This window comes from Danio aesculapii, chromosome 2 (genome assembly GCF_903798145.1).
Source record: "Danio aesculapii chromosome 2, fDanAes4.1, whole genome shotgun sequence".
NCBI classification, from domain to species: domain Eukaryota; kingdom Metazoa; phylum Chordata; class Actinopteri; order Cypriniformes; family Danionidae; genus Danio; species Danio aesculapii.
In genome coordinates this window covers 10,307,761-10,371,401 of record NC_079436.1, presented here as the reverse complement: position 1 = coordinate 10,371,401, position 63,641 = coordinate 10,307,761, and the positions used below count along the sequence as shown (strand labels likewise).

The following is a 63,641-nucleotide window of genomic DNA, read 5'->3' as shown; positions in this document are numbered from 1 at the left end:
TTTTAACCAGTTAAATGTAACTAATGCGATTTAATAATAGTAATATTATTATTTAATAGGGATGCGCGCCCAGCGAGGTTGCGGAAAAAAAAAAACGGGATCGCTAGCATTACAGCGAGGGAATGACATCCGATATGGTACAGAGTTTGTTTGTCTTAGAAATAAGTTATATTGATTACATATTATATATTATTTACATAATACTTTCAGCGTATTATAACGCTTGTCACCCAGTGATAAGCACAGTTATTCGGCAAAATTATGCTAAAGTGAGCGGCGTTCGTCTGACAGGTCCATTTGCGATAGCACCCTCCCAATGGATATGGATAAGACGAAATGGCCAAGCATCCAGCCCCAAATATACAACTCATTGAAACTCAAGTGATTTTACAAGAGAGAAGTTAAAGGCCTACAAGTCTTTGGATGCCTACAATTTTGTTCTGTGTGGTCGTGGGCAAGAAATAATGTTCCATGATTACCAGATTCAAAACTCTGTAGTGTTAAAAACCAAGATTCTGCCTAGCCAAAGGACAAGGAAAGAAGACGGAGCTAGGCTGGGTAATCATCAACAAGCAAAACAACTGCATTCTGATAGCGAACTGCACCTGTACGTCAGGGTATGTGAACTTACACTTTTACATTTCATTCTGAGCATTCAGTGTCCACAGTTTAATTCACCATATTTAACTGCTTTTGCTGAAATCATTGCTGCAATCAAAAATGAGTAATGTGTATGATTCAGCATATCGTTAACTAACCTGATATGAAATGAGAACTGCAGAGTCCAGCATTTTTAATTAGGTTCCTCACTCCATTCAGCTCCCTTTTAGCCAAAGATGTCTGCGGTTGGCATTAAAAGCAGTGTGATTCAGTTGGTTTAAAGCATAGGTGCCAAAACTTTGTCCCGGAGGGCCAGTGTCCTGCAGATTTTAGCTCCAACTTGCCTCAACACACCTGTAAGCATGTTTCTGAAATTGCATACTTCCATACTATAGTGTACGCTAAAAACAGTATGCGACCCGAGTAGTATGTCCGAATTCACAGAATTCGAAAAACAGTATGTGAAAAGTACCTGGATCACCTATTACTTCCGGCGAGGATTCTGAAGTGCACATCTGATGGACGCTACACTATCCTATGATGCACCGCATGATAATTCATGAATGGAAGTGAAACGATGCAACTCGATGTAGGTCACGTGATAATGACAAAATGGTTCCATTCATACTACTCACATTCATACTTCATGGAACGTACTTTGGTAAATTCTAATTTCAATGCAGTACCTACTGAGTAATAGGCTATTTTGGACGCAGCCCAAGTTTAGGCACCCCTAGTTTAAAGCTTTGAAAATCTTTGTTTCTCTCATCACTACTTCTGTCAGTGTAGAGAATGAGAGAGCTCTCAGATTCAATCCAAAATACCTTAATTTGGGTTCTGAAGACAGGGGAAGACAGCGCAAGCTTTGGATTGGCTGGCTTGGTAGGCGATGATGAGGCATGGGTGGTGCTGAGAGGGTTTACGAGTGTCGAGTCCCGTGAAATAGCTCCAGATAGAAACTTTTGTTTTGTGTTTACCTTATGATTAAAGTTGTGCAACGTCCGCCGGTTTCTGCCTCTGAGCAAGTTTGAGCTACGTTTACATAAAGGTACGTTCAGAAAAAAACAAAACACCCACAAAGAAAGTCAACACTGAGGAACATAAAAGCCTACTGCCAGCTAGCGTTTCGGGAGTGTTATTGCAGAGTAACCCAAACAGCACGCAGAAGTATAAATGCACAGCTACACACAAGACAGGCACAGAAGGTCACGCCAATCACTCGACGCTGAAGTATAAACCAGCCTTTAGAGTCAGCTGTGATCATCTCCGTCTAATGGAGAGCTCTCAGATTTCTTCTAAAATATCTTCATTTGTGTTCTGAAGATGAACAAAGGTCTCAGAGGATTGAAACTAAATGAAGGTGATTAATAACAGAATTCAACATTTTTGGGTGAACTAACCCTTTAAGTAATAGCATTAAGGCAAAAAATAAACAAAATAAAAAACAATATTATATGTTTCACTTTGCTCTGAAAGGAGTAGAACACAAATATCCAGCCTGATGAGGAAACGTCACTATTTTACGTTTTGTCAGTTTAGTGGCTAATTTGTACAAGTTCAGTTGTACGAAAATGTGTGATTTTTAAAAGGAGGCGTGGTATTAAACCCCAACCCCTAAACCCAACCATCATTGGGGCATAAGCAAATCGTACGAATGAGATCATACGAATTAGCAAATCAAAAAGTTACGAATTGCCGTGAGATAGCACTGAAAAATGAATGGGAAAAGAAATGCTTTAACCAGGCGTACAGAGTGAGTCATGATTTTATGGAATGTCATTTAAATCACAATTAATACATTTGATAATTTTCATACAAAGAATCCATACAAGTGCTGTAAGGCTTCGGGAATGTGCGGCATGACGTGCGAGTCCATAAAGCCCACTTCTGACAAATATGAGAGAAGTTTTAAGTGGAAGGAATTTCCCTTGGTTTAACTTTGAAAGTGATTGAGACAGAATCTGATTGTGTAAAAATGTTGTAAACGTGTGCAGGGGTTACAAACTGTCTTCCTGAAGAGCTGCAGATCTCAACTGTGTTTTTACAAAAGCAGAAATACTACAGCTAAACACTACCTGACAAAAGTCTATCCAAGTTTTAGGAACGACAAATAATAACTTGACTTCTAGTTGATCATTTGCTATAAGAAGTGGCTTATATGAAAGGCAAAGGCCTCGAGATTACACTTATTTGACCAAAATACTATCATATTATGTCTTGGTTTTTAATTATTCAATTAGGACAGTAAGGTCTGACTTTGCTTAGCATTCTTTGAATTCATCTTCAATGCCTCCTCTTTCATCTTACCCCAGACATGCTCAATAATGTTTATGTCTGGTGACGGCGCTGGCCAATCCTGGAGCAACTTGACCTTCTTTGTTTTCTGGAACTTTGATGTGGAGGCTGAAGTATGAGAAGGAGCGCTATCCTGCTGAAGAATTTGCCCTCTCCTGGGGTTTGTAATGTAATGGGCAGCACAAATGTCTTGATACCTCAGGCTGTTGATGTTGCCATCCACTCTGCAGATCTCTCGCACGCCCCCATACTGAATGTAACCCCAAACCATGATTTTTCCCTTACCAAACTTGACTGATTTCTATGAGAATTTTGGGTCCATGCAGTTTCCAATAAGTCTTCTGCAGTATTTTTTGAAAAATCAACCTTCTGCCACTTTTCCAAATGATCAACAAGAAGTTATTATTTGTTGCTCTTACCACTGGGACCGATGACAAGACTTCTGTCAGGTAGTGTAGATTGAAGAACCATTGATAACAGTGGTCTGTATTATCAATAGCTATGTTGGATGGAAACATGGCTAGTGTCTGTGTGTCAATATGTACACACTATATTCCCAAAAGTTCATCTATCTTCACATGCAAATGAGATTTAATGACATCATAAAATTATCCGTAGAGTAAATGGGTTTATGTTTATGTGACCATTCTTTTAGAAGCTCTTTTGTGAGGTCAGGCACTGATGTTGGACGAGAAGGCCTGGTTTGCAGTCTACTTTCTAATTCATCACAAGGGTGATCATTCGGGTTGAGGTCAGGGCTCTGTGCAGGCCAGTCCATTTCCGCAGACTCTTCCATATCTTTACAGAGCTCACTTTGTGCAGTCCTGATGGACCATCCAGAAACTGTTCCCACAAAATTGGGAGCATTAAATTGTCCAAAATATCTTAGTTTGCTGAAGCATCAAGAGTTCCTTTCACTTTATCTAAGGGGCAAAGCATAACCCCTGAAAAACTATTTTATTACAAGACTGTTGTAGTTTTTGTATATATTTAACAGTTAGCCTATAGTGCAGCTCTTCGTGTAAGACATTGCAAACCCTGCTCATTTACAGCCTCCCAAAAACACTCGAGTCACACTTTTAAAATGTACAATTTGTATAAATAATAGAATTTATACCCATTTAAACCACAAATAAATAAATAATGCTAGGGCTTTTCCTAGCAGTTCTCTTCTTTTTACCAACTGGTGGTGATTTGGATTATTTTTAATGGTAAAATAGTTTCAGAAGATCCAAAACCTTCTTGGGATCAATGTATTGTGGTTTAATCGCAAATCTGTTAATGATTGAAACAGAGAAAGCTTAGAAAAAAAAGAAAAACCATCTCAGCAGCATAATAAAACACCACAAATTCCCATTCCACTGTCCATGAAGATTGTTCGCCGCCTCAGTGAAAAGGACACAAAGATACCGATCCACACACTTGATTGAGAAGCTCAGCCATCTGAGGGTTGACAGAGTTCAGCAAATCCCTTTTAGCAGGTCCAAAGATTCCCAACCCAGCTAATTCACACGCATGCTCCAAAGATGAAGGAAAACCAGCGTCTTGCACCTCAGTTTGGGTCTCTAGACGTTGGTCTCCAGGCCGTTCATGTCAATGGTACAGTGCTCTTTGTCTTTCTGGTCTCTTTTGTAACGGAGTGGAGACAGATGAGAGCTCTTCTTGTCTGCGGGCCGGATGCCCTCCTCCAGCTGCATGAGGCGGGCCACGTCGGGCGCCAGGTGCTCGGGTTTCCTCATGGGGCCTGGAGGAGGAGGCTGGAAGCAGCCGTTCTTCTGATAGGACATCATCTGCTGGATGCTGATCATGGGTTTGGTCTCACAGATGAGCGGAATCTGTGGAGAGAAGACAAATATGTTACTTTATAGCTACTGCTGAGGGTACTTATGGCTGAATTATACTTCTGTGTCGAGTGATCGCCTTAACCAAAGGTCAATTTGGAGAATAAAACTCCGCCTTCTAGTACAGGAGCCAATCATCGATTGTTATAAACTGGTGATTCTGCAGGGGAGGAGCTCAGACTAGTGATGGGAAATTTGGGTCATTTTACTGACTGAGACCTTTGAGTTTCGTTCATCAACGATGCCCAGCTATGACTCAGGACACTGTTCATATTTCTGCCGCACCACAGAGCGCTATCTGAATAATTTTATTTTAAATAACATGTGTAGCCCAGTGAAGGACCACGAACTGCCAAGGAATGGATCTGCAACTGATTTGTCAACAAATCAGGTGAATCCAGAATGTCTGTGCAAGATGATCAACTGCTGGAAGTTCGTTGTTATTTCCAATGGAGCTGCACAGCTTGTGCACCCATATTGGGAGCGACGCACTTGTGCCTTCCAGGCGCACTTAGTTGAAAACATCTTCAAAATGCTGTGAGCACACGACGAGTCATATGGCAAGAACTGACAGATCAGCTTTATATTTTGTATGAAATATGCACATTTCGATAGACTTATCTCAGACAAACTTCAGTGCTTTTATATTGTATCAGAGTTGCAACAATGTTTTGTCAGCTTGTCATCCTCTGAGAAAATGGTTGATGATCTTAGCTAGTACAGACTGGTCGAACATAAAAATAAAAATTTTTAACACCTTTTTGAGCATAATATTTCATTCATTTCAGGATCTTCCCATTCAAAAAACTTGATCTTGAAAAGCCAAAGCCAATATAAGATGCATTGTAAAAAATGTAATGACAAAAAGTCAAGACAATAAATATTTAGATGTTGCTTAAACTTATTCTAATTTCACATGTTTAAGTTATTAAAGTTTTTTTATTAATTTTTAAGTCACTACATTTTTTCAGATATACAAAGTCTAACTTAATATTTTTTTGTCAGTTTGATTGATGTAAATTGAGATGATTTAAAGTGTAGCAGTAAGTAAACAGGTGATTCCTTTAGGTGATTTTAGATCACATAATGCATATTTTTACTATTCAGAACCTCCATAAACTCTCTCTCACCTCTTCGCCCTCCTTCACGAAGTCTTTTCTGCAAATGTGTGCCATGATTCCTGTGGCCAGAGCATCCCCCATCACATTCACCATCGTCCTGAAGCGATCCCTATTGAGTTACAGGAGCAGAATCATAAATGAACTCTTATGATGGAAAGGAATTGAACAGAGACAGAATTCCTGTATGTTCAGTTTTCTTACAGGGCCCAATCCACTGCGATAATAAGAGTGATGTCATCTGTAGGAAGTCCCACTGAGGTTAACACTATCACCATGGTTACCAGACCAGCCTGCGGAATCCCAGCAGCACCGATACTGGCTGCTGTCGCTGTAATGCTAAGTAAGAATAAAAAATATATAAATATAAAGCATATAATATATAAAATATAATATAAGTATATAATATAAATAAACAATGCTTATTTCAGTGTTATATATATATATATATATATATATATATATATATATATATAGCCGTATATATTTGCCAATAAAAATAACAACATCTGTACAGCCTCTTCAAACTTGTGTATTATTCCGCCCACATAGAGTGACTGCAGATGAATAAACTCACTACAGTTTGACAACTATTGCAGCTGTTGGTCAACAATGTACTTTTGAGGCTTTTTTAGGTGAGAATGTAGTTTGTTTAGATTGCATCTATACAGTTTATTGATAAGGATAGTGCCTAGTTTGAATATTCATAATTTTTTAAACAGTGCATCTATGGCCGTTCAGCCTTATAATCTTAAAATGTCAGCAAAATCCCCTGTTTTGTCATCACTTTAGACATTACGCTAGAGAATCATTCAAATACTAGCTCTAAAGTGACGTTTAGGAAGTAGTAATGGTTTCTGCTGTTCTGACGTCAGCTGTATGAATGGCGGAAGAAAGTAGTTCCTCTTAAAAGGATTTTTGAGACTCTCCAACTTTGATTTTCTTTTTATATACATGATTATGCTGTCGAACTGTTGTAAAACCAATATCACACTCACCAGTGGGTGTGGCTGTATAGTGTCACTGGTGGGACACTAAGGCACTCTGCCAGTGGCCTTGAGGCAACAATGCCTTGAGGCCTCCACCAGTGCCAATATACAGCCAAATCACACTGCTACTCTTACTCGTACACTGCAACTTTATATATAAAATTAAGTTGATTTATCCAACATAATCCACAGCAATTCACAACTTTTTAATTTAGTGGCTAATTCGTATGAAATCCTACGATCAATTTAGTTTACAATTTAGTATGATTTTCCCACAATCTCCCAATGACGGTTGGGTTTAGGGGTGGGGTTTGGTGCCACACCTCCTTTTTAAAATCGTACATTTTTGTACGACTGAATTTGAATTCATATGAATTAGCCACTAAACTGACAAATGTAAAATACTTACGTTTCCCTGTGAGATCAGGCTGGATTTATCAGTCAAACAGTAACAAAGTAATTTTTTTGTTTTTTGTACGTTTTACTCAACAATGTAGGACTGAATAAAATACATGCTTTTAAACTGTGCTTTAACACTAGATTTTTAATTATAAGTTGTATGACAACATTTCTGTTCCTACACAACAGTGCTATTAAGGTACCTCAGTAGTATTAGAAATCATAAAAATGAATTTGTGATTAACTAAAATTAACAAAGTTATGCGATGCCGACACTAAATTTAGATGTTCATTTACATAGGATTAGTATTGATTTGAAGCTTATACTGTAGAAATGATTGGAACAAACTTTTCTTGGAAATAGGCCCATTCTAGAAAGTTAAAACAGTTGAGCTTTACCAATTTTAAAAAACATTCAGCTCTGGGTTTAGTGGGAGCACTTTTAGCTTAGCTTAGCGTAGTAGATCATTGAATCGAATTAGACCATCCAAAAATACAAGCAAGCAGGCAAGAGTTTTGATAATTTTCCTATTTAAGAGTTGACACTTTTGTAGTTACATTGTGTACTAAGATCAAAGAAAAGTTGCTATATTCAAGCCATGGAACAGCAACGAGTTTTATTGATTATTACACCAGAGTAAGAATAGAGCTCCTATATACTAGCCATATTTACCTAGAAAATAGCAACTTTTCATTTTCAATCGGTCTTAGTATTAATCTGATTCAATGATTTATGCTAAGCTAAGCTAGAGAAATTCAATTATGACCCTGAAACCATACTTGCCAACACTCCAGTTTTTCCCGTGAGTCTCCCGTATTTCAGACCCATCTCCCGCCCATCTCCCATAATGTTCTGTCTCCCGGAGTTCCATTTGCTCCTCAGCTTTTTGGTACAGTCCGGCTAGCTTTTTGGTTCGGTCACCATGCGCACCGAACCCAACGCACAACCATCTTCATACCCGCTCCCCGCTCTTTAGTTTGTGCGCACCTCTTTACTTTGCGCACAGCCCCCACCCGCCCCCGCTCTTCACTTTGCGCGCACCCCTGGATAAAATCTCCTGGATTTTTAGATCTGAATGTTGGCAAGTATGCCTGAAACACACAAACAAAAGATAACTAATGATAATGAATGTGAGGTTTTATTGTCGGAGGTGGAAGCCTAAAAAAAAAATTTGCATAATTCAGTAAGGACTAATCTGGGTTTTTTTTTTTTGACCTAAAGCGACTGAACAGCTATTGGTTACTCTCAGCAAACATATCTGTGTGGTCTCTAAATGATCACACAACACAATGTCTTCAAGCTGTACCAAGGATAGATCAGGCGATTGCTGTTAGGACCAGTATTATCAATTTTTAATGAGTAGTTACTTTTCACCCTGTAAGTAAACAACATCTAATTAAACCTAGAGTTCTTCACACATGCTTATAAGGTTTACATGATTATTGCGAATGTGGTATGAGTTCTTAATTTTCTTCGTACACTTTTTTTTACATGACTTATTTATTCATTATTTTGATGACTGAACTATTGATCGTCCCTGTCACCATAACCTACAGCACCTTATGTTCCCTTACCTGATGGTGATGATCTGGCCAAAGTCCAGCTCGTAGTTGTTGACTTGAGCGATAAATATGGCCGCCACAGCTTCATATAGTGCAGTGCCATCCATGTTGATGGTGGCACCGACAGGAAGTACAAAGCGGATGATGCGGCGGTCGATGTGGTTGTTCTCCAGGAGGCACTTAAAGGTGATAGGCAGCGTGGCGGAGCTGTGAACACAAGAATGGTGAAGTTTGTGGGTAAGTTTTGTGCTATTTTCAATCCAATTAAATCCCTGGAATACACTACACAGCTTTGGGCTAAGATTCATTGCCCTGTGTTGCAGTTTTGAAGATTTCATATTTTAGCAGCCAGAGAATATGATGGCTGTAGACACTGATTTATCTTTTTATTAAAAGATTTATTTATTTGTCTGAATCTATCCAGAATATAAAGGGTTCATGTGAGTTCTCTGTTGTCCCCAGAATGCGTCTGTGAAGTTTCAGCTAAAAAGTATCCCACAGAAGATTTATTACTAAAAAACTTGTGTATTTATTATGAATAAACGTAAAATAATTCAGATTGCAAGTGTGTTCAAGGTAAAACTAAACGTGTAGCTTTTAAAAATACATTTAACCAATATGAAGACAATGGGCTCTATTTGAATAATCCAAGCATAGGTCTAAAGCCTATGGCAGCTGCACTTAGGGCATGACTGAATTCAATTTCGCTATTTTAAGGACTGAAAAAACAGTCAGCGCACCCAGCACACGGTCTAAAACTGTTATCCTTATGCTGTGTTCACACAAGACGTGGCATGCAAGAATAAGTTGCAATATTTGCTCGTAAATAGCCGTGTGAACATTTTGATTTTACTCTATTCATTTGCGCATTAAACTTGCTTCATTCGCGCATCAAATTCACTTCATAATAGATGCGAATTCGCGTCACGGCAGGGCTTCTGTCTGTTTTTCTCCAGTTTCATTGCTTAAATGGCTAACATACAGCTGAAGTCAGAAGTATTAGACCCCTTTTTGATTTTTTTCAACTGATGTTTAACAGAGCAAGGAAATATTAACAGTATGTCTGATAATATTTTTTCTTCTGGAGAAAGTCTGATTTGTTTTATTTCAGCTAGAATAAAAGCAGTTTTAAATTTTTTTTAAATCCATTTTAAGGTCATAATTATTATCCTCTTTAAGCTATACATTTTTTTTATATTCTACAAAACAAACCATCGTTATACAATAACTTGCCTAATTAACCTAACCTGCCTAGTTAACCAAATTAACCTAGTTAAAATCTTTAAATGTCACTTTAAGCTGTATAGAAGTGTCTTGAAAAATATCCAGTAAAATATTATTTACTGTCATCATTGCAAAGATAAAATAAATCAGTTATTAAAAATGAGTTATTAAAACTATAGAAATGTTTAGAAATGTGCTGAAAAAATCTGCTATCCGTTAAACAGAAATTGTGGGAAAAAATAAACGGGGGCTAATAATTCTGACTTCAACTGTATATTTTATTGAAAGAATAGCTATGCTTTATGTGCTTTAGCAAGGCTGAAACACAGCATAGATTCATTTGGCGCCATGTCTGACTCCACTAGGTCCTTTAAGAGGTGCACCCAGCTCTGTGAGTTCATCAACTCCTCCAGAAACTGTACCTGGACAATGGTAAGGCTTTCAGCGGTTGCTTCAGACTGAGCCGAGACCAGCTTGATGAGTCCGCTGTCGGCAAGAGGATTTCCCCTCGGGACATCAAAAATAGGCACTATGTCATAATCACGCCACAACAAGAGCAAGCTCCTGATTGGTTAACAAGGCCGAATGTCCGCTAAAGTTCAGATTTTGCAACTCGAGCAATTTGCCTGTCAAACGTGCGAAACGATCAATTCGTACTGCTTGATTTGTGCGAACAGCACCACAGGGTGTCTATTCATGTCTTTGCATTGACTTAACATGTAAATCACTCACGCTTGACGCTTCATCCATGTTTGCTGTGAACGCACGTTCGTTATTCTCTTAATGAGTTATGGGTGTTTTGGGCATAATGTGCATTAAACCAATCAGTCTCATTTCCCATTTCCTTTAACAGCGAGTTGTGGTCGCACCATGCTGTATTCACTATTTAATTAATTATTGATTTAACTTTAATAATTTAACTTTGTACGCTGAAAAATTGAACCTAGTGAGGAAAAAGATCTGCTTGCACATGAGGTTAAAGTGAGCAGAGCATCTACAGAATGAGGCAGATTCCACCAAAGCTCCCCCTGAGGTCAAGAAGGCATGTGAGGAGGTAGAAGATTTAATATTTTTGTGGACAATAATAATCATTTACATTTTAATCCTTTAATTTGTCATATTTTAATATGTTTGTGTGCTGCTGTGCATCCCTGTGTGTGTAATAAGCAACGTCTATATGCACATATCACTACCAGCCTCTTTAAAAAATTAAAACAACAAAATAACTGTTCCACTGACTTCAGACCAGCACGGCCATGGGTGCATAAATCAGGGTAAATGCATTTGCTATTTAAACAACATGACGCAGGATGTGTAAATGATACTTGCGCCTGGCTGAAACTAGCAAAGAACACCTGAGTCACACTTGATGCCGCATTGCGCCAGGTGTTTGATAGGGCCCAATGTTTTGGACATCACAAATGTTTTAAAAGTTGTTTTAATATTGAGCCTTTTATTGAGTCTTTTCTTCAGTATTATATAATGTGTCCTTCTAAAAGTGCCTCTTTTTAAATGTTTACTACATTTAAGTTAATGTTACCTTGATGAAGTAGCTAATGAGATGAGCAGGGCCTGTAAAATCCCTCTGATGTAGACGATGGGGCTTTTTTTGGTGATGAAAAAGTACATAGAAGGCAAGATGAACAGGCCATGAAGCACCAGCCCCATGACCACAGTGATGGCGTAGAAGCCTAGTTTCTTCCCCATGGCTGAAGGATCGTCCATTTCCAGGATCTTTCCGGCCACCAGAAACACAATCCCAAACGGGAAGTACCTGTGTTACATCAGAAATAAGCAGCATTTTTAGAGAAAGTACAGAAGATTGCACTGTGTTTGAAAGAACGGATATTTGGAAGAACAACATCATTCATTTATTCATTTTCCTTCAGCTTAATCCCTTATTTATCAGGGGTTGCCACAGCAGAATGAACCACAAACTATTCCAGCGTATGTTTTATGCAGTGGATGCCCTTCCAGCCACAACCCAGTACTGGAAAAGACAACAGTATCATAGTTTCAGTTAAATAAAACTGAAATAATTTGGTTTATACACTCCCCACACACTTTATTAACTACACTTGTAACCGTAAAGGCTGGTTTATGTTTAAACGGTCACTTTAACGGTAAAAGATCCCTTGCTATCAGCTTATTATAAATTACTTTAAACTTCTAAAACTATTCATTCACTTCACAAAAAGTATATTTCCTTTTTAAATAAATAAACGTTTATTTAGTTAACTGTAACTTGTTATTATTAATCATTAATATTCATGAAATTGAGCTAATTTTGTTACATATGAAAAAAATAAGGGAGTTTTTAATTAATAATTATTAGCCTCTTTAAGCTATACATTTTTTTCAATATTCTACAAAACAAACCATCATTATACAATAACTTGCCTAATTAACCTAACCTGCCTAGTTAACCTAATTAACCTAGTTAAAATCTTTAAATGTCACTTTAAGCTGTATAGAAGTGTCTTGAAAAATATCCAGTAAAATATTATTTACTGTCATCATGGCAAAGATAAAATAAATCAGTTATTAAAAATGAGTTATTAAAACTATTATGTTTAGAAATGTGCTGAAAAAATCTGCTATCCGTTAAACAGAAATTGTGGGAAAAAATTCCTTAAAACAAGCAAAATAATCTGCCAATGGAGTAAGCAAAATATTCTTATTTCAGAGCGAAAACAATATTATTTTGATGATAGATGATTTTTTAACTTATTATTTCTGAAAACAAGACTATATTTTAGCTTGTCTACAAAAATTAAGAATTGTTAGATTATTGCACAGAAACAAGGGCAAAATTGTAAGTAAGAAAAGCTTTTTTTGCTGTGGATGGGATTAAATTACCTTTAGTTCTTTAAAACGGGTTTGCTTAACAACTAGCTAAACACACACAAATGGTTATCAAACCTCATGAACTATTAAGTATTTTCTTTGTTGAACATAAAGAAATTTATTTGATAAATGTGTTTCAGCATAGTAAATTCATGTCTTCTTACTGTATAAAAATGTTTTTTTAGGTTGTAAACATTTTAGTTTTACCTCCCGGTATAAAGCACCATTTTAAGATTGTATTGTACAGTTAAAATCAGAATTATTAAACCCTGTCAGTGCAATAGCCTAGTGGTTAGCGCGCTGACATATGGTGGAGTAGCACTTCAGGGCGTCCGAGTTCGAATCCCGGCTCGGTGGACATTCCCGTCCTACCCCTCTCTCTCTCCCACTTCGCTTCCTGTCTGTAAAACTGTTCTATCCGCTTAATAAAAAAAGGCCAAAAATAAATCTTTAAAAAATAATAATAATTATTAAACCCCTTTTAATTTATTTTTCTTTTTTAAATACTTCCCAAATTATTTATTTAATAAATAAATTAATTTAATGGAGCAAGGAAATTTTCACAGTATGTCTGATAATATTTTTTCTTCTAGAGAAAGTCTTATTTGTTTTATTTTGGCAAGAATGAAAGCAGTTTTAAATTTTTTAAAAACATTTTAAGGTCAAAATTATTAGCCCCTTTAAGTTATGTTTTTTCTCGATATTCTACAGAACAAACCATTATTATACAATAACTTGCCTAATTACCCTAACCTGCCTAGTTAACCTAATTAGCCTAGTTAAGCCTTTAAATGTCACTTTAAGCTGAAAACTAGTGTCTTGAAAAATATCTAGTCAAATATTATTTACTGTCATCATGGCAAAGATAAAATAAATCAGTTTTTAGAAATAAGTAAAAAAAATCTTCTCTCCGTTAAACAGAAATTGGGGATAAAATAAACACCTCTTTGCATTTCAGTTACAAGATGAAACTTGTTTTTACCATATAACAATGGCCACGATTTTCAGCACGGCTTCATTTAGACTCTGGCAGAAGTTGACGAGGGCGCTGCCATTTGGTCCCATTCTCCCAAGCATGATCCCTAAACGACAGAAACAGTTGAGTATTTAAAAAACAGACTACATGAACCTGTGCAACTCCAGCCGACGCTGATGCTACAACTCACCCATAGTAGCAGAGAAGATCACGATACCCAAGACATTCATGCCCTCACTGGTGCCAGGCAGCGTTCGGAAGACCACATCCGGAGGAGGCGTCAGGTCCAGGGAGAAGTTCTGGATGTCTGTGCCATTGTCGTCCTGGATTCCATAAATAAAGACCCGTCTGGTGGTAGTCTCCAGGATGTCCTGACTGATGGTGGGTTTGGGCTTCATGATAGGGATGCTCCTTGTGCGATACTACAATTCGATTAAATGTAAAAACAACTTACAGCAGACATCACAGTGAAGCAAAGCTATATAAGACTGATGGTATACAGTGCACATTTAGGATTAAGAGAACACTTTGCAACTCATTTCTCAGTTAAACAGTTGAGTTTTAGCATTTTTGAATCCATTAAGCCGATCTACGGGTCTGGCAAGAGCACTTTTAGCTTAGCTTAGCATAGATCATTGAATCGGATTAGACCATTAGCATCTACTTAAAAAATCACCAAAGAGTTTCAATAACTTTCTATTTTAACTAACTCTTCTGTGATTTATGAGCGAGATGCTAATGGTCTAATCTGATTCAACGATCTATGCTTAGCTACGCTAAAAGTGCTCCTCCTAAAGTTTGGCTGAATTAATAAAAAAATTGTAAAATTGTTTAACTTTAGGTTAGTTGTAAAATGAGCCGAAAGCAATTGATTTGTACTATTTTTAATCCATTCAGAAGATCTCTGGGTCTGGCAAGAGCACTTTTAGCTTAGCTTAGCATAGATCATTGAATCAGATTAGACCATTAGCATGTCACTCAAAGAAATGACCAAAGAGTTTTGATAATTTTCCTGTTTTGATCCTGACTCCTCTGTAGTTAAATCTTCTGTGATTTTTGAGCGAGATGCTAATGGTCTAATCTGATTCAATGATCTATGCTAAGCTAAGCTAAAAGTGCTCCTGCCAGACCTCGAGATCGGCTGAATTAATCAAACTCTAGGGTAGTTGTATAATGAGCCTTTAAAAAAAGGGAAGTGTTAAGATCATCTATAGTACACTGTAAAAAATATCCTAGTTAACAGTCTCCCATAGTTTGTGATTCAAAGGTTAAACATTTTCAAAATAAAAAGTTAATGGAACAAAAAAACAAAACAAAAAAAAAACAAGGGAACTCTATTAAACAAGTGAGTTTTACCATTTTTGAAACCATTTAGCTGATCTCCGGGTCTGGCGGGAGGACTTTTACCTTAGCTTAGCTTAGCATAGATCATTGAATCGGATTACAGCATTAGCATCTCGCTCAAAAATCACCAAAGAGTTTCAATAATTTAGCCATTTTAAGCTTGACTTCTGTAGTTAACTCTTCTGTGATTTTTAAGCGAGATGCTAATGGTCTAATCTGATTTAATGATCTATGCTAAGCTACGCTAAAGGTATTCCGACCAGACCTCAAAATCAGCTAAATGAATTTAAGTCTAGGTTAGTTGTAAAATGAGCCTTTAAAAAAGTGTAATGTTACTTTAATATCAATATGACACACAAACTAATAGTCAAATGTTGTATTTTAAGAGGATAAATATTTACATATAAAGTGTATTTATCATAAAGTGAATTTAGGCACATACCATGATAAAACAGTTATTTACTTTGATATTTGAGGTACGGAGATTTGAAAAAGGTCTAATCTCAATTATTACATTGAATTGATTAAAGGTAGTGTGTCAGAAAATATCATCTATACTGTAAAAAAATATCCCATAGTTTCTATTTATGTGTTCAGCATTTTCAAAATGAAAGGTTAATAGAACAGAAAAAAAAGGATAACTGAGCTAAACAGTTGATTATTACAATTTTTTAATCCATTCAGAAACTGGCTGGAGCACTTTTAGCTTAGCTTAACATAGATCATTGAATCGGATTAGACCATTAGCATGTCCTTAAAAAATGACTAAGTTTCGATAATGGTCATATTTTAGGCTTGATTCTTCTGTAGTTAATTCTTCTGTGATTTTGAGCGAGATGCTAATAGTCTAATCTGATTTAACGAGCTATGCTAAGCTATGCTAAAAGTGCTCCCGCCAGACCTGGAGATCGGCTGAATGGATTCAAAAGCAGTAAAACTGTCATAACTCCAGGGTAGTTGTAAAAAGAGCATTTAAAAAGTGGAGTGTTACTTTAATTTCAATATGACACTCAAACTAACATTAAAATGTTGTATAAGAGGATAAATATTTACATATAAAGTGTATTTATCATAAAGTGAATTTAGGCACACACTATGATAAAACAGTTATTTACTTTGATATTTGAGGTATGGAGATTTGAAAAAGGTCTAATCTCAATTATTACATTTAATTGATTAAAGGTAGTGTGTCAGAAAATATCATCTATACTGTAAAAAAATATCCTGGAATAAACAGTCTCCCATAGTTTGTGATTCATGGGTTTAACATTTTCAAAATAAAAAGTTAATGGAACTGAAAAAAAGGGAAACAGTTAAGTTTTACCACTTCTGAATCCATTCAGCAGATCTCAGAGTCTGGTGAGAGCACTTTTAGCTTAGCTTAGCAAAGATTATTGAATCGGATTAGACCATTAGCATCTCACTCAAAAATGACCAAAGGGTTTTGATAACTTTCCTATTTTAATCTTGACTCTTCTGTAGTTAACTTTTCTTCGATTTTTTTGGAGCGAGATGCTAATGGTCTAATCGGATTCAATGAGCTATGCTAAGCTATGTTAAAAGTGCTCCCGACACACCAGGAGCTCAATATGACACAAACTAACATCAAAATTTTGGATCAGACTTTATTTTGATGGTCCGTTTGTTAAATTTAAGTTACATTGCATCTACATGCCAACTAATTCTCATTAGATTATAAGTAGACAGTTAGGTTGGGGTTAGGATTAGTGTAAGTTGACATGTACTTGCAAAGTTTCCTATAGTCAGTTAAATGTCTGCTGAAGGAGCAGTATCAACAGATATTAAGCAGACAGTCTACTAATACTCAATTGGACTATCAAAATAAAGGAGACACTGCTCGCTGCAGAGCCATTTGAGCTCCAGCGAGGTGGAGCTTAAGCTCTCGCTCCTCCTCCTGTAAGCTGTTTTAATGCGTACACCTACCCCACCCCTAACCCCAACCCCCAGTGACATCACTCGTAGAAGAAGTGCAAGGAAGGAGGAGCTGGAGCTCAGCTCTGCCCAAGTAGCTCTGCAGTGAGCACCACTTGAAATAAAGGGTTACCAAGTTCTGTATAATAAGATGATACATATTTACATATTAAGTGTATTTATTAAAGTTTATTGAGTATATTTAGGCACAAAACAAAGTAAGTATTTTGACATTTGAGGTATTGAAATCTGTCAAGGACTTAATCTTAATTATTACATTTAATTGATTAAATGTACTGTGTCAGAAAATATCAGCTATACTGTAAAAAAATTATTTTAAAAAATGAACAGTCTCCCGTAGTTTGTGCTTAATGGGTTTAACATTTTCTAAATAAGAAAACAAGGTCCCATAATGCACTTTGAAAGAGAAAATAAACAAAAAACACCTGTCAATCAGGATATGGGCAATTGAATAGATTTATTAATAGTGTAAATGTAAAACCACTGACTGATCATCTTTAAAACTATAGCCTAAATATCCTTAAAATAGCTTTTTATGTGTCGATGTATGTATTATAAAAGGTAGATTTTAGAAGCAGAGTAAAGATCATTCATATTTTTCAATATGTTTTTTTTTCCAGTCAAACATCAAGCATTGCAGATAAAGTATAGAGAAAAACACAAAAACTCACCTGTTGAAATGTTGCTTGAACCAAGTTGGCTGGGAACATGTTGCTAATGGAGGCAAGAAAACATATTTGTGTTTACTACGCAGATTTATTTCCAACCTGCTGACACCAAATTTAACCGGAATTAATTTATATATCGGTCCAAGCCAAGTTGGTTTAATATCAGGTGAAGATGTTGCTGGTTGAACTGTGTTCAGCGAAAACAGACAAATCTATTAAATTTTTTAGTTAGGTAAAATGAATGAAAATATGTTAATTAATAATAACAACTACAACATCATGTAAATAATGTAGATAAACGCTACACTTAAAGGGAAAGTTCACACAAAAATGAACATTTACTCACCCTTATCTGGTTCCAAGTCTTTATGAGTTTCTTTCGTTTGTTGAAGACTAAAGAGGATATTTCGAAGACTTACATAGTCATTTTTGGGTGAACTATCCCTTTAAAAGCAAGTGAACCATAAAGGGTATCAACCCAGGCTCATTCTGAAAACGTACCCCTATATACATTTTTTTGCAGTTTTTGTTTTCGCAAATCCACCAGAGGCCGCTGTGTATGCTTTTTCAGACCTCAAATTTCTCTCGCGAGTGCCATTCATGCTTGCTGTTCTTCTCCTCCTTCCCTAAACCCAACCAAAAGTGTTATCAAAAGCACTGATTGACCCTCCAACCCACTTCCCTAAACCCAACCGACAGTTTTAAAAAGTAATCCAGAAAAAGAAAAGCCTCGTCTGATTTTTACGTTTTCAGAATTTACCACATTCTCACCCTGTTATTTACTTGTTTATTTTATTTTTTGGTATCTGTTTTCCGTTGTCGTTGTCTCCTCCTCTCCGTTGTACATGTCGAGCTACCGGACAAACTGGTAACAGCGGGAAAGCAGAGGTAAGCAGTCAGCTGGTAAGTGCGAAAAGGAACAGCGTTCCTCATACCACATCGTAGCGTTCGTTTTAAAGACGTACTTCCGACTACATAATTTGTGATCTCCAGAAATGTACTGTATATAGGGGTATGTTTTCAGAATGAGCCTATGTTGAAGGGTACTGTGTTAAAATGCCATTTTAAGTTTGCTGTAAAACATTTTGGGTTCCACACAATTCATTAATGTTGTTCCAACACAAATCAATTAAGTTAACTAATGGCCCGTTTCCACTGAGTGGTACGGTTCGGTTCGGTTTGGTTTGGTACGCTTTTATGGCCGTTTCCACTGTCAAAAAGCGTACCGAACCGAACCGTACCATACCACTTTTTCGGCACCCTTTCGAAAGGGTACCAAACACGGGAAAGGGTACCAAAAGGCAGAGCCACACGCGCAGCTGAACGCTATTGGTTTACAGAGATACGTCATTCGCTTACGCAACAAGCCAGAATGAAAACAAAAAACCCGCCATGTTTGAAAAACACAGCGAGAGATTTTAGCGGAATTATAAATACATATAATAACGAGCCATGATCGATCTGGGCTCAAACAAACCTTGTCGTCATCTTGATGGACAGCCACAAATCCAAGAAGAAGAGCAGATTTACCCTGTGCCCCGTAGTTTTTTACGAGCCAGTCTGAGGCGTGAGCGGTTTCGCTTTCTTGCTAGCGCTCGCTCGCGTCCAACATTATATCTTAAATAACAAACTTCTTGAGCTGATGATAATAATGTGCGCTTGATTATTGATGTGCTTTTGAAACCCGATCCTGTCAGACACTGACAAACGTGAGAGTGAAGCGTGAAGAAACAAAGGAGAAGCCGGGAAAAAAGGAGCACATTATTTTTTTAACAAACGCGAACAAAATGCCATGTATAACTAACTTATTATCTTCACATTTTGGACTAATATGAACTGGGAATGACGGAATTACTCTCTAACAGACGCTACATGTGCGGCTGAAGATTACAGACACAGATGAGAGGTTTTCACTGACTGTAGGCTATAATTTCAGTTGTTTTGAACCTAAATACGGGCGAAATGTCTGCTGTGTGTAGTTCTTCTGTAATTGATAACATATCGGAGACTGTAAGGGGCTGTATGTGTTTATATATGTTCATTTATTTAGTTATTTAATATAATTACAGACATTACAGTAGGCTGTTTCGCACTGTCTTTGATCTGCAGTTATAATCAACTCATGTTTATAGTAAAGTTAGTAATAAACATTTATACACAAGTATTTATGTGTATGAAGCATCTGTTTTGTGAGAAGTGCTTCTCATATGATATGTGAACGACCCATACAGCTTTATTGTAGACATTTTCTCGAGCGAGAATGACGTCGACTGAATCTTTCTGTCATACACCACGCCCACCAAAAGGGTACCCTTGTTAGTGGAAACGCAAGCCTGATAAAGGTGACCCGTACCAAACCGAACCGTACTGTACCGTACCAGTCAGCGGAAACGAGCCAATTATTGCTTTTACAAATTTAAGTGGATTGGACATAAAACAATAAAGTTGTCCCAAAAAAACCCTCTCAAGAATTGTGTTGATTCCACTTATTTTAAATAAGTAGTTTGAACAAGTACCAAAAATCTTTTTTGAGTGCAGTTGTATATTTATAGCAAGCTTCTGTCCCATTACCAGCAAAATGCGGTACATTAGGTCATGGCTAATGTGTGCACATTGTAACACAAACATAGTCAACTAATCCTAATCCGAGTGTCTTGCTTTACTTTGCTGATAAACAAATGGTCACATTGGCAATCTGACTAGCCTCTCAGTGGAGGGTGCAAACATCACATGCTCATTTAGTACTGCTAAAATTATTCCTGTCTGAGATGTTCATCATAAAATGCACCGTTATTAAGCTGAGCTATAAACTTGAGACTGTATGTAAATAGTTTCCTCCTCTTTCATTACCTCAATCGGAGCCATATGGCCTCAGGCTCAGGTCAGTAATCAGTTTAGGCTCTAGTCTTTACCATACACTCCAATGACATTGGGTCACTCTGTCATGCAGCACTGCAGGCGACAGGTGGGCCAGCGATTCTTTGTTCCTTAGTCCTTAGCCAACCCTAAACTGAGCCATGTCTAAGCTCTCCTGATCCCTCAACATCACGGCCACTGAACTTTAACATCTCCACAGAAAATAGCTGAAATAATGTCCTTTTCAATATAAATTTTCAATTTGTAGTGTGGTGAGGCATTACATGAGGGATACATGAGTATACATGAGGGAAATAAGTTCACATTAAGGCTTAATTTATACTTCTGCAATCAATGTGACCCATGGTGCCTGCCTTGCATGTAGTCGTGTACTACTGCGAGCTGTTTGTGTTGCTCTGCAATAACACTTCCGAAACGCTAGCTAGCAGTAGGGTTTTATGTTCCTCAGTGTCGAGTTTCTTTGGGGTGTTTTGTTTTTTCTGAATGCTACCTTAATGACAGAGGGGTTTGATGAACATGAAAGTGAAGTTAAAGACCTGCCGTGGCATGCACAATCCCCAGATCTAAATCTTATTGAGCCATTTTGAAGTGTTTTGGACATTTTCCTCCACCAGCATCACGTAATGACCTGGACACTATTTTGCAAGAATATTGGTCCAAAATCTGTCTGGCCACTGTGCAGGACTTGTATCTTTCATTCCTAAGACGAGCTGATGCTGTTTTGGCCACAAAAGGAGGCCCTAATGAATTATATGTGGTTTCAGTTATACTGTCCAACCCCTGTATTTTAACTGACTGACTGACTAACTAATCAATTAAGCATGAAGAAAAAAAGGAAGATCTGAGGCTGTCTTTCCCTTATTTTCATATAAGGATAACACACATTTATCAATAGTTAAGTACGGAGGTAAGAACATTGAGATCTTATGTTGTCTTTCCATTCTTTACCGAAAGACTACACACTAACTAACTACTGCTGTTTAGCTATTTGTTATGGTCAAGGATGGTGGTCGGAATGTCTAAAGAACGTCATGCTATATGGGTTTTTCCTGACTGACTATAATGACCAATATAATGACCAATTTACTAACAAGCAAACAAACAACAGTCAAGCATGGTGGAAATAATATACAGATCCAGGACTGTCCTTCCTCTCTTGCCGTAGAGGGACTACACATATATTAGCTAAAGAAAAAAGGGTAATGTGTTCAATTACTTGGCATGAAAAATCCAGACAGCATCTGAAATCTCAGTTATTCAGCAGATGATGAAGATGAAATCAGGGTGGACATTTCAGCAAGACAATGATCACAAACACAGACAAGGAAACTCTCATCTATTTTCAGAAAAGAAAATGAAGCTGTTAGAATGGCCTAGCCAGTCACCTGACCTGAACCCAATAAAAAAATACCTCAAAACCTTTAATACAAAGTGTACATTTTACTCATTCATTCATTTTCTTTTCAGCTTAGTCCTTTTTTAATTCAGGGTTGGCACAGCGAAATGAACTGTTAACTTATCCAGCATGTTTTACGCAGCGGATGCCCTTCCAGCTGCAACCCATCTCTGGGAAACATCCATACACTCTCATACACTACAGACAATTTAGCCTACCCAATTCACCTGTACCACATGTCTTTGGACTGTGGGGGAAACCGGAGCACCTGGAGGAAACTCACACGAACTCAGGGAGAACATGCAAACTCCACACAGAAAGGCCAACTGACCCAGCCGAGGCTCGAACCAGCAACCTTCTTGCTGTGAGGCGACAGCACTACCTACAGCGCCACTGCGTTGCTCATTTTACTCATTATTATTAATATTATTATTATTACACTTAACTATGAAATCTGGGTCAATTTCATATCAACAGCTCCTATAGACATAAATTTACCTGGACAAATCATAATCTTCAATACCCGCTGTAGAAAGTGATTAGTTACTATACTTAAAGTGAGTAAACATGTCGTAACTTGTAACTGTTGAGTTTACCTAACTTAATTTTTACTACTTAAATATATCAATTAACTAAAGCTAACAAACAAATAGCTAACTAACCAAGTAACTTTCGTAGTCAAGTAGTAGTTACTGTAGTAGTCAGTATAGCTATCCAGTCAAGTCCTGTTTAGGCATAGGACGATAACTGTTTTCAAGGTATACCGCGGCTTGGAAAAGTCAAGGTTTTAAAACCGTCAAAATTTTATACTATACCGTTCCTAAAGTATGAGTACGATTTTTTATTTAGGTTTTTTTTTTTTTAAATTTCTTAGGACAACAGTAACCAGAAAAGATATCCAAAGATGCCGTTTAAAATTGTAAAAAAAATCTGTTTTAGAAACAAATGAAGACAGCAGAAGTCAATAATTCATTTAGCCTGACACGTTTACTGTTCCAAAACATTTTAAATGTTTCTCAAAATTAAATATATTGTGTTCAAAAGAGAAAAAAGTTTTAGCTTTTTTACCTTGAAAATATTTAAAAATATGTATATTTTAAAACAGTAATCACAATACCGCGAAACTGTGATATTTTTATCCAAGGTTATCACCGTCAGAATCTTATACCGGCCCATGCCTAGTCCTGTTTGACACAGTAACTGTTTCTGACAATTACTTGACTAATTGTTCCACTGACCGACTGAAATAGTGACACCGTGTCAGTGGGACAAACTCTGTCCTCGTTTACTCAAGTAAACACTAACTGGCTTACCTTGAGCTTTACTCACATGGTTTACCCGGCAGTAAACCTGAGCAGGTAAGAAGGCAGCTGGAACCTATTTTGTTCTATAAGTGAACACAATGAAAGAACTAAATGCATATTTCTGGTTCACTGAAGACAATACCGCAGCTAGATTAAAATACATAGTGCAATACGATGCCCATCCAAAAAAAAAAAAAAAGTCACACACTGTAATGTTTTTTGGATTGCCATTAGCTTTGATTATGACACACATTCGATCTGGCAACATTTCAGTAGGCTTTATTCATTCACAATATTATTGCCTGTCTAGGCTTGTATTTAGCTCTTCAGACCTGAATTATGTTCTTAGTTTCAGATAAAAAAATTTAGAAATAAATTTTCCCTGTTCTTGAGGCTTCTATAAATGAGACCAAATAAAAATAATGCTCACACTTTATTTTAATGTACAATTCATGTTAATAAAAAAACCTTAAACAAACGAGAATCTAACCACTTTAGCAAGATAAACTACTGTTTATTAATAGTTTTTAAGGTAGTACTGGATTTTATTAATGTTTATTTTGGGGTGAAAATCCCCGTTTAATCCCATTGCACATTATATTAAATAGAAAGTCATATTTAAAAAAAAAAACCTGATTTAAAACTTGAAAATCTACAGTTCATTTTTAACTGTAATGAATAAATTGAAATGAAATATTGCACAAATATAAATCATTGAAAATGTTGCTGTTAGAAACAAATTGCTGCTATGATTCTCTTCAGGGTTATGGATATTTTTCAAATTATGACAGCCAGAGCCTTACTGCTGTTTGATTGGATGATGAATGTCTAATATCATAGATAGAAAGCTTTAAACATGGTGAAATGACAACAAAAAAAAATTGTGAGAAAAATTTTCATTTGTAGGTGAACTATCTATTAAGGATGCTGGCAGATTACATGATAAAGAACATTGTACAGATTACATTTATACTCTCTAAAACATTGTTTTGCCGATCACAATGTAATTATTTAAGTGAAGTAACTCTCTGCTTAATGCAGTAATTTGACCCTTCTGAAACAGATTAACATCTTTTCCGCAACCGCAGGATATGTCTTCCAAATTCATTTAAAAAACAATATAATAACTTGTTACCAGCTGGAACATAATCATCTAATCTATTTGCATCGTTAAATCAAGGTGGTGACTTTTTTGGGACAAGCAGAGCATAATATATAGTTTCAAATCACTTGTAAAGTCTGACATCACACATTATTTTCTTGTCTCTGTACTTGCTCTGCTTGAATAATCAAAGCAGAAGCAGCAGATATATGGCTCCAAGACCAAACACATCAATAATGCAATATGCATTTTCATTACCATACTAATGGCTTTTCCCAGATTTTCACTGATTTTTACTGATTAAATGCTGAATTTGCATGACCCATCCACCTTTTTTTATTTTTTATGAGCAACACAGCCATTGTTACTCAGATGTGTCCCAAGACTTCCGCCCTCGTTCACTTTCATTCATTTTTAGCAAAACAAAACAACTTATGATGCTTGATGTTACTGTTATTCTCTTATATTGTTTTACTATATTTTTTATGTTAAAGCATTTTACAACTCTGTAAATGAATGCTCCAGCATACTGTAACATTAAGTAACTGATAAACTGTTATAAATACTGTAGTGTAATACACTTTAGCTTTTACTACAGTTCATTCATTCATTTTATTTTCGGCTTAGCCCCTTTATTAATCATTCCGTCACAGTGGAATGAACTGCCAACTTATCCAGCATATGTTTTACGCAGCGGATGCCCTTCCAGCTGCAACCCAGTACTGGGAAACATCCATACACACTCATTCACACACATACACTACGGCCAATTTAGTTTATTCAATTCATCTGTACTGCATGCAGCAATTTTGTTGCTAGAGTTAGCAACTTTTCATACTACCCAAGCAACTTTGTTTTCAAAAAGTACCTAGCAACAAATTTAGCAATTTTTAACACTCATTTGGCCACTTTTAGCCATTTTTAACACTCATTTGGCTACTTTATCAATTTTGAACAATCATTTGGCTACTTTTGGCCATTTTGTAACATTCATTTGGCTACTTTATCAATTTTGAACATTCATTTGGCTACTTTTAGCAATTTTGAACATTCATTTGGCTACGTTTAGCAATTTTTAACATTCATTTGGCTACTTTTAGCCATTTTGGAACATTCATTTGGCTACTTTATCAATTTTGAACATTCATTTGGCTACTTTATCAATTTTGAACATTCATTTGGCTACTTTATCAATTTTAAACATTCATTTGGCTACTTTTAGCAATTTTTAACATTAATTTGGCTACTTTTAGCCATTTTGGAACATGCATTTGGCTACTTTATCAATTTTGAACATTCATTTGGCTACGTTTAGCAATTTTTACATTCATTTGGCTACTTTTAGCCATTTTGTAACATTCATTCACTCAAAAGAGCAGTGGCTGCAGGCTTCACTCAGATTGCTAGCTCAGATTGTTTTTCATAACCCTTAATTTACCGATATTTGTTATATTTGTATAATTGTTGGTATTTTAGGTAGCAATAATTTCCAGTAGTGCTATAATTGTTGTCACTTTCACAAATGTGTTAATTTCACAAGTTAAAAAGAGTAAGTACACGAGCTGTGATTGTTTAAAAGATTGTAAACGTTCATTATCAGTGTTATATTTAAAAATAAAAGATTCTTATCAAAAAGTGTTTGTATTACTTTTACAAATAGTCAACTATATTTTTCATTCAACTCTAAATGGACATATTTCAAATAATGTTTTTGCTGAGATGGCCAGTCAATTTGACAAAACATTAACTATTTTGTATACTACATAAAGATGTAGTTTTGAGTTGCGATTACACAATGATGTCATCACGACAAGTAATATGTTAATAGGAACCTATTTATTGTGCATCTGGATGTAATGTTTTAGTCAAATATAATACACAGCGCCTCAGAGAGTAAAGACATGATGGTTTACGCTGGTCAGATACTACACGATGACGTCACTGATATGCAAATTAGCTACTTTTCGGGCAAGCTTTAGCTACTATTTACTGGGAATTGTTGGCAACACTCACCGCGTGTCTTTTGACTGTGGGGGAAACCGGAGCACCCGGAGGAAACCCACACGAACACAGGGAGAACATGCAAACTCCGCACAGAAATGCCAACTGCCAACACACAGAAATGCCAACCCAGCCGACCTTCTTGACCTTCTTGCTGTGAGGTGACAGCACTACCTACTGCGCCACTGCATCGCCCACTACACTAACCATTACTATTGTAATGTGATATATCCTATAGTTGTAGAAGACTAGTTACAGTTACACTACAGTATAGTTGTTCTATTACTATAGCAACTACAGAATTACCACAACAGATTAATTAACAATTTATTTATTTATTTATTTATTTAATTTGTAAGTACTTTATTTTAGTATGGTTTAAAAAAAGACTATTGTATTTGATATAAATGCTATATTTTCATGTGGGAAACAATGCGATTAAAAACGGTACAGTTTGATCTAAATATAAATAAAATTTAAAATGACAAACAAAAATCCAATATATTCTATGACTTGAACATTGGACATGACTTGGACAAATTTATTAAATTCCTGACTTCCAGTGTCTGGAATAAACCATTTGAAATTCCATGATGTTCTAGAAATTCCACGACCTCAGGAAACCTTGATAAAAGCTTCACTTTAATGTGTGATGTGGCATAACAATAGTCATTAATAAATGACTATTGAGGTTTGTCAATTCAAATCACCAGAGACTTGGACCCAGAAACAGTACTTCATACGTCACCACTTCACAAACCAATAGCTCAATGGGTAATATAACATTTAAAAACAAGACAATATATACTCTTCTCAAAATGGTTTCTTCTACTTAATTGATTGCAGTGGTGTGAAGCAACAAATTACAAAAAAATACTCAAATTACTGTAATCAGACAGGTTTTCTCAGGAATTTTACTAAACTAAAGTAGTTTTAAAAATGTGTACTTTTACTTTGACTTGAGTACATTTTTAGTGCAGTATCAGTACTTTTACTCTACTATTTTCCTTCAACCTGTAGGCACTACTTCATTATTTTTCTTGTCTATGGTGATTGGCTAGTAGAGAAGAAGTAGAAGTAGAGTACTAGAAGTAGAATAAACAGTTCCATAATTGTCATCCAATCAAATCACACAAAGAAAATCGTGTTATACAGAACAGCCTCATGACAAAACTGTTACACGCAATGACGCAGAGACTGTTTAAACTACATGCCACTGATGGCGAATGTCTACTGCCGACGTGACCAACTTGTTCCTGGAGATCGACCTTCCTGCAGATTTCAGTTGCAACCCATATCAAACACACCTGCCTGTAATTATCAAGTGCTGTTCAGGTCCTAATTATTTGGTTCAGGTGTTTTTGATCAGGGTTGAAACTGAACTTTGCAGGAAGGTTGATCTCCAAGGAACAGCGTTGAGCACCACTGGTCTACTGCAGTGTTTCCTATAGGATTTTTTTCCAGCTGTAGATCTGTAGCTGTAGTCAGATCTACCAACTACCTGTGGCGTTATTTCAATGACAAACGTCGTGAGCGCAGTATTACAATTCGAGGTCGCATTTATGTAATAGCCTACGAGCATGCGAACCTCTTTGCTTGCGCGCCGATTTCTTCTGCTCGTGCACAAAACTTCTTGCACGCCCCCTCAAATATATGCTGCTCAGTGCTCAAGCTCAGATCTTCTTGTGTGCTCTCTAATAAACGCTGCAGAAGTGCGATATAGTGCGTTTATATGTCTCCAACATATATTAGATTTTCTAGGAATACTTATGGATGTCTTCAATAGACCTGCAGAGCGCCATTAATGTGTCCTGAAGTAAAGTGAAACGGCTATACTTCATGTTTGCTGGCCTCACCCATCACGCACCTGTCAGTCCGCCAGTCAGTCAGTCAGCACGTAACCTTAAAGAGTTAAACAAATAGCGCACAGCACTACTACGGTTACAGAAAAGTTTGTGCTGTTATAATTCACTTACCTTTTAATACATTTTGGTGCGATTATCACCCGCTATAAAAAAAAAACAACTGAATGTTTTGAATGAGAAGCTGTAATGTTGCCGTGGCGGGATCAATTTTGACGTGGCGCCCCGCCATGGACGAATGAATGTAGCGGAAACCGTGTACTGTATGATGACTGAAATCATCAAATGACCTTAACCAATCACTAAATGCACTACAGAATGTTACGTTTTCACACACACATGGACCAATCGACGCATCAACCATTCCCAGCGTAATACTCACTACTCTTGAGTACTTTTAAAAGGGCTACTTTTTACTCATACTTTGAGTAATATTTACAACCGATACTTTTACTCTACTTGCGCTACATTTTTGGGTAAGTAATGGTACATTAACTTGAGTACACTCTCGGAAATAAAAGGTACAAGAGCTGTCACTGGTACCTTTTCAAAAGATACACATTTGTACTTAAAGGGTCCATATTGGTATCTCAAAAGCTTATATTTGTACCTAAACATTTTAAGAGGTACACTAGGTACTAATATGTACAGTACCCTTGAGGTATTAATAGAGACCCTTTAGGTACAAATGTATAGCTTTTAAAAAAGTACCATCCCAGTGACGGCTCTCATACCTTTATTTCTGAGAGTGTATGATTTTTTAGTATTCGTTCCACCACTGACTGATTGATGGAAAATGGTAATTTGTTTAAATGACTATAGTTGTTCTATTACTATAGCAGCTATAGAATTACCACAACAGATCAATTCTTACAGAAAAATGAGCTATATATACTGTAAGTCAAATATAAAACACATGATATTTCATGACTTAAACACTGGACATGACATGGACTTGGACAAATATATCAAATTTCCGGACTTTCAGTGTCTGGAAAAAACCATTTGAAATACAATGATATTCTAGAAATTCCATGAGCTTTGCTTTAAAAAGATTTTAACAGATTTGTGTGCGTTGAGCATCAATTAAGACAATGTTAGCCCCTGTCAGCATTAATTGTGAGGAAAACTGGATGATTTTGAGATTTTGTCAGCTAAAATCGGTGACGTAGCGCGAATCTGCTAGTGGAGTGATCACAGTTTCTCATTATTATTCATTGTAGGGCTGTGCAATTACTTAAAAAATTCGGTTTTGATTTCGATTTTGGCTTCTAATGTTTATGAAAGCACATTACCCGAGATAAAATGATTATAGCATCACATACCGCCCCCTTTCTAATTGTACACATCTGTTGATCTGCAAAGCTCAGTTTCACGTAAAAATTACTGAAAGCATGTAGTGTAATGTAACTTTTGCAGCACGGGATGCGCATCATTCACTGATGTACATTCGAATCATTCATGTTTTTTAAAGCGCAAAAGAGAGCGCATGCTGTTGTGTGTGTGCGCTCAGACTCAGAGACGAGCAGAGCACACACATCTAACCCATCTTAACGTGAGCGCTTTAATGGTCATATATATATGCAAATTTGTGTGACAGCGTGGTGTTTAGTGATTATTCATATTAACCCTCATTTGTGTAATAAACAAACTAGTTGAGAATCAAAAGATATGTGAAAGTGAAACAATTAAGCAGAACTGCACTGCTCTTAAAGTGGCAGTGCGCAATATTCCTGCTGCCAACTGTTTTTATTATTAAACAAACAACAAAAGGACAAAATCACTCACTGCTCTTGAACTTTCGTGGCTATAGTTAAAGTTTTTTCTTACTGTGAAGATGCTTAAGCACAGCTTGTTTCATATTTTTATTCTAGTGTATTTATTTCCCTTTCCTTATTTACATGGAGGAAAATAACTGTATATATGCAGTCAAAGTCAGAATTATTATCCAATTTCTGTTTACAGAAAGAAGATTTTTTCAACTCATTTCTAAACATAATAGATCTAATAACTGGTTTATTTTATCTTTGCTATGATGACAGCACATAGTATTTTACTAGATATTAATAAGATACTAGTATTCAGATTAAAGTGTGATTCAAAGGTTTAAATAGTGTAATTAGGCAAGTGATTGTATAACAGTAGTCTCTTCAGCAGACAATCAAAAAATATATTGCTTAAGGAGGCTAATAATATTGACCTTAAAATGTGTTTAAAAAACATTTAAACCTGTTTTTATTCTAGCCAAAATAAATACTGTGAAAAATTCCTGAATCTGTTAAACATAATTTGGGAAATATTTATTTTTAAAAAATTCATAGGAGGGCGAATAATTTTGACTTCAACTGATAATCGTTTTGAATAATCTTATTACAATTATGACCCCAAAAAATAATCGTCATTATTAATTTTCCCATAATCGAGCAGCCTTAATTTATAGTGGAATTTTCTGATCCTATGAGAAGAGCCTGCTTCTTAATTATTCATGAGAGCACGTGCTTTCCGAAGGCAAGGTAGACCTGCCAAGCTGTGATAACCAATGACTGGGTGAGACTGCGTCCGCGCATGGCACACAGTACTTAGCCGTACATGAAGGGTCATATGTGTTTGTGTCCATGATCCATGGGGTTTGTTGCATGTTTTCCCCTGTGACGCTGTCAGGGCCGAAACAGCAAAGCTGTTGGTTTGCAGCAAGCATTATTGTCAGGAGAACTGTACGAGAATTGGAGAATGGCCGACTTTGTCTTTTATCACTTGAGTTCGTTACCATTCAGACACATCGCCTATATCCGTGCTGCTTTGTTCTCCTATGTTTAAAATCCTCCAGATTACAGGCAGGGCTAATGGTTGGAATAAAGAGACCTGCTGCACTTCTATCCACTGTGACTGCATTCATACCCGGGGATTGAGGAGGAGAAAAGTCCTCCTCATTTATAGTGTTTATAGAAACATGATTATCTTTATGATGATATAACAAATTGTGGTTATGTGTACCCTGCTGAACAATCCAGCTTAAACCAGCCTAGGCTGGTTGGCTGGTTTTAGCTGGTTGACCAGCCTGGTTTTAGAAGGGTTTTGGCCATTTCATTTGGTTTAAGCTGGACATAGCTGGTTTTGGCTGGGCTCCCAGCCTGGCTAGGCTGGTCAAGCTGGTTTTAGCTGGTCATTTTCCAGCCTGACCAGCTAAGACCAGGTTGGAAATGGCTGGAAACCAGCCTGGAAATGGCCAAAACCCCTCTAAAGTCAGGCTGCTCAACTAGCTAAAACCAGCCAACCAGCCTAGGCTGGTTTAAGCTGGTTTTTTCAGTAGGGTAGTTGAAATTACGAATAACAATTTTAGCAGGCCATTAAATCCCTTATTGTTTATTTCTTTGCATTGTAACTTTGTAAATTATAAAATCATGCGTCTCCTCATGGTTTGTGTCTCATTTAGTGAGCCAACTGACAACAGTCGTTTGCCCCTCTGTTTCCCCTGCTCTGCTGGCCACGCCCACTCCTCCCTCTCCTTGCAGATCTCCACGCCCATCATGAAGCGTTTTCTGAAAGAATTCTGATGTAGACTTGAACCAAAGGAGGGAGGTTTCATGGCCCTTTTATTTGTGTTGTAATGTAACAAAAGTCATAAACGACTCTTGAGTTTTGTCAATTCATTTGGCTTGGACCCAGCAACAGTACTACATACATCACCACTTCACACACCAATAGCTGAGTGGGTGACAACAAAATACCTGGTTTCTTCAACTTAACTGATTGATGGAAAATAGTTTAATGTAGTTATTATCATGAACATTAAATCAGACTTACCGTATGAGATCAAGAAGGGCATCCGCAGAGCTCATGATGGCCTTCCCGCTGTCCTCCGAGTCCTCCTTCTGCGCAGCTCCACCCGGGTGGATGATGATCACCATTACGATGCCCACCACCACCGCCACAAACGTCGTCCACAGATAGTATGAGATCGTCATGATGCCCAGTCGACTGGAGCACTTGGCGTCGAGTGCTGCCAAACCAGACATCAAACTGGAAAAACAAAAAACAACATCATTTATAAAGAATTTAACACTTTACTTGAAAGTAGTGTTCATAACTAACTGAGTGGTGTTCATAAAAGTGTCACCTTTATGATATTATATAATATATTGGATTAGTCCATTAGCATCTCGCTCAAAAAATTTAATAGTGTACTAGTGTTAAAAATAGTGTTTCATAGTGTACTAAGACCATCGGAAAATGAAAAATAGCTATTTTCTAGTTCTATATGGCTAGGAACTATACTCTCATTCTGGTGTAATAATCAAGGAATTTTGCTGCTGTAACTTTTCATTTTCTGTCAGTCTTAATACACTTTGTATCTACAGAAGAGTCAAGCTTTAAATAGAAACATTTTTGAAATTTGTGAAAGAGATGCTAATGGTTTTATCTAATTCAATGATTTAATAATAATAATAATAATAATAATAATAATAATAATAATAATAATAATAAATTTTATTTATATAGCGCCTTTCCAGAGCTCAAGGACACTTTACAAAGAATGTAACAAAAAGAGATAGTATAAGTAGATATTGAAAGAAACAGTTAACAAGTAGAGACAACATTAGGTACACAAACATACAGGAAGTCAAATATAACAAGCTGGAAATACAAAACAAGACCTAAGAGACAAATAAGCAGAACCCCGATTTATGCTAAGCTAAGCTGAAAGTACTCCCACCAAACCCAGATATCGACTGAATAGATTCAAAAATGTTAAAACTCAACTGTTTAACTCCAGTAGAGTTGTAAAATTAGGCTAGTGGAGTGTTTTTTCAGACATGCTTTATCACTGACAGACATAAAGCTCTTTCAGCTTGATTGTTAAAATGCAAACTCATTTGAAAAAAAGTGCTAAGGGTTGTCCTAATCATCATATTAATAAGATATTAATGATTTCTATTGTTGTTTTGAAATACTGATAGTGGTGGGTAGAAATTGAAAAATACTGATGCAACTTAAATAGTGAACAGAACTTCATATAACAGCTGGTAAAATAGTGTCTAATGGAAAAAAAACAATAAATAAATAAATAAATAAATATATACACACATATATATTATATTATATTATATTATATTATATTATATTATATTATATTATATTATATTATATACAGTTGAAGTCAAAATTATTAGGCCCCCCGTTTACTTTTTTCCCAATTTCTGTTTAGAGGGGAGAAGATTTATTTAACAAATTTCTAAACATAATAGTTTTAATAACTCACCTCTAATAACTGATTTATTTTCCCATTAAATAATATTTGATTAGATATTTTTCAAGACACTTCTATACAGCTTAAAGTGGCATTTAAAGGCTTAACTAGGTTAATTAGGTTTACTAGGCAGGTTAGGGTATTTAGGCAAGTTATTGTATAATGATGGTTTGTTCTGTAGACTATCAAAAAAATATAGCTTAAAGGGGCTAATAATAATGACCTTAAAATGGTTTTAAAAAATTCAAAACTGCTTTTATTCTAGCCGAAATAAAACAAATTAGACTTTCTATAGAAGAAAAAATATTATCAGACATACTGTGAAAATTTCCTTGCTCTGTTAAACATCATTTGGGAAATATTTAAAAAAGAAAAAAATATTCAAAGGGGGGCTAATAATTCTGACTTCAACTGTATATCTCACATTAACATTTACAGTACATTTAAGCATCGAGCAGACACTTTTATCCAAAACTACCAACAACTGTGGATAATGGCAGCTGTCAAACCAGCGAAAGAGCAATAATGTCGAAGAACCGCACAGTACTGCAAAATACGCCACAAGTCAAAACACACAGTACACACAGCAATTCATTCATTCATTTTCCTTCGGCTTAGTTCCTTTATTTATCAGGGATCTCCACACCGGAATGAACCGCCATCTATTCCAGAATATGTTTTAAATAGCGGATGCCTTTCCAGCTACAACCCAGTACTGGGAAACACCCATACACTCTCACATTCACACACGTATACTACGGCCAATTTAGCTTATACAGTTCCTCTATAGCGCATGTGTTCGGACTTGTAGGGGAAACCGGAGCACCCGGAGGAAACCCACACGAACAAGGGGAGAACATGCAAACTCCACACAGAAATGCCAACTGACCCAGCCGGAGCTCAAACCTTGACCTTCTTGCTGTGAGGTGATCGTGTTTAATACTGTACATATTATTAAAATACAGTAATTTGTCTACAACTGACAGTCAATTGAAAACCTTCTGAAATATCCTGAACATAAAATGTTGAATTATTGAATAAGTGACATATGTTGAAGTTATAAAAATATGAAGAGTCTCACAATGAAAAAATTATTGTATAAATTTTTTTTATTATTGAAATTCATTAAAAGGTTGTGTGTGAGTAAACAAGCATTAGTGGATTGCTTGATTTATTTCACCTCATACAATTACTAATATTGTTTAAATACTGCATATTGATATTTATTTTCCCAATAACAATCCCCAAAAATAAAAACAGGAACATTTGAGAATAGAGGTGTGAAGCTACACTGGTCTCACGGTTCGGTTCGGTTACAATTATCATGCTATCGATTCGGTTCAATTCGATATCTCGGTGCATCACGGTGCATTGACGATGCTTTCCATACAGTTTTATATTTTCTTCACAGTACAACAATTCTTGTATTAAAATGTATAAATATATTTATATACTATTTGTAATACAATTTTTTCATTTAATACAAACAGTCAGATTTATAAACTGTACCTTTAAACAACATGAGCATTTATAGCAAATAATATAAACAAATATAAATATCCCGCTCTCTTTCTGAGCCTTGTCTACCAAGTTCTCTTACCCCCCTTTGATTGGTCACATGCTCAATAAAAAGGGCTGCGATTGGCTCTTGCGCGTTGGCACTGTTCACAGGTGAGCGATACTGATAAGCGGCAGCAGCAATCACAGCTGATCCATGATAGACACGATGGAGAAAACTCTGCAGGCGCACTCATGACTTTATCCAGAAGTATCGCTGTAAAACAGCCGAAAGGAGAGGAAAAGTCATGCCAGCAGGTCAAATGGGCCACAGTGAGAGAGAGAGAGAGAAACGGACTTTATTTTATTCTCTCAATTGCAGCGAAATAGGGTTTCTGCTGTAAGTGTCAGGGAAAGACTGTCCAGCAAACACACATGCAGTGAAACTGTACAGTTTCTGAGTTTTTAAGTAGTTGTAGCAATGTAAATACTCGCGCTCGCCTCCCTCAGCGCATATGAGATAAATGATGTCAGTACGTAATAACCGGTTATGATTATTACTGAACCGATACCGAATTGTCCACGTCTGCATTGTAGGGCACCAAAGAAACAATTCATTTTGACACCCTTATTTAAGAAAGTTAAGCTCATCTGACAACATTTGTAAAAAAAATGCTTAACATAAAGAAAAACTAAACAAGGTCAAACTCAACAATCAAAAAAGCAATACACTTAAAACTTGTGTATTATATGAGCTGTACAAGTGCCATTTTCAAAAATTGTCAGACATCAAATTTTCTCGTCAATGAATTTGCAATTTTACACAGAAAAGGCATTTTTTCAACATTTTGTACAATATATTTATTACTTTTTTCAGTTTGCATATTACGACAGATTACAAAGTGACAGAATAATAATCACGTAGACACAGCAAACATTTTGCACCCTATTCTCCCTCCCACCAAAAAAAAAAAAAAAGCTCTGACTTTATTTTGATGGTCTGTTTGTTGAATTTAAGTTACATTGCATCTACATGCCAGCTAATTCTTAATAGATTAGTAGACTGTAGACTGTGTAAGTTGTGTAAGTTGACATGTACCTGCAAAGTTACTGATAGTACTGTTGAAGGAGCAGTATCAACAGATATTAAGCAGACAGTCTACTAATACGCAAATGAACCATCAAGTGTTGTCTAAAACAAAACAAAACAAAACAAAACAAAACAAAACAAAACAAAACAAAACAAAACAAACAAAAAAAAAAAACACACAAAACAAGAACAAAAAAAAAAAGAAAGAGGGATATGTTTAAATCAGGTAAAGAGGGTTTCCCAAGTCTGTTTAGACTATGGTACTCCTCTACACCCTCAGAGCTTGTTCTTGTAGCAGACTGCCAACATTTACATTGTACTTATTAAGTACAAGAAAGTTATTAAAAGGTCTCCAGATATCCTCAAAATCATTTTTTGACAATGTATGTGATCTTTTCCATTGACATACAGTGCCAATGCACTGTAGCATATATACGCACACCCCTCACAAATCTGTCTTTTAAATTCATATTTTTTTAATAGGAAGCTATACAATATTATATTTGTGCATATACATTAGATTAGTCAGTGCTAAAGCCAAATCTGGGGCTTTTCTAACAAAATAACTTACGATAATGGTCCAAAAACTAGTACAGCGATTTATTTGTTATAGAAAATATTCAAAACAAATAAAAAAAGAGGAAAAATCTTGTTGACATTTTCATTCATTTATTTTCTTTTCGGCTTAATGCCTTTATTAATCCGGGGTTGCCACAGTGGAATGAACCACCATCTTATCCAGTACATGTTTTACGCAGCGGATGCCCTTCCAGCTGCAACCCATCTCTGTAAAACATCCATACACACTCATTCACTACAGACAATTTAGCCTACCCAATTCACCTGTACCGCATGTCTTTGGATTGTGCGGGAAACCGGAGCAACCGGACGAAACCCACAAGAACGCAGGGAGAACATGCAAACTCCACACAGAAACGCCAACTGACCCAGCCAAGGCTCGAACTGGCGAACGTCTTGCTGTGAGGCGAAAGCACTACCTACTGCGCCACTGCGTTGCCCTAGTTGAAATTTTGTAGGTTGTAAATTTTTTTTTTGGCAATATTTAGCTTGAATTTAATTGTATTATCTTTCAATTTTTAAACGTTTGGTGACTAAAATATTATTATAATAAACATATCTGTTTAATAAATCTGTTTTGTTTAAATGCACCAAAATACATTGCCTATATTCACTGAGAAATGGATAAAAATATTCAATTTCAAAATGGGGTGTACTCAGTTATGCTGAGCACTGTATGTGACGCCATTTCTTTAATCCACTTTCCAATTCGAGCTTCATTTATATTTTTCCAATTAAGAGCAGTAATACGTTTAGCTTGTAAAATAAAGCAACATTTAATAAAGCAATAAAACAACGTATTTAAAATTAACCTTCAAATGTATAAATAAATACATCTTTATAACTGTTTGTTTAATTCATGTTTCAAATGCTGATAAATCAAACTGCAAAAAATATATTGATAAATAATTTAAAATGAATTTAACATGAGTTATGAAACTGTCTATTTATTTATACATTTAAGTTATTTTTAAATGCATCGTTTTATTGGTATATTGAATGACATTCGTTCATTTATTCATTTTCAGCTTATTCCCTTATTTATCAGGGGTCGCCACAGTGGAATGAACCGCCAGCTATTCCAGCATATGTTTTACGCAGCGGATGTCTTTCCAGCTGCAACCCATCACTGGGAAAACAATGACATTTAAAAACAATTTATTCATTCATTCATTTTTCTTCGGCTTAGTCTCTATTTCAGAGGGCGCCCCAGCGGAATTAACCATCCAAAAATACTTTAAATTAACACAAATATATATATGTCCATTTAAATTGTGCTTTATGTATATAAATTTTAATGCTTCAATTATTAATTTGACAATTTGAGTCTTCTTATTTCTAACCACCTCCTGGTCCTCCATAGAAAATTAGTAGTAATCAACATTAGTTCTGTTAACTGAATGTGAACGCAAAATAATCCTTTAAATGATTGTTGCCTTTGCGTTTGAGCTGCACGCGTGTCAGTCAGCTGTGTGTGTGTGTTCATGTGTGTTAAGCCCTTTGCTGTCTGACCTGCATGTGTTTCTGCTACAGACGGTCAGCGGGACTTCAGACCATCTGGAGCTTTCTGAAGCACCTCTGCTTGACAAGAGCATTAGCCTAATCCTGCCTGGAGATGGGAAAGTCCAGATAAAGGCTCAGTGCTCAACCCACTCAGGTCACATCGGTGTCATTTTTCTCAAGTTCGACAAAGTAAACTACGCCGTCATTCTGTATACGGCAAAACATTACCACAGGGTGAACAGCATACACTCAAATAATGATGTTTACTGTTTGTTTAAAGTACTTATATAAAATAAACAAAACAATTCTTTAGGTTTTTTGGGGGACAACTTAATTGTTTTATGTTCAATCCACTTAAATTTGTAAAAAGTAATAGGGACATGCTTTTTCATGTTTTTTTCATGTGTTTTTTCAATTGTATATACAAATGACAGCTTCAAGATGCCTCTATAGTGGGATTCATCGCTCTGGTGTGATTTTTTCCCTTGACGTTTCTGTGAGTCTCTTTTATAAGCTCTCATCTTTCTTATTTTCTATTGGGTTCAGGTCAGGAGATTGGCTAGGCCGATCCAGCAGCTTTATTTTCTTTTCCGAAACCAATCAAGGGTTTTCTTGGCTGTGTTTGTGCTCATTGTCCACCCTGATTTCATCTTTATCATCTGGTAAAGTAGACGTCGGACTGAAGCAGCTAATATTCATTTACATTGACAAGAAGCAGGGCTACTGAATAACCACTGAAAGATTTCAGCTGCTGTCTTGCCCTTCCATGCCTTTTTTATAGCCCTCCTTTATTCATGTGTTTGATAATTTATCCCTATGTAAGTTCATTTTATTACACATGATTTCTAAAATAATTAGTTTTGTTTTGGGGGGCAGCTTAATTGTTTTATGTTCAATCCACTTAAATTTGTAAAAACTAATAAATTAACTTAATTCCTTCATGTTGTCCCAACACAAATTGATTGTGCTCAACCCAGAATTTCTTCAATTCTGAGTTATATTTCAGTTCATTTTTTTTGTATTGTATTTTTTTCAATTGTATATAAAATGACAGCTTCAAGACGCCTCTTGGAGAATGGAATTTAATTCTTCGTTTAGGTGTGATGTTTCTGTGGGTCTCATCTATAAACTCTCATCTCTAGTTCTTCATTTTCTATTGCGTTCAGGTCAGGAGATTGGCTGGGCCATTCCAGCAGCTTTATTTTCTTTTCTGAAACCAATCAAGGGTTTCCTTGGCTGTGTTTGTGCTCATTGTCTTGCTAAATTGTCCACCCTGGTTTCATCTTTATCATCTGGTAAAGTAGATGTCGGACTGAAGCAGCTAATATTCATTTACATTGACAAGAAGCAGGGCTACTGAATAACCACTGAGAGATTTCAGCTGCTGTCTTGCCCTTCCATGCTTTTTTACAGCCCTCCTTCCTTCATGTGTTCGATAATTTTGTCTCTGTGTAATTTCATTTTATTACACATAATGTAATTTCTAAACTAATTAGTTTTGTTAACTTAATTGTTTTATGTTCAATCCACTTAAATTTGTCAAAACTAATAAATTAACTTACTTCCTTCATGTTGTTTTAACACAGATTGATTGTGCTCGACCCAGATTTTTTTCAAGTCTGAGCTATATTTTAGTTCATTTTTTTGTTCTCAATTGTATTTTTTCAGCTAGTTCTCACAGTATTACAAAATAAAACACAACATTATCTATAATGTTGTCTAATTTCTGAAAGAATCTGCAATTTGAATGAATAAGATGAATTAGTTCAATGATATATTTATAAAGAAAGCCATTTACTTGCTGATTTAATCAGCCATTCACTCAAAAAACTTGCTGCTTGTTCAAACAACTCATTTAAAATGAGCTGAAACAACACAATTCTTGAGAGGTTTTTGGGAGAACTTTATTGGTTTGGTGTTCCAACTGCTTAATTTTTTACATTTTTTTAAGTTAACTTAATGCCTTTGTTTTGGGACAACATGAAGAATTTGTGGAACCCTACATTTTTTACAGTGTATGATCAGTCAAATGTATGAATAAATAATTAATTATGAAGTTTAGCACCACATACTGGCAGTATTAGTTACTTGTTTATTTTTATTTAGTTACACTTTAAAAAGTAAATCCTTTTCCCTAAAATTATTCAGTAGATGAACAAAGTGTATAATTATGAAAATCGATTTTGAATTGAATTTTGAAAATTATTTTTCCTGGATAAATATATTTCTAATGGAACTGTTGATATGAACTTGACCCTTGAAACCTCAAACAATCCAAACATACAAATAAAGGAAACCAAAAACCAAAAATTGATGTCTAATATCAATGGAACGACACAAGGAAAAGGTACTGAACTACTATTTAATATTTTGTAAAAAATACGTTTTTTTTTGTAATGAGAGCTTCAAGATTGTATTAAGAATGAAGCCACATTCATCCCTCAGGTGTGACTTTTTTTAATTCAACAGAGTCTAAAAATCTTAAAGTTTCTTTGAGTCTTGTCTACAAACTCTAATCTTTAGTTTTTATTTTCTATTGGGTTCGGTTCAGGAGATTGGCTAGGCCATTCCAGCAGCTTTATTTTCTTTTCTGAATCCACCCTAGTTTCATCTTCATTATCTGGTAAAGTAGATGTTGAACTGGAGCAGATAATATTCATTTACACTGATGAAGGGCAGGCCTGCTGAATACCTACTGAGAAATTTCAGCTGCTGTCTGGGCTTTCCATGCCGTTTTACACTCTATCTTCCTTCATGTGTTCGATACATTGTCCCTGTGTTTTGTTTTCTTTGTATGTATGGATTACTATGGATAAGATACGGACATCTGGTGAAAATTTCCAGTCAACAGCTCGTTTAGACATGTTCAATACTTATTTATACCCGTTGTATATACAGTCCTATAACGCTGAAGGATTAATTGGAAATTCTATCATTTACTTAAACCCATGTTTTTTCATTCATTTTTGTTTAGCAGAACATATATTGGTAGCCAGTATTAGACATTTTTTTTCACATCTCAGCTGTAAGGACCACATATCTGCCATCATTTGTGATGATAAAAAAGACATGCCTTAATCTTGCAATTTTTCCCCATATAGATGCAATCATTGCGCTATGACATCAGCAGCACCCAACATGAAAAATGAAAAGATGTCCTAAAGCAGACTTTTTAAACATGTGAGAGGATTATCTACATCTAGTCTATGTATTAAAATGTAAAGTCAAAATGACAGGAAATGCAGATTTGGACCTGACTGGGGCTCAGAAAGTGCTATGCTATCAAATGACATCTATCATGTAGACCAATAAGTGTCATCAAATGCCATATTTTTCACTGAAATAAAAATAATTAAAGAAATACATCTATTTGTATCTCAAATTGCACACCTAATGTTTATACATATGAATTTATGCTCTCATTCTTATTCAATAAGGTAATTTTGTATATCATCGTCAGTTTTAAATAAAAGAAATTATTAAAATACAGACTGGAACGCAAAAAAGTAAAGTACCTTTAAATCCTCTAACAATCATTACAATATATATTCAAAAATGATGAACCAGTGATGTTCACAAGTATACCCTTACAAAAACATAACTATATGACAAAAACACAAATTAACCATAGCTTTGCTACACAACATTGTAATTGTAGGAAATCTGTGGTTATACAAATGGTAATCATTACATCAAAAAAAAAAAAAAAAAAGAACAAACATGGTAGTTGGACAGGTATACCTAATAAAGTGGGCAGTGAGTAAATATATATACTTTTATTTGTACCGCTGGTAAATTCTGTCAAAGTTTTTCTTCAAATGTAAATAAATGCTGAGAAATATTTTTCCACAATGAAGCCTCTTGTATGTTGTCTTATCTTTTGGAAAAAAAACATTTCCGGTCAAAAACATACTTGCCGGATGAATAAAAGTAGCTTTAAGTAAGAATTTACCGGGGGGTATGAATAATTTTGTGCTTGACTGTAATGTATATATATATATATATATATATATATATATATATATATATATATATATATATATATATATATATATATATATATATATATATATATATATATATATAGACTTCTTGTCTTGTCTTGCTGACCAGGTTTCAGACGTGCACTCCAACAAACATTTGAATGGACCATCAGACACTATTTCACTATTTAGACTGGTAAAACAAAAGTAAGATACAAACAAAATCATACATTTGGGGAGAACCACCACAAAAAACACAGCTTAATTCATTCAGTATCTGCTCTATTCTTTTTTTTTAAGTAGCCTCCCCCAGGGTCCTAGTGCCCATCAATTAACAATTTTGATATATAAAGATGGGACATTTTATTAAACAATCACACAAAAAGTCAGAAACACAAATGGCATGGGTTAATTCTGTTTAGAAATGAATTGGTGTCATAAAATCACAAGTCTTGATTTAATAGTCATAAGCTATAGGGAATAAAAATCACAAATCTGACACTAGACAAACACTTTCTAAACACATGCAACACTAGGGCTAATAGCGATAATAAATATCAGTCAAAATTCAATATTGTGCATCCATAGAAAACACCATCAATGTAACATATCTGACAATAAAATAATGCAGCATAATAATAATAATAATAATAATAATAATAATAATAATAATAATAATAATAATAATAATAATAATAAGCAACCATAGTTTCTACAAAATAGTATCAAAAGTGAACTGAATATCAGTTTTTACCTTTTTTATTTGTAAGTTATTAAGTGACTTGTTCATCTTCTTTTTAATTTCAACATGGTATAAAAAGCAATTAGTTGCCTATACTTAAAAAAGCCCAATGCATTCAAATAATTAACTCTTTGCATAATCATAAAAATGAAGTCAGGTCAACTTAACAATTCAACTTAATGGGTTTAGTCATGTTTTTTTAAGTGGCTTTTTACAGTTTACATTTACAGACATTTCACTTTCACCTTTCAGAGTAAACTTTCCATCAATATCAGGCTTTTACTGTAGTAGTTTTACATTTAAGTATCTTTACTCCAGTTTTGGTGTGTTTTATTTCTTCCTAACATTGCTTTTCTTACACATCATAGACTCTACTTTAATGATCTAGGCGCAAAGGCTAAAGGCCCGTGCACACCGGGAGGCTTTTTGCTCACGTTTTCCATCGACGTTTAACGTCTGGTGACTAAATGAAGGATGCCAATGTGATTGTGCACACCATTGTTACGCCAGGCGTAAAAGCGTCATTTTTAAATAAACGCCTCATGCTCGTTTTTTTTTTTTTTTGACACGCTGCTACAAAACCTTCTCACCACCAATCAGATTGGCACTTTTGTTTACATGTATGGAGCTGCTGAAGTTACAGTAAACAGCACTTAGAGGCACTCAATCGCGAAACTGTCAATGAGAGCGCACATTGAAGAAGATGCCCAGAGGTGATATGAACGTGGAGCTGCTTATTGCACTGGTGAACAATAATCACTTCTTCATCGCTAGAGCTAGAGCTGCTACTTGAACCATCTATGCTTGTTCGAATAGCTAGTAACTTTAACAACAAGCAAGCGTGTCACGTTTCTGTCTTCTTCTACTGTGTTACAAGTGGGTGTCAGAAGCTTAAAGTTGTGTACTGACATCTAACATCAAAGAGTGATTTTGCATATTCTTCTGCTCGATGCCAGTGAAATTCGCTTGGGTTTGAATCCGGAAAAACATCTTGAAAAAAGCTGATGATAAACACAAATGAAAAGCGTCCCGGTGTGTACGAGCCTTAAATCGTAGGGCGCAAAAGCATTACGAGCGTGTCCGAATCCACTTTTGCTATTTTGAGGATGGAAAAATATGCTCTACACCCTGGCGCATGGTCTAACAGTGCTGTGCTTATTCTCTTAATGAGTTATAGGTGTGTTTTGAGCATAACATGCATTAATCCAATCAGAGTCTCATCTCACATTCCCTTTAAGAGTCGGTTGGATCGCGCCATGCTGCATTTGCTGTTTACATGGAGAACTTTGTAAGTGGAAAAACTGAAAGCTTCACTAGTGAGAAAATAGTTAAACAGACCATCTGCAGCGCGAGGATAAAGAATGAGCCTCCTCCATTCGACCTCTTTACTTTCTCTTTACTTTGCTTTTCTTTACTCCTTTACTTTCATGGAGTAAGGAGACAGTGGAAACTCACTCCACTGAAGACATCCATTAGCCGACATATTTACTTGTTTGTTAAGCTCAAAGATTTGTTTCAAAACTATTTCTAAATTCAGTTCTAATTTCCAGCAAACGAATAAATTTTCAATAATAACGAAGTGGGGTCAAAAACTCTTGTCCTATTCTTATGCCCTATATGGTAATGCAGACGTCTCCAAAACCCCACAGGTGGACAAATCTGAGCTTGTTTTTATTTACACAAACATAAATATGCATGTAAAAAAGAATACTGCTAATAATAATAACATTATACAAATGCAGATTGTCATGAATAAACTGAAAAAGCCCCCTGACATGAGGCATGGAGGCAGTGGTTTTTATATTTATGTAGAAAATAATAATTTTTGTAACATTTTAATCCTTTATTTTTTTTATTTGTAAAGATATTTTTGTGTTGTTATACATCCTGTGTGCATTAAGCAATGTGTAAGCATTTGGATTTGCATAGGCGCATAACTAACATGCTCTAAGCTGTACTTTAGACCTACCTTTAGCTGGTCAATGGTGCAGTCTATTTGAGTTCTTCAAAATAGCAACACGCAAACAATGCGCCTTAACACACCTCTATTTTAGACCAGCACACCCATGAGTCTACAAAGTGGTGCAAATGGATTTTCTATTTAAAGAATGTGTTGTTAAAATTACAGTTGCGCTGTTCTGCAAATAACAATACATCGCGCAAAACATGTCTTGCGCCTTACTGTGCCGGAGTATGATAGGGCCCCATGTGTTTACTATATTAAATTTGCATAATAATACGCAGCTAATCATTAACCAGATCCTGTCAACCCTAACAGTACATGTATATAACAAATATTTTTAAGTACATTAACATAATTCTAATTGCACACTATAAAATAACGTCATACAGTGCTCTCTCCGATAATCGTGAATGTCATATTCCTATGCAATTTCCCTCAGGTGATCTTTTGAAAGGGTTCAGGTCTCTGCGTTTGTGTGGCCATTGATTAAAGATCCTCATGGTGCTGAAATGCACACACAGATGAGAAATACAGGGCTGCCTTTGATTGTGACTGGTGCGCTCATCTCATAATCTGGTTTCCGCTTTTGCTGGTAGGCAGATGGCATTGAAATGAGGACAGTATACGCAAACCCTGCTGTGGGCCCTATAAGCCCCAGCATACCATTTGATTAATATGTCTTTACTATTCTTTTCATACCAGCCAAAGGCATTGTGAGACCCTTGAACACAGCAAATTCTGTCTGTGTGCTGTATAATGTTTTCAAGCTGCATTTTTTAGTTAATTTCACAACTTGCTATACATTTGTTTCAGTATTTATATTTAAACTTATATTCAGATTACCACAATTCTTATGGCCCAATTCTACTGAGCAGTTGGTACAGTAGAGTATGGTTTGCATTTTTTTCAGTTTACACTCTCAAAAGTACCTAAATAGCTAATTAAAACCACGTTTTTGGGACCATTTTGTGAGGGTATCTAGCACAATAGTAAGGTACCAATAGAATGGAGCTAAATCAGCTGCTAAACACTATTGGTTTACAGAGAATCATTACTTACAAACCAGAGGAACAACAACACAGGAAGTGCCATTGTTCAATACACAGTTAAAACATTACACCATAATAATACACATGGCAGCATGCAGCAATGAAATTTGGTCAACCTGAGCTCAAACAAAACTTCTACATCTCTTTGTGACAAACCAAGAAGCAAGAACAGGATCTGCTGTACAGCATGTCCTCCATTGTTGTTCCCAGGCCTTTCACATGTTGAGTCTATATTTGCGAGCACTTGCTGCTCATTCACATTTTAAATGATTAACTTATATGGGCAAAAAAATATGCACATGTTGTTGTTTGTTAAAAAAAAAAGGAATGTAGATTAAGCAGGCCATGGCACCAGAAACTGCAGGGACATGGGTCTGATTCCCAGAGAATGATTGAATGAAGAGTTTGAAATACTTTATTGTCTTGGACTCAGTCCTCATATAACCAATCCAGACTCATCTGAAAACATACTCCTACATACATCTCAAATACGTCTCAAAAGGTATGCTTTTTTTTTTGCAGTTCTCAGATCTAAAATTTCTGACGCGAGTGCCAGTAGCACTTGTTCTACTGGCGTAAATCCACCAGAGGTCACTGTCCACTGACTGACTGATGAACTGACCGATCGACTGACCCACCCTTCTCCTTACCTAAACCCAACCAATAGTGTTTTCAAAAGCACAGATTGACCTGCTCACCCACTTCCCTAAACCCATCCGCAGTGTTTTAAAAAGCAATCCAGCAAAAAAAAAGCCCTCGCAGTACCCTGATTTTTACCATGTTTTCTAATTTTACCACATTCTCACCCTGGTATTCTCACGCCACAAGTCCGCCAACGTACACGGCAAGCCACTGAACAAACTTGTAACAGCGGCAAAGCCGTCCATATGGAGTAAAGTGGTCAGCTGCAAGAGCAAAAAGTGTTCGTTTTAAAGACGAAATGCAGCCATACATTCCTCTGGCTACATAATTCGTGATCTCCAGAAATGTATATAGGGGTATGTTTTCAGAATGAGCCTATCTTGCATGTACCACAATAGACAACATGTAACATTTACCACCAACAGTGACATTTAAAAATACCATCAAGTTAGTTTACCATTTAAAATGCCAATGGATAACCAGTATAATGACTTCTTGTAGTAGTTACAGCTATATAAAGGAACACTATATTGTGTTCCCAATAGAAGTCATTCATCAATTGGAAATAAAACATGACTTGGATCATTTGCTATTACTTGTGCATTCCTATAAACCAACAACTCATAGATTGACTGAAGTGATGTGTATTCTCTTATACCCATGACTTTCATGGCAACTTTGACATGAACTGAAAGATTGCCATACTAAAGCCTGCCTACAGGAATTTAGTAAACTTCCCAAAACTGCTTGATAAAACAGCAACATGAGATTTTCTGTAAAAGGAGAGTCTCTGTAAAAAAAATATAGCCTTTGTTGGTTTGAGCAGAGATAGTCAATGTTGGCTTTCCAAGTCAGTGTTCGGTCAATGACCATCCAAATATACTTGAAGGTATCCACTTGTTCGATGCTGTCATCACCTAGTCTTTTTAGGTCTAATATCGTTTTTCCCAAATTGACGGTGAATTGATTCATATCACACCACTACACAAATATCCCAATCTCAGATTAGCACTAGCAGATAATGAAATTGATAATTACTTAAAATATATTAAAATATAAGGAAGACATGATAGGAGAGCGTACAGAACCCTGAGGAGCACCTTTAATCTGACATTAGATAGTGTATCATTTACTTTAACACTTTGAGTGCGATGAAACACACGTACAGTTAAAGTCAGAATTATTAGCCTCCCTATATATTTTTTTCCCCAGTTTCGGTTTAATGGAAAAACAAATTATCTAAATTTCTAAACTTAATTATTTTAATAACTAATTTGTAATAACTGATTTCTTTTATCTTTGCCATTCACAGGAGGGCCAATCATTTTGACTTCAACTGTATATATTTATATATCCTTAATCTTACCTGGAGACCACGAGAGGCAGGATGAGCATCTTCAGCATCCGCATCAGCAATTCTCCTGGGAACTGAAAGTACTTCACCTCCTTTAGGAAACAAAAAACACAATAACACAAAGCTTTAACTTGCTGTGATTTACTGGACACATAAAGCACAGACTAGCGGTGGCACAGTGGGTAGCGATGTCGCCTCACAGCAAGAAGGTCGCTGGTTCGAGTCTCAGCTGGGTCAGTTGGCATTTCTGTGTGGAGTTTGCATGTTCTCCCCGTGTTGGCGTGGGTTTCCTGCGGGTGCTCCAGTTTCCTCCACAAGTTCGAAGACATGCAGTATAGGTGAATAGGGTAGGCTAAATTATCCGTAGTTTATGGGAGTGTATGGGTGTTTCCCAGTGATGGGCTGCAGCTGGAAGGGCATCCGCTGAATAAGTTGGCAGTTCATTCCTATGTGGCGACCCCAGATTAAAAAAGGGACTACGCCGAAAAGAAAATGAATTAATTAAACCCAGACCGATTAAACAAGCAAGATTTCACTGGTTGCTACAGTGGAATGAACCACTAATTACTCTGGCATATGTTTTACTGGTCGGCGAGAACATGCAAACTCCGCAGAGAAATACTCTCTGGTCCAGTCGTGACTCAAACCAGTGACTTTCTTGCTGTGAGGCAACTATGCTAACCACTTAGGCACCATGCCGCAACAGTCAGCTCATTCATTTTCCTTCGGCTTGGTCCCTTATTTATCAGCACTCGCCACAGCGGAATGAACCGCCAACTTCAATCTATCATATGTTTTACACAGTTGGATGCCTTACAGCTGCAACCAAGTACTGGGAAACACCTATACCAGGGGCGTTGCTAGACATAAAGCTCTACTGGGGCACGTACCCCCTTCCCCCAACCCCATATGTATTTATATGTATTTATGTATATATATATATATATATATATATATATATATATATATATATATATATATATATATATACATACATATATAGAAGAAGAGCAGCGCGTGCGAGAGGCGGGCGTGTTCTCTGCGCACACGCGGAGATGCGTCAGTTTGCTTTTTGATTACACTGCTTTCACCAGCGTTGGTTCGGTTGCACATAGAGAATAACGTCTTTATTTCGGAATTACCACTCTTAATAATACACTTGCATATGAAGTAAATCATATCTTAATACATTTACTGGGGCACTGGAGATTTTAACTGGGGCACGTGCCCCAGTGAATTGGGTCTAGCGACGCCCCTGACCTATACGCTCTCACATTCCCACCCACTCATATACTACAGTCAATTTAGCTTATTCAATTCACCTCTAGCGCATGTTTTTGGACTTGTGGGGGAAACCAGAGCACCGGGAGGAAACGCCCAGAACATGCAAACTCCACACAGAAATGCCAACTGACTCAGCCGGGACTCAAACCATGACCTTCTTGCTGTGAGGTGAAAGTGCTAACCCCTGAGCCACTGCGTCAGCCGTTTAATTTACATATCAGTACTTTTTTATCACTAGCCACTGTGGCTAGTAGTTTTCCAACATTACTACCCATTCGCCATTTTTACTAGCCACACTTTTGTTGTTGGAAAAATAAATTTTAAATGCATAAATTTGACTTTGACATGCTAAAATTACTTGATTTAGATGTTGTGTTGTGTCCACATGCCTCCTCATTCATTTCACTTTTTGTGTGCTGTGTATGAGCTTGCTCAATGAGCATAAGCAAACGGGTTGTCGCAATGCAATTAGTTTTTTTTTCACATGACTTTTTAGAGCTCAAAGTGAAAGATTTACTAAATTTATCTCTGACCACATAAAAAATAAATAATTATTTCTTAGCCACAGATTTGAAATGTGTCAAAACAAGCAAAATATAGCTGTACGCACTTTTTATTTCAACAAAACCTTTTAAAAAAAAAAGACATTTAAAAAAGTATTGTCATGTATCTAAAATATGCATAGTAATCTGTCCAGGCTAAAGGTCCCCGATCACCAGTTAACTACACATAAACGGTTAATCTCATATTAAAGAAATATTATTGTAAAAATGATAATTAAACTATATTAACAAAAATAACTTTAAGCAAAAAAAAAAAAAAAAAGCATACCGTGTGTGACAATGAAAGGATGTACACGCGCACACGGTTAATGTTAGGCCTGTTAATAATCTGTTCAAATAATAATTAAAATAAAGCAGTGACCGCTCTTGCATACAGAATGTATACAGTATAAAAGTATAAATCTCGAGCTCTTGAAAGCAGCAAGACTGTGGGTGCACGATCATCGCTTTTTGTCCAGTCTATTTCAAGGAGAACCGATCGCACCAGTTGTGTTTCCTCTAGGCACGGTAGCTTCGCGCAAGTAAACGGGAGCGCGCGCACTTTTTAACAGTCGCGCGCATCGCATCGCCTGTGCGCGCGAGTGATGATCCTCTCATTTGGTATTCACCTGCTTTCTTTTGCTTGCGTGAACGCAGTTATTTTTGTCAGTCTTGCAGCTTCTTGATTCTAAGACATTTGCACGAATATTGGGCCATGCTTATTGCAGAACCTCTGTCTAACCCGCCACAGCTAAAATCTACCCTAATTTGGCTGGTTTGCAGGTGTTAATGTCATGCCCTGATTATTATCAATGTACTGTTATTGTAATGTCTTACCGTAAAAGTACAAAAAACACCTGTGAGAACAGAACCTGGTAATTAACAGATACTTTTTACAGTGTAGAGTCATGTTGTACAGTGAAACAGCACTATTTAGAAAGAAACACTGCTGCCCAAAGGCACTCCTAAAGCCCGAGTCTTATTGAAGAGCATATTGTGTTGAGTGGGCTGAGAGACATGATGCTGGTGTTAAAGAGCTTACAGGTCTGCATGAATTAGGGGGAGGGAACGTGAAGCTCAGATCAGGGCTCTTGTCCAAGCAGCATCAGGATCAATGCTGACAAATGGCTGCCATTGCTATCTGCTGTGCTATCTGCTAATGCTAGTGTTAAAAACAGCTGGCACTGAGCCACTACATCTGCCACTGGCATTGCTGAGGTAGGCCATGTAAAGTCTGTAAAGCTGCCATTTGGCGTAATCTAAACGGACAGAGATACACTGATATAATGATCAAAAAGATTTATTACAGAGTGTAGAACAGCAGTTTAATGGTCAAATCATTAATTTATTCGGTCGAATACAGATATATTGTGGAATATTTTTAACCAATGAGCAAATTATATATACACTGCATAAATTCTGGGTTCCATATACACTGCATAAATTCTGGGTTCCACACTATGGATTTGTTTTGGGAAATCATGAAGCAATTAAGTCAGATGCTTAGTTTTTACAAATTTAAGTGGATTGAACATAAAACAATAAAGTTGTCCCAAAAAAAAAACCCTCAATAATTGTGTTGTTTGATTTTAGCTACGCAGTTAAACAAACAGCAAATGTCATCTTTTTGAGTGCATAATATATCATCCATAGCAAAAAAAAATATATATATATTTGAAATTATAAATATACAGTTGAAGACAATTATTTGCCCCCCTGAATTATTAGCCCCCCTGTTTATTTTTCCCCCAATTTCTGTTTAACATTAAGAATATTGTTTTCAGCACATTTCTAAACATAATAGTTTTAAAAACTCATTTCTAATAACTGATTTATTTTATCTTTGCCATGATGACAGTAAATAATATTTTACTAGATATTTTTCAAGACACTTCTATACAGCTTAAAGTATACAACTGTATATATATATATATATATATATATATATATATATATATATATATATATATATATATATATATATATATATATATATATATATATATATATATATTTCCCAAATTATGTTTAACAGAGCAAGGAAATTTTCACAGTATGTCTGATAATATTTTTTGAGTGCATTTATACAATTTCTCATAGTATTTTTTTACTATGGATGATTGATTAACTGTCAAGAATATATTTTGTTCATGTTTCTAAAGTACTTAAAGTGGAAGTCTGTTAGGCTCCTTAATTTATTTGATCAAAAACATTCAAATGTTATGCAATACTTTTACAATGTAATATTCCCGTTTTTATTACATTCAGCTTTGCCATCACAGGAATAAATTTCATGTTAAAATGTATTTTATTATAGCAAATTGTGATCTGCAGTCTCCTTATTTTATTATTTGTTACAGGGAAAAGACACAAAAGTCTTTGGGTTAAAGCCTTCCTCAGAGTGTCAGCTGTTGAAAATGTCTTTATTTTAAATATATAATATTTGCCAAAAATGACTGTAATGCTTGGTTTGTGTTCTTTTGGCTTTCAGTTTGTGCGTCCATGTTTTGCCAATGTAGGTTGTTTCTCTGGTTTGTTTCTAATGGCTACCATTACTGATTACATTTACCTGTGTCTCGTTTAGTTAATCATTGCCCTGTGTTTCAGTTCAGTTGGTCAGTTTCTGTAGTGATGATGATAGATTACAAAATTCTTTAAATATATAAATCACGGTAATAAATTTTAAGATGAATTCCGAGGGATCAAGTTTGACTGCCTATGTGTAAGAGACAGAATCGTTTCGCCAAAGTAATGCAAATTGTAAGGTCTAGGCACATTAAGTCCAGTGTGTAAAGTAACAAATTACAAATACTCAATTACTGTAATTGAGTAGTTTTTCTCTGAAATTGTAATTTACTAAGTAGTTTTAAAAAATGTCTACTTTTACTTTCCCTTTAGTACATTTTTAGTTCTGTATCGGTATTTTTACTCCACTACTTTCCTTCAACCTGCAGTCACTACTTTATTTTTTCTTATCTTTGGAGATTAGGAAAATCAGTCCTGTGATTCCTGTCCAATCAAATCGCACATAGAAAGTAAATCGCATCATAATGAACTACCTTCAACATATATGCGATTGCAGCAAACTGTTTGGAAGTATTAAAAGTGTTCCAGAAGATGTTCAAAATCTTAAATGGCCTTAAACACCCAGCTGGCACAAGACGTCAACATTACTTTAGATTGACTTTGTTCCTCAACATCGTGGGGATGTTGCACTTTGTTTGGAAATGAAAATAATTTTGATGTCAGAACTGAACATCAGACCGACGTCAATGCCCAACATCCAACCTTAAATCAACCAAATATCAACGTCTAATGATGTTACAGCTTGGCATTGTGTGGATGTCACCACTATGATGTCTATCAGATGTTGGATTTTGGTTGCCATACCAGACAAATAAATGTCAGTATTTGACCTCAATATGACGTTGGTTTATGATGTTGACTCAACGTTGGATTTTGGTCACATTCCAACACAACCTAAAATCACCCAAAAATCAACATCATTCGACGTCGTTATTGAAAATCAAAATAATGTTGTCATTAGACGCTGGCTAGACATTGAATTTTGGTCACCTGACATCACAACCTAAATCTAACCTAATATTAACATCTTATGATGTTGTGTCCCTGTAGGGCAATAACTAAACGCACTACAGAATGTTACGTTTACACGCACATCCACAAATTGCATGTAAACGCATCAGCTTTAAACAGCGTAATACTCACTACTCTTGAGTACGTTTGAAAGCTCTACTTTTTACTGCTCTACTTTTACTTTTTACTTTTTACTGACTGCCTATGTCTGAAATATAGTATCTGACATTGTGTAATGAAAAACAGATCAGCGTCAATGAATCAAAAAGAAGGTGTATTTAGGAAACACCACAAGCCAATTGTAGCTCAAAGGTGTTTAAGAGGCAAAACAAACTTTCCAAAAAGTTTAATTTGGGGAGCTGTTTCGAACTTCTGAAATAAACGCAGTCTCCAGAGCACCCGAAGGGAATCTCACACCAACATGGGAAGAACATGCAAACTCCACACAAAAATGCCAATTGACCCAGCCGAGACTCGGACCAGTGGCCTTTTTGCTGTGAGGCGACAGTGCTAACCACTGAGCCACCGCGTTGCCCCTTTCTAGCGGAGTTCAACATGTTATTTACAAATAGGAGGTGGAAAAACATATAATTTCTTAATTGTGTACAATGCAGCAGTTATATCCTTCTCTCTTATCATTCTGTCCCACAAATAGACACCAAAAGACTTTGCCTACTTCAGCAAGCCATAGACCATGAGGTAAATATAGTTCCTCATAAACCTGACTAGCAGCATGAATGGTTTACAGGAGACGGATGAGATTTTCAACTTGACAGATCCTCCCAGCTGTAGTGCTTCAGCGTTTTAGTTGATTGACTGATAATCCCTCCGACAACTTGATGCCTGCTTTACTTATGACCGAGAGCTTTGATGAAGTGCACATCTCACTCATCCAATGAACAGTTGGTCAAATAAACAGACTGAAGACAGAATTTTGTCCAATAATAAACATAAGTGTTTAGTTGCATATAGTTCCATGACTGGGTTTAAAACTCAACTCATAGCCATTATGCGTTGATTAATGATGTATAGCAGTGCACTGTAAAAAATTTTATGACAAAATGTCAAGATAACAAATATTTTGATGCCGCTTTAACTCATTCTAAAAAGTTAATCAGGTTTCGACAAAGTTTTTTAAGTTATACAAAGTTTAACTTAATATTTTTAGTCAGTTTGATTGATGTACTGTACATTGAGATGACTAGAAAAGTTAATTTGATTCAATTAAATAAACACAGCAATAATGTTTTACAGTGTGTTACTGTAAAACTAAAGTGATATCTTTTTTAAATCTTGTATTTATGTTTCTTGTATTTTCTTATATATTCCAAGATGCTAATAAAAGCTTGCATGTAACATAATTTGCGCCTAAATTTGCATACATGATACTTCAATACATTTAATCATGTCAGTTTTATATCTTATATCTTCATCTGCTGTCATACTAGAGCTATTCAGTTAACCTTTAGCAAATGACAATGATACAGTCTTAGAATATTTTTGGCTCCATTGAAGAACCATTTTTGGCTCCCCCCTCCAAAATTCAGTTGACAACTTATTAAAATAGGTTTTCTGCTCTGTAGTTCATCCGAAGAAAAAAAAAGTTACTAAAATAAATACTAAAATGCTAAATACTAATACTAAAACAACTAAAATAGTTCATCCGCTACGTAAAAAGTTTGCCGGAAAAAGCCGCCTTTCCACTGCACACGACAAACGACAAGCGTCAGACCCGAAGTCATTCACTTCCATTAGAAAGTAGTCCGGATTGGATATGTTTGCGGCCGGAAGTTGTTGAGAATTTTTTCTGTTATTTAATAAATTTCACATTTATTGTATTTTATTAAGGTCTACTCCCAATCCTAAACCCAACCGTCACAGTAACGTAAAAACAGCAGTTGTATCGAGTATTATTTATGTTATCTATTAAATTACCCAATAAATTGTATTTTCTAACGGCTACTCCCACCCCAACCCTAAAGCCAACTGTCACAGTACTGTAAAAATATTAATTATTGTTATAAAGTGTCATAAAAAAATGCTGCTTTATTAATGTACATATCGCACTTCCGGCCAGCTGTATATCCCATCTAGACTTTACCGTAGTCCAGGAGCTGCGTGGAGTTCCGATTATCTCCGTATGCGGAAAATTCTGATTCTATTTGAGCTGCAGATACGTTGAAATATTTCAACTCCTACGACTAGACCGAATGCGTATCCGTATACAGTGCTATTTTTTCATCATCTTTTGAATCAGAGAAAAAGTCTATTCATACATTTCTATTCATAAATGAGTAATAAAAAATATTATTTATTTAATGTTGTCTCCACAATCCCTCCAAAGTTTTTAGAGGTCTATAAGTTTCTAGTATTCATCCATTCATTCATTTAACCATGGTGAACACACAGAGAATAAAGGCTTTAGCTTTTGCACTCCTTTATTTCGGACACTGCGAGAATCAGTTTCCCATGGTGCACGACTAAACTGAAAATTCTGTGCGACTGCCACAAGAGGGCATATTCCAACAGTCGTGTCCAAATGTTGTGTGCAGTGGAAAGGCTGCTTTAGTTGGCGGTTCATTCTGCTGTGGCAACCCCTGATAAATATATAAGTAAATAAGGGACTAAACCAATGGAAAATGAATGAATGATTGAATGTAGGCAAAATTTTATTAACCAAAAGAACAATTTTCCTCTAAAGAGCCTTTAGTGTAATGGAACGGTCCAATAGATGTTAAAGGTTCCTCATGGAACCATTGATGCCAGTGGAGAACCTTTAGTTCAAAGCATTGCACACTCAAAAAATGGTGTTTGCCGTTTGTTCAAATTACTTATTTAAAATTGAGTTGAAACAACACAATTCTTCAGGTTTTTTTGTGACAACTTAATTGTTTTATGTTCTATCCACTTAAATTTGTCAAAACTAATAAGTTAGTTAACTTAATTCCTTCATGCTGTCCCAACACAAATTGATTGAGTGGAATCCAGTATTTTTTACACTGTTAAAAATGCAGGGTTCCACACAATTCCTTCATGTTGTCCCAAAATAAATAGTTAACTTTTTTAAAATAATTTGTACACATTTTTTTCTATTATGTTTTTACAAATTTAAGTGGATTGAACTTAAAAAAATTAAGTTGTCCCCCCAAAAAAGGTAAAAATTGTAGTTTGAACAAGCAGCAAAATTAATATTTTGATTGTACAGTGTATCAGAAGGTGGAAAAGTAGGGAGACTGCAGGGAAGACAGGGAATGCTGGGTGTTTACTGGTTCAGCGGGTTACACCAGGTGTGGCGATCCCAAACTAACCTGCTCGGAGAGATGTTTGGAGCGCAGGAAGAATCCCAGCAGGCATCCGATGACCACGGCCAACACCGACAAGATGAGGAGGCCGTTCTGTTGGCACACATTTTTAACACGGCTCCACACCGCTCCCAACGCCATGCTGACACGTCCACGTCTCCAGGCCACTCAAACAGCCATACAAACACCCTGTCCCAATTGCACAGACCAACCAAAGGGTTAAAAACAAACAGGCAAACAGGAAGGTTCCTCCAAGAGTAAGCACTTGTCAATCCACCGCTGGTCACTACTAAAGCCCATCACCCTTCACAGTCAGCCACACACTGTGCTACTCTCTCAGTGTGGGTCAGTGCTGTGTGTGCCCCTCCACATCCTCTTACCCTGTTCTACAGCCTGGCCAATAGGGGGCTCTGGGACAGCTGGTGCTTTTGTCCCAGAGGTTAATACCGGCGATCCTATTAGACCCGCACTGCATTAAGCCGATCTGAAGATGGATTAAAGATCTCCGAACAATTGGAAAGGGGATTGTTTCGTGTACGTGTGAAAGATGAAAATTAAAACACATGAAGACGAGGCAACCAACATCATTCAGTGAAGATGTTTAACAGAAGGGCATTTGAACTTAGTTGGTCAAGCAGTTGCTCTGTTTGCCAATGGGCTTTTACACCCTCCGGTGGAGGATGAGCAACAGTATCTGACTCTTTACAGTCACTCTGTTTCAATTGAAAGGTTTTGACATTTGAGAATGCTAAATATTTGGTCACACTTTACAATAAGGTTTCATTAGTTAATGTATTTATTAGAAAAAGTCAAGCTAAAGTCACTTTTGCTCTCTAAAGACAAATTTAATTGGACGTTTCAACCTACAAGGTCTTCATCAAGTCACACAGGAAACACAAGAGAACTCAGGATATAACCAACACACGCTCATTCTGAAAACATAGCCCCATATACATTGCTGGAGATCGCAAATTATGTAATCAGAAGTATGTATGACTGCATTTCGTCTGTAAAATGAACTCTACAGGGCGGTATGACGTTGTTCCTTTTCACGCTTTAAAGCTGACCGCTTTCCTCCGTGTGGATGGCTTTCCAGCTGTAACCAGTTTGGCCAGTAGCTCGCCATGTACGTTGGCGGACTTGAGACACAGAGAGAAGTTGACCACGATGATGGGGTTCGAGTCTGGTAAAGAATGGTTTCAGAATGCAGGTTAGACAAAAACAGAAGCCAAAAAATAAAATAAACAAGTAAATAACAGGGTGAAGACAAAATCTGAGAACGTGGTAAAAAATCAGGTGAGGGCTTTTCTTTTTCTGGATTGCTTTTTAAAACTGTCGGCTGGGTTTAGAGAAGTGGGTGGACGGGTCAATCGGTGCTTTTGAAAACACTATTGGATGGGTTTAGGGAAGGAGGAACGTTGGTCAGTCGATCGGTCAGTCAGTCAGTCAGTCAGTCAGTCAGTCAGTCAGTCAACAGTGGCCTCTGGTGGATTTACGCAAGAACAGCATGCGCAAATGGCACTCTCATTCTCACTCTCAGAAATTTGAGATCTGAAAATGTGTACACCACCCTCTGGTGGATTCGCAAAAACAAAACCTGCAACAAAAAAAGTAGCTCCTGGGACTTATTTATCCAGAAATGTACGTTTTCAGAATGAGCCTGGATTGGATATAACCAAACGCTAAACATCACACCTGCAAACAATGATCACCCCAATTAACCAATGAGTCAGTAAATAAGAAAATTTCACAATTCGAAACAAACTCCAAAAAACAAATTTAAACACCCAAATTTGAGATCTCAAAAAGCGTAAACAGCGACCTCTGGCGGATTCGCGAAAACAAAAACTGCAGAAAAACATGCCACTGGGACGTATTTCACGATCTCCGGAAATGTCCGTGGAGTTACGTTTTCAAAATGAGCCTGGGTTGAACATATCTGGCCCAGTTCAGGCTCAGTTATGGGTTATTAACTTGGCTGAGACTTGGCCCAGATATGTCCCATGTTTGGACCTTGTCTGGAAGCCAGACCTGGTCCAGTCATGTACCATAATTCACTGCGGCATGTGGGCCAAGCAAAAGCTGATTGTGTCGGCCAGAGCTGGGCCAGAGATATTTTGCTGTGTGGGTGGTACCACAATATGTAGTTGCATCCACAAATGCCAGTTAAAACTGTACTGTGCCAAAAGGAAAGCTCAATGTTAACAGTGTTCAGAAACGCTGTCGACTTCTCTTTGCTCAGAGGCATCTGGGATGGACCATCACACAGCGTACTGTAGTCAGATGAATCAGTTTCATGTATTTTTTGGGGAGAAATAGAGACTGTGTGCTCCAGACCAAAGAAGAAAAGGACCATCCAGACTTTTACCAGCAACGAGTCCAAAAGTCAGCATCTGTTATGGTATGGGGTTGTATCAGTGCCCTTAGCAAAGGTAATCTGCACTTCTGTGATGGCACCATTAATGCTGAAAAGTACATAGAGATTTTGCAAAACCACATTCTGCACACATTACAAAGTCCTTGCTGCAGAGGAAAAGGATACAGGTACTTGACTGGCCTGTCTGCAGTCTCAACCTGTCTCAAATAGAGAATGTGGGGCACATTTTAAAACGCAAAATGCAACAACAAAGACCCCGTACTGTTGCCCACCTTACTGTACTGTTGACCCTGACATGTTTGTCAAGTTGCCAGATATTGGATGAAACTCATCACCTTACACAGTTGATGAAATTTTCAAATCTCAAAGATTTTTTTACCTCAATAACCCCGCAGTATTACCCCGTCTCCTACCCTGTCTCCCAGAATTTATTTAATACACCCCCCAAAATATTGGCACTCACTCATGTTAGTGCTGTCAATCTGGCAACCTGTGTTTGCATAGTGTCATCATAGATGGGGCCAGGTGAAAAAGTGTTTTGATTTTGGAGTGTAATACCTAGTTCAACCCCTGGGTGTCAATCTTACATTCATTTTCTTTTTTCGGCTTAGTCCCTTTATTAATCAAGGGGCGCCACAGCGGAATGAACCGCCAACTTATCCAGCACATGTTTTACACAGCAGGTGCACGTCCAGCTGCAACCCATCTCTGGGAAACATCCATACACACTCACTCACACTCATACACTACAGACAATTTAGCCATCCCAATTCACCTGTACCGCATGTCTTTGGACTGTGGGGGAAACCAGAGCACCCGGAGGAAACCCACGCGAACGTGGGGAGAACATGCAAACTCCACAAAGAAATGCCTACTGACCCAGCCGAGGCTCGAACCAGCGACCTTCTTGCTGTGAGGCGACAGCACTACCTACTGCGCCACCATGCCGCCTCAATCTTACATACTGCACTTTTAATAAATGCTGAACAAGTTCATTTTTACTTCGCATTACTGAATAAATTAACTTACATCAACTAATGACACCTTATTGTAAAGTGTGACTGCCATTTGTTGGTCAGCCATGATTCAGATTAAAATATTACCAGTTTTTAAGTATGAATTTTCCACACGAGTCGGAGTTGATGAAGAGTGAACGTGCCACACAATCCATTCTGCACAATCCGCACATATAAACACAGAGAAGAGTGGCTCCATTGTTACTCAAGCAGAGTAAACTTATGTCATGTGAATGACACCATCTTTTACATTCACAAAACCCTCCATTATGCTGCGAGCGTGACATCAGAGATTCACTGGGTGGGATGTTCCTCTGTGAGCCCCTCCAGCCGGGCCTATTGTCTGTCCCACAAAGCCTTGAAAGACATCCCTGCATCTTAGTCGGCTTGCTCGCCCTTCGCAAGTGTATGTGATTTGTGAGCGTTTGTGTGTGTTCTCCATGATGCCTAGTGTGTCACATTGAAGAAGACAATGAGAAAGGTCTTATTGTCCAGCTGGAATGTGGCAGAAGAAGACAACGGGACACGCATGTCATCGCTTGGCACCAGTGTCAGGTCTGCTTACAGCATGACACACCGCGGAATAAGAGAGACAGGTAAACAGTCGCACAAAAATAAAAAAAATGCTGAGAGATGTGACACTGCAGTCTTGCGCTACAGCCAAAGAGAGTGCGTTTTAGACTGCTGTGTGTTTGGCAGAATTAAGCTATTATTATATTCTTTATATTATATTCTACAGGAAAGGATGTCTGCTGATCCATGATGATGATGATGCTTGGGGAGATTTCAAAACCTTAATCTGAATTGATGATTGGAAACATGCACTGATAAAAGGTAAGGAAGATCTCTATTTGTTACAAATACCTTGGTGGTTTATCATTTTTAATATACAGCTTCTGTGTTTCGTGATTCACAGGTGTTTTATGTTTAAATACGGTTATGACTATTGCATTATGAGACTTTGTTTTGTGCTCTGTCAACTTTTGATGTTGACAGTTAAAATCTGGAGTGGCATTTATTGATATTTTAGAAGGTTGAAACAAAATATTGTATAAGAAATAATGTATAAAGAACAAAAAAAATATGTTAATTAGCAGAAAAATACTTTTTCCTTGGCAGTTTATTGCCAGGTTGTTTTATCGCAATATACAACACCAATCCAGACAATATAACACTTTTAAAAATGTCAAAAAAAGTCACTTTTTCAAACTTTTCAACAAAAAAAGTTGTTGGAGGAAAGATCCATGTATCACAATGCAATTCAAAAGCATGAACAAAATGAAAAAAAAAATAATGTGATTCACAAAATATGGAGAATTGCATTTACACATATTTTTTTAAAGTTTGTGATGAAAGCAGCTTCTTCTATCACATTTTATTATTCACATCATGTAAAAAAAAGTAGTGTAGGCATGTTGTAAGGAAGAGGATTAGAGGCAAGAAATACTTATAATAATAAAAACATCTTGAGATTAAATTCATTATAAAGCAAAATAAAAAAGTTGAAATTAAATGCTCAGAATAAACTCATCAAATTTCGAGAATAGTGTGGTTGAGTTTTGAGAAAAAAACATAAATTTTGAGAATAAAGTCATTAAACTACAAAAATAAAGTCATGTTTTGAGATGCAACTTTTTTTAAATTTAAATGTTGAGAATAAACTATTTATATTTTGAGAATAAAGTCACTGGGTTTTAAGAAACAACTTGTTAAATTTTAAGGGAAAAAAAGCACGTTTCGAAAAAAGTTTAAAGAAAAAAGTTGAAATTAAATGCTAATAATAAAATCTTTCAATTTTGAGAATAAAGTCGTTGTATTTAAAAAAAAAAAAAACATCTTGTTAAATTTCACGAAAAAACACGTTTGGAAAAACTCAAATCAAAATACTGTCAAAATAAAATGTTGGCTTTTTAAAATTATTATTACTTGGCCCAAATCTTACGATGATTTCTTTTTTCTTTTAATGCTTGGCCCTAATTCTCTTCCGTATGTGTGTATAAATCATTTCTTTTTTAACTGACTGAGATTGTTATTTTGGTAACTCCTGGCAGATTTCTGCAATAAAACCTAAATAAAAAATATAATCTTGAGGCTTGAACATTTTTTTAAATAATATTTATATTGTCATTTATTTTACAATAAAGTACATCTACCAACTTTTAACTTATGTTAGCAAAATATGCAAAAAATTTACAGTTAAGACAGGCTGAATATGAAATGGATATTTTACTTTACAAGCAAGTGATATTAGTGTATGTTTTAAAATGGACAGTGAGTCAAATACTTTGAGAATCCTTTGAGTGAATGAACTCACTGAATCACTCAGATTATGGGTTACTGTATCAGTTGTCTGTCTCTGTTAATGAACTGCAAATGATCTTTCCGTTCAGTCATGTGTGACAAAATATATTGAGTACTTACGTTTTGGAAACTTACTACTGACTGGTTGTTGATATTGTTGCATGTTTGCATATTTAAACATACATCAAGACACATTTTTATATATATATATATATATATATATTTATGTGTGTGTGTATATATGTGTGTGTTCATTAAAGGACAATAACTAAATATGCAAAATGACAACTGTGTGGCTATAATATGAAATTATGCCACTCATTCTATTAAGTGTGGATGTTAATTTACTGTACAGTACACTGTTTTCAGTAACTTATTGCCAACACAGCCTGTGTTTTTTTTATATCAGCCATTCAAAAGAACTATTCTGTTTTGTGTTGTTCACTTGTTATGGTTTGATTCACTTTCTATTGCTTTTGTTTCAATTTCTTTGTAATGCTTTTAATTAGATTTTCTTAATATTTAATTTTATTTAGTTGCCTTACAGTTTAAAATGAACACACTGAAGCCTATTGAAAACAATCCGGTTCTGGAAGTAATAAGAAAATAGATTTTTAACAATAACTTATATAAGCCATCAAAGATAGAAGTGTTGTAAAATGTTCATTATTCAAGACATTTTTTAAACATAATAGTTTTAATAACTAATTTGTTTTAACTGATTATTTCTATCTTTGCCATGATGACAGCACATAATATTTGACTAGATATTTTGCAGGATACAAAATACAGAATTCAGCTTAAAGTGCCATTTAAAGGCTTACCTAATTAGGTTAGTTGGGCAAGTTATGTTAAATAGGCAAGTCGTTGGACAACAGTGGTTTGATCTGTAGACAATCAAAAACATACTTAACGTGTCTAATAATATTGACCTTAAAATGTATATATTTTAATTTTAAAAACTAAAAATATATACCCCTGATAATTTTAACTTGCCCAAAGTGAATAAGTACAGATACAGTTGATGTATTCTCATATTAAAAGTGAATGGTGACAGCAAGAAGCTTGACTCAAACCTTATCAAACAATTGATTTGCGTTAAAGGTGCAGTAAGTAAGTTTGACACCCAGTGGTTGAACTAGGAATTACATTCCTGGATCAAAACAAATGCAAGCGCAGGTTGCCAGATTGACGGAGCGAGTCTGACTATCGA

The 63,641-nt window shown here is 36.2% G+C and overlaps 2 protein-coding genes across 2 annotated transcripts in view; one reads left to right on the top strand and one right to left on the bottom strand.

Annotated features, from left to right (window-relative positions):
- Positions 1–4,115: 4,115 nt before the first annotated feature.
- slc1a7a (solute carrier family 1 member 7a) lies at positions 4,116–57,070 on the bottom strand. The gene is made up of 11 exons (XM_056472447.1): positions 56,741–57,070; positions 48,022–48,101; positions 32,164–32,379; positions 17,821–17,863; positions 14,043–14,274; positions 13,859–13,958; positions 11,570–11,803; positions 8,818–9,012; positions 6,059–6,193; positions 5,867–5,966; positions 4,116–4,730 (listed from the first exon to the last, which is right to left on the bottom strand). The coding sequence occupies exons 1-11, from the start codon at positions 56,873–56,875 to the stop codon at positions 4,461–4,463; spliced, it is 1,740 nt and encodes a 579-aa protein (XP_056328422.1). The 5' UTR covers positions 56,876–57,070; the 3' UTR covers positions 4,116–4,460.
- A 3,464-nt stretch (positions 57,071–60,534) lies between these two features.
- The window catches only part of tmem125b (transmembrane protein 125b), a 7,392-nt gene continuing 4,285 nt past the window's right edge, over positions 60,535–63,641 (top strand). The window contains exons 1-2 of the mRNA XM_056466016.1: positions 60,535–60,723; positions 60,867–60,961. The gene's annotated coding sequence lies outside the window, so the exon portion shown is untranslated. The remainder of the gene's footprint in view (positions 60,724–60,866; positions 60,962–63,641) is intronic.

What these genes read in the sequence shown, in the direction of transcription:
- slc1a7a (XM_056472447.1), bottom strand. Translation starts at nt 56,875, where the DNA reads ATGGCGTTGGGAGCGGTGTGGAGCCGTGTTAAAAATGTGTGCCAACAG. An exon ending in GCCCTTCTTGATCTCATACG is followed by an intron (nt 17,864 to 32,163) that starts GTAAGTCTGATT and finishes TGCCTCCATTAG; the next exon opens with CAACATGTTCCCAGCCAACT. An exon ending in TCGTGAAGGAGGGCGAAGAG is followed by an intron (nt 4,731 to 5,866) that starts GTGAGAGAGAGT and finishes TTCTCTCCACAG; the next exon opens with ATTCCGCTCATCTGTGAGAC.